Here is a 72,089-nt window from a genome sequence, read left to right on the forward strand (position 1 = left end):
TTTCAATTCTCCGTCTAATCTGAGTCGTGCCAAGTCTAACTCGTGTAATCTATTTTTTTCCCGCTCTTGGATCTCTTCATGGGAGGGGCCTGTTCTCCGTTCCTCCGTCCGGGGGGTGTTGACTTCCGGGGCTGCGGGGTCCCGGGGGGTTGCGGTATTTGTCTCTGTCCAGGCCTCTAGGGCGTTTTTGAAGTCTTCTTTTGTGCTTAGCCCGGTGGTAGCAATGCCTAAGTCCATGCAAAATTGTTTGAGCTCTCGGTGGTTGTATTCTTCCAGCTTTTCCATCTGGAACTTCTCCGCCGATCCGCTCTCTTTGGTCGTCATTGTGGTTTTAGTCGTAGGGTGAGTTACTGTCTGTACGGTACGCGTTGGTTCGGATCGCGCCGCTAGCCACCAATGTTAGACGGGGACCGGGAGGGTCGGCCGAGCACAGTGATCGCACAGACAGGTAACTTCCCCCCCACAGATGGACACCACACAAAGCTTAGGGTAACACCTTTTATAGGCACTTCGGGTAGTAGAGTGGTACGATACAGGGCGATCAGGACACGATGATCCTCTCAATTCTAGTCTCTAGTAAGGGAAGGGGGTAGCGGGACAGTCTTGGTACCCACGGGTACAGGTGTGTAACGGTGATAGCTCACAATCCTCGAGCTCGGTGTTCGGAGGGGTCAGACCGCGGCAGCGCCGGCAGGTCCCGAAGAGGTCGTAGGTGGCACGGGCCGCGGCAGCGCCAGCAGGTCCCAACGAGGATGAAGGTTACAATGGGCCGCGGCAGCGCCAGCAGGTCCCACGAGAATGCAGGTTGCAACGGGCCGCGGCAGCGCCAGCAGGTCCCACGAGGATGAAGGTTACAACGGGCCGCGGCAGCGCCAGCAGGTCCCACGAGAATGCAGGTTGCAGAGGGCCGCGGCAGCGCCAGCAGGTCCCACGAGAATGCAGGTTGCAGAGGGCCGCGGCAGCGCCAGCAGGTCCCACGAGGATGAAGGTTGCAGAGGGCCGCGGCAGCGCCAGCAGGTCCCACGAGAATGCAGGTTGCAGAGGGCCGCGGCAGCGCCAGCAGGTCCCACGAGGATGAAGGTTGCAGAGGGCCGCGGCAGCGCCAGCAGGCAGGACAATAGTTCCCAAGGCAGGGCTGTGGCAGCGCCAACAGTCCGTCAAGGATGAGTTCGTCGCGGTGTCTCTCGACTCCAGGATACAACTGCCTTCCTGTCCTGGGGCTGCCTCAGTTATAGGTCTGGCGCCCTTTGATGTCCGGACCCTCGCTCTTGGAGGTCGGGAGGTCTGGGATGAGGGAGTCCAGACACCCAGCAGGGGGGTGGAGCCAGCGCCCGAGGAGGCTGGGGGTGCTCGGCACCTGGCGGGGGAGAGCCATCGACACTTCGTACTCCCATTGACCTGCCAAGTGGGCCGTTCACCTCCTGGGTGGAGGGTGGTGCCGGGATGTCGGGGCCTGGCCAGGCCCAGGGCTGGGGTCGGGCTGAGGCCGCACGGCTGCGTGGTGCCGTATCCAAGATGGCGGCTGGGCCGGGCAATGGTGCTGACGGTGGCCCGGGCCCTGTCCTGCGGGGAGGGAGCGAGCCCTTCATGTGGCCTGTCCAACACAGGGTGAAACCTAAAACATTACATAATCAATTTACAATCTTGCTTATTTGCGTACAGTTCGCTCATGGAAAGATATCAACCCTACATTTATGAATAAAATATTTTATATTATCGCACTTCACCAACTATCCACTGAAAAATGCATACATATTCTGGCTGGTATACAAAGCTTCCTTGGACTAGATATGAACCTAATAAGACAAAACCACAGAGCACCAAAAACAAAAATAGCACTCAGACTCACTAAACCCTCACTACAGCACTACAGAGACCAATAAAAATGACTCACGCTTCACGAACAGGCTCCTGGAACACAAAAGAACGCACCTGACTAAGAATACAACGGGAGTACCTCAAATTCAAGAACAAAATCCCTTCTTATCAAGACAGGCTGTGCCTAGACACTGTACTTCTTTAGCGTAACTGACCGTTCTATCCATCTGGGATTCGGAACTCCACTCAATACCCCCTAAAGGTGATCAGACTTTCTAAAGTGGAACTAAGCTCATCATATTAAATGGAGGCGTTGTGCCGTTCCATGTCCTTATGATGCCCATAACCGCTCTAAGGTGGCTAGTAGGATTATACACAGCACTGTAATGAAAAGAAGAAGCTAAAAAGTGAGCCAGCAAACAAACGTAATTGAAAATTTCTGTCGAACATGTTCTAAACACACCTCAGTAACTTGAGTCCATTGGCACTGTAACACTCAAATGAAATATGCACCATAAAATATTGCCCGGGACACGATGCAAATTAAAAAAATAAAATATTGCCCTTTTTCTACAAAAAACATTCTGGGGCTTAATTGGAGAAACTTAAACAAACAAGTTTTCATTAACAAAAAATATCAAGGCCCATTCTTGTCTCACATGCTGTTTCTTTGTCCATTTCTCAAGTGCTTCTATCAGACAATCGACGATGCTTGTGAGGCACTTGTGTCAGAAAACATTTTGTCAACTTAGCAAACTGCTTTAAAAATACTAGGAAATGTGCAGTCATGTTTTTGCTCAAAGGTGAAATGAAGCAACAGAAATTCGTTAATCTAAGCTACCTAAGATGAACAGGCCACTTGGACGTTAATCTGCGATGTAACGAGTTGAGTTATGAATTAGTAGTGGCCAAGGAAGACTACCATTTCAAATAAAGAATAAGCTGAGTGTTCATCTATGCCACGCATATTCTTTAGTGTGCTTTTCCAGACAAAGGTATAGACAAACTGACAACGGTCTAGCCAAGGCAGCCATCTATGAGGAGCTTTAAGATATTCTTCACTGGCAGCCGTCTATGCCTCTACATCAATTTCTATCACAATAAACCTCTATATAACACCATCTGCGAAGACTTCTTGTCAAAATGTATGCTGTTCTATACATATACTCTTCATCCAAATACAGTCATCACTTCTTACCAGCGCACACCTCGCTCCTCACTTACTGAAAACTGTGACTTGAAGAAACGGTTCACAACATCTCTTTCCTTCTTTCATTTAGTTTCTTCCCTGTGAATGGATCCAAAAAAAGAACCAGAGCGCTCCTCGCGCTGAAAGAGGCAGCAGGGGGAGGGGAGAGAGGAGGGGGCCTGCGGGTGTTTCCCTTGCGGGAGCGAGCAGGTACCATATGTGAAAGACCTGGATAGTACACAGGTTAAAGCCTATAGAACTATGTTCTCCCTCCTGCTTTACACATCACCGGCTCAAATAAGGCTGGAGTTTGGCCTGCAAAAACAAGTTTTAGCCAGGTACGGGGCATACATCATCTGCTGGCACAAGGTAAGAAGCGCCACTACAAACACGCTAAACTATCTGCTGTGGCGCGACATAGAACACAGGGATTTCTCTGAGGCGAGAAATCATCTTCGGCTAGCCTTGGAAGTCACTAAACTCTCTTTGTTAACCCCAACTGAAAAAAATTAGTTTGGAAAAATGTATAATCACTCTCCTTACTGGAGGATAAGGCGGTTTTCTCAAAAAGATCTCATGCATGGATGACTCTCAACTCCTACAAATCACTAGCTCCCCAAATATACTTTAATTCGGGCTATCCCAAAGCTATAAAATTGAGTCTCTTAAAGCACAGATTAGGGATTCTTCCATGTACTGGGCACCTACCACCATAGCTGAGGAAAAAAGGACAAGATACTTGCAGGCTGTGTAACTTCATCAATGGCGACATCCTTCACATAACCTGCCTATGTGAACAGCTGCGCCAAGCTCGGCAACAGTTCCTCAAAGAACAATTCAAGCAGGAAGGCATCCACACCAGAAGGCAAGCGGTGCTGGCCTACTTAAACCCGTCAAACACCAAACTAACAGCCTGATTCATGTAGCTAAAAGCGCTCGCAAAAGGGCCAGATTCTGAGAATCTGGCCCTTTGCGAGTGCGATTTTTGCATTTGGTATTCATCATCCCAAATGCAAAAATCGCTATTTAAGAATTCGCATATTTGCGAGGAATGGCATTTAAGGAATCTCTAATAGAGATTCCTCAAATGCTATTCATGACACAATAAAAAATTGCCATTTAGCACTTTTGGGCCGCTATTTACCGAGAGGTCAGACCTCTCGGTAAATAGCAAAAACTCAGAAAAATGCTTTTAAAAGCATTTTTCTAAGTTGCATGTTGCACACACACATGTCCTTTGGACATGTGTGTGCGCAACACCTGTTCAATTGTGCAATTTAGGGGTGCTACAGGGTGTCCTTTGGACACCCCTGGCACCCTTAAAATCGCTATCTGATTTGCGAGTAGCAAATTGCTACTCGCAAATGAGGGATACTCCCCATTCATTCCTATGGGCCTTTTGGCCCATAGGAATGAATGGGGAGTTATTCCTTTTTTTGCGAGTAGCAAATTGCTACTCGCAAATAGAGAACATGTAGGAATCGCTATTGATTTAGCAATTCCTACATGAATGCCGTTTTGCGTGTCCTCAATAGCGAGTCGCTATGATTCGCTATTAGGGCCACGCAATACGGCCCGTACATGAATCAGGCTGTAAATTGCATATTTGTAAAATTTCTGATGGTGGTCGAACGGAGAATGCCAAAAACAGTCAAAATCCGCCGACCCAAGCCGACCAGTAGATGGGCAAAAGGACTTAGCGGAACCTTATCAAAGATGTCCATCTAGCACCAGGGGGACAATTTGTGCAACCAGCAGAGTCTATGTGGAAAACACGACAAATGGTCAAGCAGGGCGAGAGCAAACGAAAACGGAGATAAGCACTTTCCACATCAAGTGTATAAATGCTTGCCCTTGATGTGCTCCATTGAACTATCAGTTTAAACTGTAATGAATTTCTCACTCTTTGACTTTTTTATTGGTTTTAAACAAGGATGTTTTAAGAATTTTGGAATATTTTATTGCAATGGTTTTAATTAAGTATGCAAAATAAATAAACTTGTAAACGTATTATATGTGAAAGCTCGCTCCCGGAAGGGAATCGCCAAACGTGCACGCATTGCATTCAAAGCAATGTTATGTTATGTTATGTTATGTTATCCAGCCTTTGTATAGCGCACAGCTACTCACAAGGAGTGTCCCGACGCTTTCCACCCTCAACTCATAGGAAATAACACAACACAGCTAAAAAACAGACAACAAAACAATGCAGAAACAGTGGGAAGTTAAAAACAGACTAGGAGTTAAAAAGCCAGGTCTTCAGGCCCCTCCTTAACTGGAGCAGATTGGCAGTACTCCGAAGAGAAAATGGAAGCAGATTCCAAAGCTGGGGGGCTCTGCAGCCAAAAGACCGCCCTCCCGCATGGGCCTTCCTCACCCGTGGAACCACCGCTTTACAAAGAGCTTCCGAACGGAGGGAACGAGCTGGACGATAGAAAGTTAGTCTCTGCTGCAAATAGCCCGCTCCTGATCCATGCAGAGCTTTATGCATCAGGGTCAAGGATTTAAACTGGATCCTCTTCCTGATGGGGAGCCAATGAAGCGTCTGGAGCAGGCCGGAAGCTCGAGCTCGTCTCCCTAAGCCAAAGATCGCCCGGGCAGCAGAGTTCTGCACCACCTGCAGGCGCTGGACCAGATAGTCAGGAAGGCCGAGAAAAAGAGCGTTGGCATAATCTAGCCTCGAACCGACCAGAGCCTGCACAGTAATCCTCCTGTGCTCCTCAGATAACAAAGGCAAAAATTTGCGGAGCATTTTCAGTAGTCCGTAGCAAGTGCCGGCCAGGCCAAGAATGTGAGTTCGGAGCGACAGCTGATTGTCTAGCTTGACGCCCAAATTTTTGGCCACCACGGAGGACTGTGCGGGAGGACTCATGTCGGACGGCCACCAATGCTGCCACTCCGGATCGGCAACGCAACCAAAAAATAAAATCTCGGACTTGCCTGAGTTGGCCCTCAGACCGTTCCGCTGGAACCAGTCGAAGACCAGCGCCAGGCAGTCCCGGATTCTCTCTCCCACAAACTCTTGATCTTTCCCGCATGTGAAGAGGAGTTGCGTGTCGTCGGCATAGGAGACGATCTGGGCCCCATACGCCTCCACCAAGGCCGCCAGAGGGGACATAAAGATGTTAAATAATGTGGGGCTCAACACAGAACCCTGTGGAACCCCTACTCCCAATGGCGGCATCTCGGCGGAGCTCTGGGAAACCCAGACCGTCTGGCGGCGGCCTTCCAGGAAAGAAGTAAACCACCTGAGCACCGTCCCCCTCAGGCCGATGTCATAAAGCCTGGTTAGAAGCGCCTTATGGGGGACGGTGTCGAAAGCCGCCGAAAGATCTAACATGACCAACATGGCCCTTCCGCCGACATCCAGAGTCTCCCTGATGATCTCAGTCACCTCTATCAAGGCTGTTTCCGTACTAAAATTAGGACGGAAGCCCGATTGAGATGGGTGGAGCAGATTATTGGCTTCCAAAAAACTAGAAAGCACCCCATGGGCATGTTTTTCCGTCAGCTTCGCCAGTGCTGGTAACAGCGAGATTGGCCTGTAGTTCGCCAAAACTTCGGTGTCAAGGCACGGTTTTTTTAGGAGGGGGATCACCATCGCTCTTTTCCAAGAGCTGGGGACCCGTCCCTCCCTCAGGGAGGCATTAAGGATAAAGTTGACCAAAGGGTTCACCACTGCCGCCATCCCGGCCAAAAATTTGGCAGGGCAGGGGTCAAGTGGCGAACCAGATTTGAGGTTGGCCAACAGCGTATGAGAGGCCTCGCTGGAAACAGTGGGGAAGTCGGACAGCACTGCCGCCGAAATCTGCGGCAGTCCACAGTCCACCCTCACACCGCTACCTCCGTCCGGTTCCTCCGCGAAGGTGGCCTGAATGGCCTTGATCTTATTTGTGAATCAACCAGCGAGATCGCATGCCCAGGCATCCGCCGAAGCTGGTGGGGGCGGATGGGAGCTGGGGATCGTAAACTCCCTCACAATATTAAAGATCTCCTTACAGGAGTTCGCAGATGCCTCTATCCTCCTAGCCAGATACTCCCTCTTGGCACCGAGAATGTCCCGATGGTAAGTCTTCAACACCGCCTTGTAGGCAAGTTTAGCCTCCCCATCGTACACCAGGCGCCAGGCCCTCTCGGCCACCTTGCACTGCCTACGAGCCACACGGAGCGCCTCCGTAAACCACGGGGCCGAATACCGAACCACCGTGGACCGGGGGACAACCTTGGGGGCAAGATCATCCAGCCGATCGGTAAGCCAACGCTGCAGAGTCTCCGTGTCGCTATCCAAGTCACCCGAGAGAGGACAAGGGTGCTCCAGCAGCGCCTGCTCGAGCAAGACGGGAGTTATTCTATAAAGCGCTCTCGAGGCCGGTCTAAGCGAGGTAGGCGCTCTGTGAACCGGACGCGCACGTTCCAGCACCAAAAAACTAATCAACCAGTGATCAGTCCAGAGCATCTGCAGAGTAGCAACCTCCATAAGTGGAACCGATGAAAACACCTGATCCAGGGTGTGCCCCTTCTCATGTGTAGGCCCTGTCACGCATGGAATAAGACCAAGCGGAGAGGTAACATCCAGCAATTTGGCCGCATCAGGGTCATCCGCCACATCCAGGTGGAAATTAAAATCACCGGCCACAATGCAGTGCTGGGTGGACAACGCCAACTCTGAGACGACAGTCTGTAGATCCTCCAAAAAGGAACCCACAGGACCTGGTGGTCTATAGACCAGCAGCCCCTTCAGGGCCTGGCCCGGGGACAATCTGATCATAAAGGCAATCGACTCGGCATTCCCAATAGGATTCAAGGGAAGCACAGAGCAGGAGACGCTCTTTTTCACCACGACCGCTACTCCCCCTCCCCTACCCTTCGCTCTGTCCTGACGGAAGATGTTATATTCCGGCGGGATAGCAGAGAAGACGTCCGGATGGGAAGCCTCTCCGAGCCAAGTTTCCGTCAGTAACAGGCACAGGGGATTTTCCCTGACCAAAAGGTCATGGATGTGCAGGGCATGACGACCTACCGACCTTGTGTTCAGCAGCATACAAAGATGCCTCGCATCAGCAGTTGCCTGGCGGGAAACTGAAACACAGGACAAGGCAGGCGTCCAGCCGCAGGACGGGCAGCAACGTCTACCCCTAAACCGCCCCGGGAAAACGGAGCGGCAGGAGCTAGAATAGCCCCGCATGTCCCGCAGTGACGCAGAGGAATAGCAGATCATCGCAGCCAGAGTCGTGCCAGTCAAAGTCCCCCGCCGCCCCGCCGCCTCCGGGACGCTGACGGGCGCAGACGGGCAGGACTCCGGCACGACTCAGGCACAGCGAGGGCGTCAACCTGCGCGTCACGCTGCGCGTATGAGACCGACTTTAAATAGGCTCTCACGTCACCCTGCGCGCGCGGAGTCCGCTCTAAGATGGCGGCCGCCGCAGGATGAAGTCCCCCAACCCAAAATGGCGCTGAGAAAAATCCCCTGAGCCCGGACCCACCAAAGTGGTGGTGATTGGAGGCACAAAGTGCACTTATTAAATGCAGTGAGGGGGCAGGAGGCAAGCGCTGAGGCAACTTGAAGCCACAATTTAAAACAAGGGTAAGTCCCACAAATTAAACACACAAACCTAAATAAAACGCGAAAAGGTATTAAAAACGCAGCGCTAATGCAGCGCGAGTTAACCTGGGTGGTAGGTGCAATGCTTGCACGTTTTTTGACTGAAAAACAGAATCGATTGCAAAAGGTCTTTTTCCTAATCAGTGCATGCGTGCTGCTTAGGCGAGACCTAAAAAAGGGGGGAGACTCCTTGTAGTTTGTATATATTTTTATCACTTTGTCACCTTGCATCTTTCACTGTGTTTGTCACTTGTCACTTGCGCTGTCACTCATTGTATCACGAGCACAACGTGCACCAAGTTCCTTTGGGATGCCTTCGCAATTTATGCTCACAGTGCTGATATAACTGTGTTGTATAAACTGTGTTTTTAAATATATGATGCCATGAGCACTTTTAAAAAAACTACCAGGAGTCGCCCCCCTTTTTTCTTATTTGTAATGTCGTGTACATACACATGTATCTGCCTTCCTCATTGAATCCGTTTGAGACATTGTTGCTAAATTTCGCTTACCTTGTGAAAAAGGCATCCTCTCGCGATATAGTTAGCATGAAAGGGGCGGGGAATGGATGGGAGCCGTAAATATGGGGCAGTGCCAAAAATAAGACCAGGGAAAATCTGGTCTTACCCTGGTGCAACGAGGAGAAATGTTTAATTTCTCCTCGTTTTTGTTGTTTCCATGTGTGCTGTGTTATGCATCACACATAGAAACAGCAAACACCACTGATTGTTTATGTGCAAGAAGGTGTTCCTTCCTGCACAAAAACAATCATAAAAAGAAAGTGACATTTTGCAACGCTATGTGTGCTGCATTAAGCAGCACACATTGAAGTTTCAAACTGCCATTTTAGAATATGTGTAGGAAGCGATACCTTCCTGCACAGAAACAATCATTCTCCTCAATGCAGGCACCCTTGCACTATAATGCAAGGGTGTCCTTGTGGTGCTAGGCAGCTTAATTAGCGCCAGCGCAGGGGAAAACGCAAGGTTGCACTGTATTTCATTTCAAAAGTGGCAGAGCACGAAGTTAAGCCAAGGAGCCTAACGCCGTGCTCTGCCACTTCCTTGTAAATATGCCCCCAGGGGAGGATGGTTTCCTGGGAGAATTTACATATGGGTTAAAAGGAGGCAGTGGACACCCTCCATGAAGCCTATCAAGAAGTATGGGAGTCAGAAAGCCTGTCAGCCCTATTTAATAGAGCACTAATAAAGGTTCTCCCCAAGCCCGGGAATGACCCACTCCTATGCAGCAGCTGCCTGTAGTCTCTGCTTAATGTGGACATTAACATTCTGCAGGTGATTCCAGCCTCCCGAGTTAACAAAAGTTACCTCCCCCACCCTTATCCATGGCTCACAAGTGGGTTTCGTACTGGGTAGAACCTCTCGGAATCACTGTGTACTTTAACACATGTCCTCTGTTTATCTAAAGATGCACAAGATGGCAGACTAGCATTATCCTTTGACAGTGGGAAACAATTCCACTGGATTGAATGGAACTAAGGGGCATATTATCAAGAACTGCGAGAGGGCTTTTCGCTTCGCTCGCCCTAAAAATAGACTCCTTGATTTACTTTATTGTAGAGACCAGTTGGGGGTCTATGAGGAAGAACTACCCGCAGCTTCACGCCCCAAAAATTTCTGGGCCCCATTTACTATATACTTGCTGGCTCAAATAGATCTGATATAACCCATGGTACACATGCCTTTTAGTAGTGGGGGGGCGTTGTTTATTGCTGGATATTGCTATTTGACCCGCATCTCTTTGTCTGTTACCATGTTTGTGGAGAAATAATAAACATATTGAAAAAACAAAAACGTGCTTACTAGTGGCCAGTCCTGCCTCTTTGTTCCTCCTTTTTCCTCCAAGGACCAGGGACTTAGTACAATATCATTACACTTTGTTCTGTTGATCTGCTCGTGGGGGGCTATTTTGTTAGGTTTGTAACCTCGTGTTACACTGTGGCCGCTCAGACTCGTTGCTGCTTACATTTTATTGCAGCAGTAACCCTCTCAGTTCCTTTCATGTGGCTGGCATTCTTTTGTATTCTTCCTGAAGACAGCTCCCATGCTGGCTTGGAATGCAAGCAATTAATTATTGTGATTTTAAATCTAAGTCTGCCTCCTTTAATTTCCTCCAGAAACAGGCACAAAAACACTGCAACAGCATGCCATCTAACTACTGCAGCTCTAAATCATGTAAAACATTTAAACCACTCCTTAAAAACAGCCATTGTTTAACTTCTATTAAATCAACGCTTCAAATGATACTTATGCATCCTGCTTGTGTGCTTTCCTCCCCTCCAGGGCCTATGCTTGGCTGCTGGCCGAGAGGTTTGAAGTAGCGCTGTGGCCAAAATGTTTCTTTCTGGAAGAATTTCCCTTGTTAATGTGCATTTGAATGTAGTACATTAAATAAATGCAGAACAAGAACGCAGGGCCGACACAAGGGTGGTACGATCCCACTGGATGCTGACTTCAGAGCAGAGGGGCAGTGTGAGTTTATTTTGCTTTAAAAGGCACTGCTGACCCATTCCTGGCCTCAAGCAATTCCAGACAATAAAAATGTCAAGAACACTCAAGTGAATAATGTTCTTGCTGGAAAGATGGAGTTGTCTAGTAGAAGTTGTTTTGACTCATTGCAAGTTAGCAGAGTGTTAATATGCCGGCTCTAAAGAGAGTGTACCATGCAGAACACAAAGTGCATAAAATGTAAATATGTCAGTGGGTTAGTGGTTTTCTGTTACTTGCAGCTTATAAGTTAAGATCCTAACATAGAACAGTGAATTTATAACTGTCAACAAAGAACTGCATGCACTACAAAGTATAGATTTGAGCAGATATTAATGTTGCAAAAAGGGTTCATCTGTGTAAAAGTTGTTTCTTTTTTATTTAAGAGAACCCCCAACTATGGTGTTCTGTTTTCAATTCTGAGTTGGGCTTCTGGGGCCCAAGCACTCGTTATCAATGCTGCCTACCATTATGCATGACTTGTGACTCCTACACCCTGAAGTCCTCTGTCTTATGTAACATTTCCTTTACGCTAATGTATACACGTATGATTGATTGTCTTTTTGTAATTTGTGTGTGATGCAAAGTGCTTCGACACTGTACACTGATATGAGTGGTGCTTTATAACTAATTAAATGAATCTGAGCGTTAGTGGTTATGGAGCCTTAAGGGACACTGTTAAAGGGTGGAGGTGATGAAGGAATCAGCAAAACACTCAGACTTACCTCAACATCACCTCAAGATCAGCGCAGCACCACCTCCTCATCAGTGCACCACCACCTGTGCAGTACCAACTCATCATCAGCGCAGTACCAGCTCAACACCAGTGCAGCACCACCTTAACATCAGCATTGCACCATCTTAGCTTTAGCACAGCACTATCTCAGCATCAGTGCACCACCACCAATGCAGCCCCACCTCAGCAGCAACTCAGCAGTAATGCAGCACCACTTCAGCATCAGTGCACCACCATCTCAGCATAGCACCAACTCAACATCACTGAGCACCAGCTCAGCACCTGCTCAGCACCACCTCAGAACCAGTGCACCACCATCACCTCAGCATCACACAGCAATACAACAGCATCACTCAGCACCTGCTCAGCATGCAGCACAGCACCACCTCCTCATCAGTGAGCCACCACCAGTGCAGCACCAAATCAGCACCAGTGCAGCACCACCTCAGCATCAGTGCAGCACCAGCGCAGCACCATCTTCATATTAGCAGAGCACCACCTGAACACCACCACATCAGCACAGCCCTATCTCAGCATCAGCACAGCACTACCTCATCAGGGCTATACCACCTGACCACCAGTGCAGCAGCATCACCTCAGCATGACTCAGGTCTACCACGGGATGACTCAGCACCACCTGAGCACCAGTGCTGCACCACCTCAGCATTAGCACAGCACCACCTCTGCATCAGTGCACCACCACCAGAACATCACCACCTCAGCACCAAATTAGCCCCACCTCAGCAGCTATGTAGCACCAATTCCACACCACTTCAACATCAGTGCAGCTTCACAGCAGCACAGCACCAACTCAAAATCCCTCAGCACCACCTGAGCACCAGTGCAGCACCACCACCTTAGCATGAACCAGCTCCTCAGCATCACTCAGCACCACCTCATCATCACCGCAGCATCACCTCCTCATCAGTTCACCACCAACCCAGCATCAGTGCAGCACCAACACAGCACAAAATAAACATCAGCATAGCACCATTTCCACATCAATGCACCACCACCAACGCAACACCACCTCAGCATCAGCAGAGCATCACCTAAAGACAGCACAAACTCAGCTTCACTTCAGCACCAGTGCCACACCACTACCTCAGCATAACTCAGTGCCACAGCGTCACTCAGCGCCAGCTCTGCATCACACAGCACCACCTCGGCAGCACCCACTCAGCTTCACTCAGCACCCCCTCAGCATCACTCAGCACCACCTCAATTCTGTGCCACACAATTCAGCTACACACATTTTCAGTCCACACCACATAATTTAACATCAAATCACATAATACAACTCAACAACACGAATACACAACACACCACATACACCCAATCCACACCACACAATTCCACATTGTGCCACACAATTCAACAGCAAAACACATAATTAACTTACCACTCCACAACACACAATCCTACTTCACATAATTCCACTACAGTGAATGCCACATAATTGCTAACCATATATTTCCACAGCACATCATGCGACATAATGCCACTATACAAATCCACTCCACACCACACAATTCCACAGCACACAATTCCCCAACTAACTAATCCAATCCAGCCCATATAGTTCCACTACACACCAAATACATACACTGCATAACACATAAAAAGAATACATTGCCATTTACAATGCCAATAGCTCCAGCTCAAACAAATGCGAGACCGATTGCATTTCCAATACTTGTTTGATATGTTGTTTAGGCTTGGCATTAACTCATTTTTGTGTTTATAGGGACGATGCTGAACATCAGCCCACTATGACTGATGTACCTATTCATCAGTTGCCTGTATCCTTATCACACTGGCCACAATTGGTACAGGTGTCAAGTTTCACACACTTTTTCTTTCATTTGGTCCTGAAGAAAGCCACGGGACCTCCACAGAGGGCACTTAGGCTGAAACATAGCAACCCTTTGACCACACTGAACAATGCTAGGTTAAATTCTCCAGGCATGGCTCACTCACTTATTTTAGTCCTGACCCCCGGATGTTCTATTAAAATTGTTCTTTAACATAGCAGGGTGTTAGTTTTAACTTCACATCCATCCCTTCTACACACTCCCTCCACACCCGGCTCATCTGAAGGCTCTTGTTCACCACAACTAAAAACATCTGTGTGCTCCTCCCTCACAGTGAGGAAGTTGCAACACGCACTGCGACCAGGTTCACAGTGCGAGGAGGTCCCCGATGATGAAGCATGCCACCCACGAGTGGGTGAGAGAATTTGTCCTATAAAAGGGAATCCCCGCACTCCTCTCCTTTTATTTGACCCAGGGCGGCTTGATTAGTGCTGCTACATTATATTAGAGGGGAGTTGCCCCCTGCTGGTCGGTAAATCTCCTGAGGCCTTTTTGTGTGTTTACTATTTATTATTATACATATGACATCATGCCTGTGTTTGGACAGAGGAGCATTTCGTTGGCACTGAGAGGTCAATCCATGCCGGAATTCCAGCTCAGCTGATTCCTGTTTCCCTCGTGCGAGGCAGGCTGTCCAGCTCTATACCAAGATGGATGGCTTAATGACACGTACGCACAGGTAACAGTAAGTTAGATCAACCTACAGGGATTTGGCTGATTCACCCACCCTAGACATGATAGATTAGGGTGTGCTAGGTAGGAGTACAATATATTACAGTACTTGTATGCAAGCCTATATTTTCTGTAAATCTGTAATAAGCAAAATGGTTGAACTGTTTATCTTTTCCACCATTCATGTAATTCTAATCACATCTATTGAGTGTTGTAGTGCAAGTATTTTAGTCAGGAATCACAATGCTTAAATGAATATTAAAACACTTTACTGTGTATTTCTTGTGTATCTTTTTGGGAATGCATAAGTAACTAAGCTAATGGATGCTAGATCTGTTACCATGATTTCCTTGGGGAGTCAGGGTTGTCATGTTCTGAGGTTGCTGGTCCATTTGTTACCCTGTAAGGTTAGGGGTACAGATGGTACACTGTGAGGTAGCAGGACTTAAGCCAACATATCTGGACAGTGTGTGTGGATGTTTTGCACAGTTGGGATGGTTATGTTGTCCAACAATTGCATAATTTTATTTGGGATAGTATGAGCAGTGCGACACACGTTAGGAGTGTGGGTTGGTTGAGGGTCCCCTGTCCCCTCTGCTTTCTCTGCTTACGGTGAGATGAGGTAGCAGTATGCTGGTGAGTGGACATAAGCTGAGTCTGAGTGGACCCTGGGCAGTCACAGTATTATACCCAGTCCCAAGCCTCCTTAGGATCAGTGAAGAAGTAGATTTGTTTCTCTGCTTGAATTCAGAGGTGGGCTGGAAACAGGAGAGAGTATGTGATGCTGGCCTTTCACCGCTTACATTTGACGGCCAAGGAAGAGTATCCCTGCAGTTGGACTGCAAGTGTATGTCGGAAAAACCATTATTCACGCATTGTCAATATTGGGAGCACCCTGTTTGTAGCCTTCGTGCATGATGTGGTCTCAATCCTTGCAGTGCAGAAGCCTCACCATGAAGGGCCTGGTGGGGTACCCGGTGCAGGCACCGGGCCAGCACCCAGTGTGCAGTTCAATTGAGAAAAATGGTGAGAGGGCAGCCACAGGTATGAAGCAGCGAAACAGTTCCTCAAGGTAGGCCTCTGTATCGTGGCCCTCAGCTTCTTCGAGGACCCCCACAACATTCATATTATTTCTGTGAACGGGGCCCTCAGCATCTTCTGCTCTTTTCGTCAGGATGTGCACTTGGTGTTGTAGCTTGCATTTTTCGGATTGCATCTTCTAAGTTTGAGGCTTGAGGGTTACTAAGGGCCATATGTAGGAAGACCAATTGCGCTCGCAAATGCAGAAATTCACAGAATTTCAGCATTTGCGATCGCAATTAGGGCGTTGTGCGATGTAGCACACAAAAGCCCACATGCAAAATAAAGAATCGCAAAATTTGCGATTCCTGATTTTGCTATTGCATGTAAGGAATCACAAATTGCGATTCCTTAAATGCAATGTAGGAAACACCCAAGTTGTGCGACTTTTGGCTTAAGAAATCGCAAAATACCACCAACTTCAGGTTGGTGGTATTTGGCGATTTCCTTGAAAAATGCACTTTTTGGCGTTTTTCAGAGTGCCATGTGGGTCACATACATGCCACATGTGCACACATGTCAATTTCAGGGGGGGGGTGCAAAAGGTTTTCCTATTGACACCCTTACAACCCTGAAATTGCATTCTCAATTTGCGATTCTCTAATTGAGAATTGAAAATTGAGAATGTCTTCCCACTCATTCCTATGGGTCTTCTAGCCCATAGGAATGAATGAGAAGGTATTCCTTATTTGCGAAATGCAATTTGCGTTTCGCAACTAAGGAATGAGTGGGATTCGCAATAAAATGTGCTAATCCTACCTATATTTCGTTTTGCGATTCTCTAATTGCGATTCCCTAAAAATCGCAATTTGAGAATCGCAAAATGAAAATTATTTACATATGCCCCCAGGTCCTATTCCGTTGCATGGACCCAGTTAGTTAGCTTGCGGTGATCGTCTTGTAGCAAATTGATGTTTGTGGACACAGTGTCTATTTTGTTTTCAAAAGACACCAGGGATCTTTCTATTGCTGCCAAAAGAATTTTCCAGCTTGTCATCCGTCATGAAGGGTCCCACAGCAGATGTCTCAGGAATGCTGTCCTGATGGACTGTCTGTCAGAGCCCATGTTGGAGCATCACATGAGTCTGCCCATCATTGTCAATACACCAGGTCTTTCTCTTGACAGATGAGAGTAGCAGCTCACGATCTGGGATCCACAGAGATGGTGTGGCTGTGGCACGTGTGGCCAGCAGTTCACATGAGTCAACAGATAACAGTCACGTGTGAGCCCCACACCAGAAGTCAGGTCAATAGCTGACAGGCGATCGAATACCTTGGTGTTGGGGATCTCATCCACTGGCTCCACCAAGTTAAGGCCCACATTGGCACATCCCTCCTAACAGCACAACAGCAGTGTCCAGGGGGCGCCACCCCAGGGGCCCATGCAGCACAAGTGGTTCTCTACTGTACGCCAGTACCAGAAGCAGCAGTGGAATAGTAGGGACCCCCATTATCTTCCGGGCTACCACTCCCAAGGTGTCCTCTGAGGAGGAGTCCAGTGTGTGCCCCCAATGTTTGCCAAGTCCAGGACAATACTGTAATCCCACTACATCAGGCAAACATCAGCACCTACCTCGTGCCACAAGTAGGGGGTGCTTGCCTCTTTCACAATTGTCCAAAGGGCCCACTTCAATCAGTGTGGGATGCCTAAACATCTTTGATGGCAGCCATTGATCCAGTGGTGACCCCCGCACCTCTATAGCACAGAGGGAACAGTCCCCAGTGCCGCCCAGCATTGCCCTCCAATGCAACAAACTGCAACCAGATCAACAGCTAGGCTGCTCTCTAAGCCGGCCAGAGTGGGGGTGGGCCAGTGTCTTGGCCAAAGCGCTGCACGAGGCCCAGCAACTTGCCATTCAGTGCAGCTCCCAGAGAATAGTCAAAGCACCTCGGGACCATCTTTCACAATGGTGCTCGTGGGCAGGTAAACCCCACGGTGCAGGCAGTGCAAGACAGGCCCAGCAGCAAGGCTTCAGTGCATGTCTTCTTGTGGGGCCCGGGGCAGGTGGCTGCAATGACTTTGTGGCCAACCCCACAACAGATTTTTCTGGTGCCCCCACATTTCTGCTACACTCCCCCCATACATGGCAGGCAATGCAGACGAGTTATGGGGAAAACAGGCCGTATGGTGGGTTGTGCATTGGAGCTCTAGCAGTGAGCATCTGCCATCTTAGCTGATGTGGCCACGCCCTCTTCTTGCCCCAAACATTTAGGGCCAGATGTAGGTGGCCAATTACCGGTCGGTAACGGCCGAATTCGGCCGTTACCGACCGGTAATTGGATTTTGAGATGTAGGGCATGCATTTACAGAATCGGTATTTTACCGATTCTGTATTTACCGATTCGGTAAAATTACCGAATCGGTAAATACAGACTCGGTAAAATACCGATTCTGTAAATGCAGATGTAGCTGGCACATGTCAGAGTGCCACAGGGCTTTAAGATTCGGTATTTTACCACCCAATCCAATTGGTGGTAAAATACCGAATCCAGGTGTGCATGCACATGTGTGCATGCACACCTTTGCCATGTGACACACAGACATGCCCTTAGGGCATGTCTGTGTGCCACATGGCGCACATGCCTATTTTTGGGGTGCCAGAGGGTGTCAAAGTGACACCCCCTGCACCCTTGCTAAAATCGGTATTTACCGATTCTGTAATTACAGAATCGGTATTGCCCATTGATTCCTATGGGCTGCAAGGCCCATAGGAATCAATGGGCAATACCGAATTGGTATTTACAGAATCGGTAAATACCGAATCTTAACGATTCGGTATTTACCGAATCTGAAATACCTACATCTCCCCCCCTCTATTTTACCACCTCTTAAATACCGATTCGGTATGAATCGGTATTTAAGAGATGGTAAATTAAAATTACCTACATCTGGCCCTTCGTGTCTGCAGCCTCTATCCCGGATCACCTGACTAGGTGCCGCTTGCACTTGGTCTTCATGTATTGCTCCTAGACAGTGCAACAAAGGGGGGATAAGTGTTGGCAGGATGGGCCATCTCTGACTTGATGAGGGGGTGGATCAGTCACCTACCACACTTGCACATCACAAAGACTCTGCCATAACAAAAGTCACGAAAAGGTTTGCACTAGTGTTTTGGGCAGGGAGGCAGGAAATTCCAGACCCTTCTGTAAGGGGAGGTTTAGAATTTTCTTCTACTGCAAAACTGGCCCCAAGGATAAATAGTGGACCCTTAGACCCAACTCTCAGGTACACATCTGGACCTACGGGAGACTCAGAAGGACTGCTGTGTTGCACTGCTGCCCTGCAACTCTGCTACCCTGCTGCCCTCCTGCCTGAATGACTACACCACACCTGCATCTCGAACCCAGGACCACCAGAGTGATGCCAAGGGCTATTGGCTGGCCTCCTGATCAGAGTCTCGGACACAGAAAAGGCTTCAACCCACTTGAACCCTGCACCTAGACTCTGCCTAATGTGAGTCTTGCCCCCCCATCCTCCAAGTGTCACGACCACTGCCCTGGACCCTTGGAAATGGGCCTGAAGATGTTCTGACAACCCAGCTGTGGGTCAAGCAGAACCAATGCAGAGGGACACATCACCTCCAAACTCCACATCGGAACTGTTTAATGGCGCATCCCTGATGCAGGACCTCCACAGTTCCTCAGAACTGCTACTGTGTGATACACCCTCAAAGCAGTTCTTTGCATCACAGCCTTTCAGCTCCTCAGAACTGCAACTGCGCAATGCATCCTCAACGCAGGACTTCGCAATGGTGCCCCACAGCTCCTCAGAACCATAGCTGTGTGACGCATCCATGATGCAGGACTTCGCATCACACCCATGCAGCTCTTCGGAACCACCTCAGTGCAACACATCCTCAACATGAGATCTTGCATCGCTGTGCAACCAGGATTAAAGGTGCTTTGTTCAGCAGGCCTAAGTTGGTACCTGTATCTGGTCTACGCTCCACTGTGGGTGTCCTGAACTTGTGACTTTGTCCTGCTCCAGAGTAACCAGAGTTGCCAGTTTTTGCTTCTAGGCACAATTTTTATCTAAATCTTAAAAACTGCTTTTTCCACAAGATGTTGCTGCTTGAGTATGGTTTCTTTTCCCAATATCGGACGGAACAGCAACTCACCATGCCCATGTGATGGGATATCTAAACAGAGTTGTTGCCATTTTATGCTTTTTTGTAAATTTTACACTTTTTTAAGGAAATTGTATTTAAAGCCCATTTTTTAAAAAATATAACAAAAGAACAACTAAAGACGCTTTGCGGTTAATGTTTGAACTGAAAAGTACGGACATATGTTTTTATGTAGCTACTTATATTTTAAAATGTATTTTCAAAAGGAAATCAATTATCATATGAAATTGAATTATCTGATTTCAGTAATATTTACTAGGAGAAATGTTTTAATTTTTATATTGTTACTAGCACAGGCCACTTTAACATTGCATTTTTCCACATTAGAATTGTATATCCTAGAATAATTTTGCACTAATTCCATTAGCATAGGTCACTTTAAAAACTGTACCTTCCAAATTGAGATTGTATACTTAGATGAGTCATTTAACAGTGTCCTTACGAAATTGACGCAAAACATCTATTCACAACATGGTAAAATTGACTATATGTGAAATTGCACATTTGTAAAATGTTTAAATCTACCTGGTTAACATCATGTCCTTGTACAGTATGGCGTTTATATTTTTTAAATGCATTGTAATGTATTTATCTTGTTTGCTATATGGTTATATTTCATATACCGAATAAAGCATTTTGAATGAATGAGTATGGTTTCACACCCCTCAACCAGTAACACATTTTTCTATAATTAGCATGCTGTAAATTAACAAAACGTAAAGCAGATTTTGATTAAATACACATTGTTTCACTCATTTGAAGCAACCAATTTCTCCCAGCACAGAACCACCTTTCTTCTTCTACATGCAAACTTAAGTTTGAAGACCATCAGCACCATCCACAGTACACGGCTAAGACCTTATCTCAAAATAACCCTTGCATGTGCTACAGGCTGCACAGATAATGATCATTTCAAACTGTGTGGATGCTTGGTTTTTAAAAATAAAAATAAACAGACCGATAGGAGGAGATGTGGTCTCATGGCAGAAGCTGCTGTCTTGGGAAATAAGGAACCAAGGGCCAGATGTAGGAAGGCCTTTACCGGTCGGTAACGGCCGATTTCGGCCGTTACCGACCGGTATTTGGGTTTTGAAATGTAGGGGGCATATTATTTACAGAATCGGTATATTTACTGATTCGGTAAATTTACAGATTCTGTAAAATACCGAATCGGTAAATATACCGATTCTGTAAATCAATATGTAGGTGGCACTGTAATCAGTGCCACAGGCCCTTACCGAATCGTTATTTACCATGGAATACTATTCCATGGTAAATAACGAATTATAGTGTACATGCACATCTGTGCATGTACACCTGTGCCATGTGGCTCACAGACATGCCCGTCTTTGGGGTGCTAGAGGGTGTCAAAGTGACACCCCCTGCACCCTTGCTAAAATCGGTATTTACCGATTCTGTAATTACAGAATCGGTATTTCCCATTGATTCCTATGGGCTTCAAAGCCCATAGGAATCAATGGGAAATACCCAATCTGTAATTACAGAATCAGTAAATACCGAATCTTAACGATTCGGTATTTACAGAATCTGTAATACCTACATCTCCCCCCTTCATATTTACCGACTCTTAAATACCGAATCGATAAAATTCAGTATTTAAGAGTCGGTAAATATGAATTACCTACATCTGGCCCCAAGTTCGAGTTGTAGTGTCGGCTCAACACACTGTGATTCTAGGCAAATCACTTAATCTAACTGTGCCCAAAAACACCATCAGTCCTTGTGTGATGGTATCTGGTACTCATGTAAAGCTGATGTCTTTAGAACATGTTCGCACTATAAAACTACAAAAAATGAAATGCTATAATATGAAAGTGAATGACCTGAAGCTTGAAAGGTTGTACTGCCAGCCATGTCTGTGGACCTGTGGTAGAATTAGGAGACAAGAGTTGGAAAACTTGTTGTCAACCTTGCAGCAAACAGGAGCAGTGACCTGGAATTGAAGGGTGGTCCATGTTCACTCTGATGGGACTGGTCCTGGATGCTTAAAAACTAAACCCCCATGAAGCAAGCTCTGCTGACCTGGAAAACAATGGCAATGTTGTCAGCCACTCCCTGACTACCAGACTACTGTAGCACTCCAACTATTAATAAGAAAAAAACAAGTAAGATACAAAGTAAACAAATAGGAGAAAAATTAATGGTGGTAAAGACCACAGGTAACTGCTGCTGATGGGCTGTAATTCCTTCGCAACATTCCAGAGGGGAAAGTGAAAACAAACTAAACTAACAAAACCACTGAGATGCACCAGTTATAGGTATCTCACATAACTATAACTCGTACCTTAAAGTACTATAGCTCATGCCCTCGCCATGCTCCACGTTATCAATAATGTAATTCCAGATGTCAATAGATTTGTTATCAATACAGTTATTGATCAAGTCATGAGTGATTAAATATGTGAGGGCAGAAGCAGTGCATGGGCAGAGCACAAGTTATTGCTTATTTTTTTCGTAGGACTCGTGCACCGAGCCCCAGATTCCTAAAATAATGGCTGCAACTTTTCCTTCAGGTTTTGGCCGGCCACTCAAAACTCGAGCTTGAGCTTGTGGCTCCACAGTGGACCCATCACGGGAAATATACATTAATTTCATGCACTGTTGATTACCTCACATTTTAGGTCACCCATGACATTTTCTATTACAGCTCTAATAACATCATTGCAACGCCAAAATGACATAATTGATGACAACACTGGGCATGGCGGCAATGCGAGTCATATTCACTTCACGGCACAAGTTATAGTAATTTGAGACAACTGTAACTGGTGTATTTCAATAACTATAACTCACTCCTTCTCCATGCACTGGTTATACCCGCATCTGTACTCAAACAATAAAGACGTGATTGAATTCCTGAACAAGCTCTCCAGTGTATGAATGTCACATGGGGTATGTTTCTGTATGCATCATTGTGTCTATACTGTATATTGTGGTGAGGTGTGGGAGTTACACATCTTCAACTAGATACACATATCTGACACATGATACACCTTCCCCTTAAACAATGAACTTTAAAGTGATCGTGAAAAGGAACACATACTATGAAGGTGTACGATGATAATAGTTCTTGGATTTCATGATGTGTGGTTTAGGACGTGATAACTCGGGAAAATGAACATATTTTCTTTTGAGTCAAAGAAGAACATGAGTCTTCACAGAAAGATTACAATATGATGGACTGTGGTAACCACAGTGTAACGTTCACCCTAGTAGGATCATTTAAGCAACCTGGTGAAATAAGTATTTGAGAGGGGGTTATTTTTTGCTCCCCATTCAAATTTGTTGCAAAAACTGGAAAGTAATGTCAAAAGTGTAGCTGTTTTGAGCCTGTTTTACTCACATATTCAAAATATATGGGTCAACTTGGAAGTGAGGGGTGCAAGTGCGAAAAGGGCACACACAAATCTGCTCCAATTTGTACACTAGGGATCAGGCCTAGAAGACCCAGTGGATGGATTAAAGGGATGTTGGCTCCCAGCACTTGAAACTCTTTTCCTGCCAACAATAGAGCTGCAGCCTCCTATTAGCAATTTAGAACTCTACAAAAACATGGCTTTTCAGACAACCCTATGATTAAACCATATGTCAGCCATGTATCTAGTGCTCCCAGTGCCATGAAATCTTTTGATGAATGTGCGCTTTAGAAGTTCCTTATAACATAACATAACATTACATTTATTAAGGTTAAGTAAAATAGTTTCAACATTTAAATGCTGTTATGTATTCCCTTAAAGCATATAGTCTAGTTTTAGTCACCAGAGATATTAAAAGTAACCACCCAACAAAATAGGTTATTACATCTCTCTAAACCAGTGGTCCTCAATGCGTAACTTATGAGCAACATGCTGCTTACATCACCATATAATGTTGCTTACCAGGACCAGTTTTATACATGGAGTGCATTGTTCCAGTTTGCGCCAGGGAGCACCTTTCAAAAGATGTGTGTCTGGCGCAGACCGAGACTATGCACCCTATTATCATGAAGGTGCTCCTCACAGGGCAGCTGCATCCTGTGATTCTGGGCAAATCACTTAATCTCCCCGTGCCTAACAAAAATGAATGTGTCCATCGGTAACAAAACTGGTGCTCATGTAAAGCGCTCTGATACCCGATGTCTCGAGTCTAGTTTGCACTATATAAAACTCAAACAAAAAAAGAGAGGTTGGCAGACAGGTACTCTGTGACTAATGTGATGGATATCCTGTCTGCCTTACTCGAAGTATGGTATATCCTAATAATGTGGACATGATATCATCCGGCATGCCTGTGATTGGGTACCAGTCTGTTAAACTCTAAAGAGAGACCAATCAGATTGCTGTTCTTTCAGCATTCCTGATTGGTCAGAGGGCGCACATGACCTTTGCAAATAGCTCTGGCTCTCAAGTGGGTCTTTCATTTTGCATCTTGGAAATTACTACGTTCAGCCATTGTCGGGGAAAGGAGATCACCAAGAAAGGCCCATGCTCTATGTTGAAATGAAGCCCAGTAGAGAAAATATACATTCTCCAGTGGGATATTAACAAAACGCATTACATTCACCAAACCTCAAATAGTTTCTTGATCTTACTACTTACTATCACGGTATATTATTGATCAACAATATTTTTTTGTCTACAGACTGGCGCTCACAAGAGATACAAACATATATATAAAATCAATAAAAAAATGCACTTTTTTTATCAGTCAATGTTATTCCTTCAGCAGAAGTACAGATCTAGCAGCCTACTTATGGAATATGTATTTTCCCACTTTGCTGTCCTTTACAGCACTGGTATTTAAAGCCTTTTACCCCCTCACCATGTTTTCTAAAGTCGCAAATCTGAAGTTGGGTTTAAGTGTGGTACAACTTGTAGGAGTTGTTTTATTTCACTTAAGTACTTTCTGAAATTTCAAAACAATTGGTGTAAGAGGTTTCTCATACAACACCCTTGAAAGTAACTGGACTCACCAACATATGACTGCCATTTCATCCATCTCCTTTTTCTGTCGCTTCTCAATCTTGTGTTCTCGCTGTACCACTTGAAGAGTTTCCTATTTCCTAATCTTTCATCATGATGGATTCAGTACATGCCCCAATAATTCTTACATGGTTGTATTAAGGATTGCTACCTTTTTCATACCTGGATAGGTCTTCCCACAGCTCAATTAGTTTCTCCGCCTTAATTGATTTCGGCCACCAAATATTACACAACCTGCATTGATTAAGAGCTCTATTTTAAAGGGTTGCCTCCCTTTCTATGTTATTATCTTGCAAGATATTATCAGGTTGGTAAAGAACTTGCACACACAAAAATATTTCGCTCATCCCCTCTCTAACTTCCTCTTCAATTAAATTTGCAGGAGCAAACATTATTTTAAACTCTTTTCTGTGATATTTTTCCCGTATTCTCCCATCCATTGATTGGCTGTCTTACCTTTGGTCCTCACATGAGCTCATCATCATAATCTGTGTTTGACTTGATTCTCCTCATTTTTATGGGTTAACAGAGACAATGTTCCCTAGACAGAAGTTGAATCAAAACACAATAATTATAGACTAGATAGTGCTATATTTTCTTTGTCCAGCCGGACAGTTTAATTTCTAGTAATCAGAAGTATAAAAACTACAATACAATGTGGTACAAGTGGGACACCAGCCGATGTCCGACTTCCACACTAGGGAAACAAGAACAAAACAAGGTTGTAGGCAAAATAAGGTCATCTGGTTATCATAAGCAGATAATCCAACAGAAACACATATGCATGCAAACAGTCATTATTACACTATGCATTTAGTGTTTTGGGTCGACGACGTTTCGAACCATGTCTAGTAAAGGTTCATCCTCAGGACATTAAATAGTTTGCCTAAAGAAAAACAATGCAGCTGTAGCCCACGAGTCAGGCAAGCAAGCTGGCATTCTTTACTGATAGTGCATGAGAACGCGGGTCTGGTGATCAGGGTAGCACAGCACGCAGTACTTGGACCCCCATTGTGGACCTGTACCCCGCCTAATTCTGACGGCACCGACAAGGACTTTTCAGCCTTGATTGCGTATCCACCTTTCCATACTAGATTTGACGACAGGGATTATCTATACCCTGATCGCCAGACCCGCGTTCTCATGCACTATCAGTAAAGAACGCCAGCTTGCTTGCCTGACTCGTGGGCTACAGCTGCATTGTTTTTCTTTAGGCAAACTATTTAATGTCCTGAGGATGAACCTTTACTAGACATGGTTCGAAACGTTGTTGACCCAAAACACTAAATGCATAGTGTAATAATGACTGTTTGCATGCATATGTGTTTCTGTTGGATTATCTGCTTATGATTTATGATAACCAGATGACCTTATTTTGCCTACAACCTTGTTTTGTTCTTGTTTCCCTAGTGTGGAAGTCGGACATCGGCTGGTGTCCCACTTGTACCACATTGTATCGTAATTTTATACTTCTGTTTACTAGAAATTAAACTGTCCGGCTGGACAAAGAAAATATAGCACTATCTAGTCTATATTTATTGTGTTTTGATTCTACTTCTGTCTAGGGACCATTGTCTCTGTTAGCTAGTATCTACCCAAGGTCCCTAGCTTACTGCACCCTGGGTTCCCTTGTATTGTCTATATATTATATATCTCCTAATTTTTATTGCATCTTATTACAGTACCAACCAAGGTTTTGACAACATAAAGCATGTGCTTTGAGTGTTTCAGGCCCAACGTGACATTACTGCAATTGGGGTATACATACTGCTTGCTAGTTTGGGGAGTGCTGCCCTCACTCGAGCAAATCTTTCACTCAGCTCCACAATCAAATCTTGTATTTTAAACAGCTTTGAAAAAAAGTCTTATGTGATATTCGATGTAATATGACCTTTTGGTCGTTGAGATCTTGCAAGGAAAAATCTCTACAGTGCAAATTGTGTCATGTTAGAGAAAAAGTATAGTCATGGAAATAAGTGGTTGCCGCTAAATTGCCATATTTTAAGCATATTTTAAAATATGTATTTAGGCAAATTTATCCCTTGCCTAGTGAAGGCCATCCTGCTCCACTGTAAATATTTATTTTCGTTTTGTATATGAAATTTCTTTACACAGATTAACTTTATCTGTATCTGCCCAGGGAACAATTTATGTCCTGATGTTATCTCTGTTTCTAAGAACACAGCAGGTGAATTAATATAAAAAAAACTTCAGATTAATATAAAAAAAACTTAAGAATGAAGGAAACCAGAAACCTTAACCCTGTGAGTTTAAAAGTGAATAATTGTGGAAATATGTTATTTAGCTGTTGGTCGTCTCCCATGTGACTTTTCATGTAAACAGCCTTGCCCATTGTTATTTTACAAGGTTGCTGTGCAGGTTGATCCAAGGACTGTATTAAATGATGTGACAAGTACATGAATAGTTCATGAGATGCCTGAATTGGTTATGGGTTTGTAAATTACATTTCTTAGAAAGTGCGTGCATGAATAGAGGACAACCTTAAGCAATAAAAGGAATGCATTTAAGCAAAGCAATACCAATCTGCAGAGATAAATGAAGGTCAAAGAGATCAAGTGTCGTGAAATACTTATTAATACTTTTTTTTTTTTTAAACACACAGCTTTCTCACATTTCAGTGTATTTGAGTTCGAGTTTCTATGTATGAAATTGGCTACACAAATAGTTGCATTTAGCTGACCGTGGCCTCCAATGAATTAATTAGAATGGGGAATAAGAAATATTAATAATGCTGTTAATTGTAAACAAATTAGCGTTGGTGGTATTTAAAGCTGTCGTTGAAATAACAAATCATTTACAATATCACTAACACAATACTGTTTACATGATCCACCAACTAAATTATTCAGTACAGTCTACTCAATGAGAGACATATGGCAAATGTACATAGCACTAGCCACAAATTACTGGTTTCAAATTGCTACCAGTATTTTGCAAACCAGGTGCTATTTTGCCGCAAACCTCCATTGATCGGATGCTTCAGAGCTCCATAGGGGAAGTGGCCATGGAGATAGAATTAACTGAAAGACGGTTGTCACTGACCTCAGATCTTCGCTGCATCCCGACAGACTCAGCCACACTTACAACCAGTAGTGACCTGGAAAGTACCCCAGTGCTGTCTCTGCAAGCTCCAGTTACCAAAATGGGAACCACACATAACCACCCACGCGGAGGAGGGCGAGAACAACAGTTTAGCAAAGAACAACAATCCACAAGGGTGGGGGTAAAGCAAAACAAATCTAATGACGGTAAATCGGTGAGTACGGAATTACTGAGCAACCAGGTCCCGGACAATGGTCAAGGTACACAATTGGACATGCTATTCCCGCCCCAAGGGTGGCCACCCTGATGGAGGATCTTTGAGGCCAGATCAGAACCATCATGAGAGACGAGCTTGCCCCTCTGGTAGCCCGACTTGACAAGCTGGTTAACCTGTGTGACAACAGAGACAGAAATACCCTTGGAATGCCGGCACTGGGCAGAGCTAGTGAAACCGATCTCTTCCGCCATATAGACACTGGCGTTGCAAAGGTTATGGAAAGGCCTAAAGCACCTTGGGAGGAGGTTTCTACCACTGCGGGCCAGGCCAATGGCAGTGCCGACTCTGGACTCAAGCAGGGGGAGTGGGCGTTATTAAGCAAGGGTACCTTAAATAACAGCATGGCCAGAGTTGGCCCCAGAACAAGGGAGGTGAGGTAGGGGATGATCTGCCCATAATAAACCTCCCTCCAACCACATCCCCATATGTCATCATATTGGCAGGAGTACCTGAAGCTAAAGTGGGACAGAGGGAAACACAGCTAGAGCTCAATAACAAACACCTGTACTGGCTGGCAAGGTATTGTCAGTTTCGCTACACATATGCAGGCAAAATCCTTATGACCCGTAGGGTCAGCTGGGTTGGCAATAGACAAAAAGATCTATGTGGGGATTGTGTTGTAATTAACTTTAAAAAAACAAGGATTGTACAGCATCTCTTGCAATTGAACCATCCTGCCCAGGATGCAGGCACATCAATCAGGCCACTCCATCTCACCTACTTTTATATCCCAAGATCCATGATTCAAACCGGGGCAAGCAACAGTCCAATAGAGGATGAGTGGTATCAAAACCAGCCGTCAATGGGACAGGGGTATCAACAACTGAGACCACTAATATTTAATCTGCTTGTGGCAAACAGATTTGGGGTCCTGGAAGAGGTTGATTGACTTGCATCAAAATTCAACCACGAGCAGCTGATAAACCATCAAAGTGCTCCATTGTGGAGGGACACAAGGCTAAGCTCGCTGTACGAAACATTTGTTCTGTATGGGGCAGGGAGGGAAAAAAAGGTGCAAATAATAGAGACCCCAAGGGGTAGGGACAAAGGTGCCAAAATTGAAGGTCCACATGCCAGAGTCTCAGTGATAACCTTGTGAACGTGCTTTTCAGCTTTACCGATTCCCATGCACAGATTAATACACTAGGATTACCAGAAACCCTAAACTCTACGGTCAACATGGTGCCACAGGAAAAAGCTCATTCTAGTACCACACGTCTCTATGCTCAGATTAACACTCTAGGATTACCAGAAACTCCTAGTCTTGAAACTAACAGGGTATTACAGGAAGCTTCTACCAGTCCCATGAGCAAGTGCCCCAGCGACCAGACTGGGAAAGATTGGAGCCTGAAACCCAGGGAGGTACCATAGTTAAACAACATGAAATGAACAAATTAAGGATCCTATCCTGGAATGTTGCAGGTCTTAAGAGCAAACTGAGCTGTCCGACTGGGGGAGGGGGAGGGGGGGATTTTGTAAACTTATTTGACATATGCATGTTCCAGGAGACATGGGCAATGGAGGAGACATCGCATACTGGGTTTGTAACATTCAAAATAACTGACTTTTTAAGGGGAAGGGGGAGGGCCTCAGGGTGGCTGTGTATCTGGGTAGGGTCTCGTCTAGGCTACATGGCCACCCAACTGGAGTCCCGTTCTGAAGATATCCTGTGTATCATGCTCACCTTTTCACCAAATCTTAAAAAAGCCCTGGTCAACATCTATTCCAGGCCTGTGAGGACCAGCCAAGAATCCCTGACTGTGGACCAATTTGACTGCCTAATCCCTAGTTTTACCAACCATTTCTTGGTAGTCATAGGGGGTGGCTTTAACTGTCACCAAAAGATTTTAATGACACACCACCCACTGAGGAGAAGTGCGTTGGGCCATCCCTGAGTGTAACATCTCTTGAATCAGGGCATGGACACCGTTGGCTCTCCAGATTAAGTTGTTCACTCTAACCCATTCCCTAAGAGCCTGCAACAGCAGAACCAGATATGACTCTCCCGGGAAATACACTTTTAATAGGGTCGACCAATCATCTATCCTAGACTACATCCTGGTAGAAACTAGGATGTGGTATAGGTTTGTTGATTTAGCTGTCTTGCCATGGCACAACAGCGATCCCAATGCTTTAACTCTGGAGCTGCAGTTGTCAGTTGCAGGTGAAAATCCTGATCCTTCCACAATGACAGATGTTAGACTATCAGTCACCAATGGTAGGTGGAAAGTAAGATAGGTGTGGGTTTAACAATTGTCTGAAAGAATGGCCTCCCTATACAAATCCATCATACCAACCCTTTTGGAACTAGTAAATCTTCCAACTGCAGATGGTATTGTTGCATCCCTACTAGAATTTGCCAAGATGCATGAGTCACTGACTGCTAAACTGGTGGATATATTCTGACCAGTGGCACCCGGGCGGGGGAGGCAAAGCGGTCCTGGGTCACAGCAGCTGTCTGGAGGCAAAGAGGGCCCTGATAGGGACCATAAAATCCAAGAGTAGAATCCAAATCAAAATAGCGAGGGCTTCCTATAAAGACACCAATGCTAACAAATCATGGGAAATGCACCAATGGGCATCCTTGAAACAGGCTGTAGCGGTTAATGATATGAAAGCCTTCGGGAACATCGTACGTACAGGAAGTAGCAATGGAAAGGCGGCTCTAGATCCCAATATAGCGGCTGATAGTTTTCAAGAGTACTTCCAGGCCCTCTACGCCCCGCTGGAGGCTGAGGTTAACAGTCTGACCCTAGCAATCCAGCCACCACAAAAACCCAAGCAGAGACCCCTGAGTTGATCCTGACAGAAGTTATAAGTGCCGTAAGAACAATAGCCCCTGGTAAAGCCCCAGGATTGGATAAGATACCTGGGGATCTTTTCCGTGCCGAGCCTAATATCAGGGGGCCATACCTGTGGGTGTTTTTAAATGCTATATTACAAGGGATAGCATTCCCCACAACCTGGGCTGGAGCTGAGAATCTTCCAGTGTATAAAAAAGGGTCCCCACTACTGCCCATCAACTACAGACTAATCAGTCTGATTGATGTAACACAAAAAAATATCAGCTACAGACCTGAATGGTGGAACATAAAGTTATGAGTCCACTTCAAGCTGACTTCAGGGAAAAAGCATTCACCCTCGACCAAATATTTAGGCTCCAACTCCTCCATTGGAAAACTCTGCATTTGGAAGGTGGTAGCCTATATTTGGTCTTTTGGATCTAAAAAGTGCTTTGATCTGGTGCCAAGAGATACCCTCTGGGTGGTATTAAGCAACTCTGGAATCCCTCATTATCTCTTGAACATGCTAAGAAGACTGCATGAAGGCAATTATGCCCAAATAAGGGATGGGAAGAATGGGGAACCCACTCCACCCATTCCAATTAACAGAGGAGTTAGATAGGGTTGCGTGCTTGCCCCTACCCTGTTTTGTATCTACATCAATGGCTGGTTGGTGCACTAAGCAGACTGAAGGATATAGATGCTCCTAAGCTAGCGCACCAGTTAATCCCGGCAATGATGTTTGCAGATGACACCCTCCTGCTCTCCAAGTCATTCAGAGACTCCTTGATGCTTTCGGTGAGTTTTGTAAAAACAGAGAGTTTGAGATTGTTAGATTTGGGGGTCTCTAGTTGGCACAGGTAGGAACTTGTAACGAATAGGGACCCTCTCCTCTAGTCAGGATAAGACTTTATATAGAGTTACCACAAGACCATAAATGACAAAAATACACACTATGATTACTTTAAGATGGTAGATTTAAGCTTAGTTCAGTTCAGTTCTTAGATGCGACACTCTGCGTCAATGTACCTTAGGTTGCGTTGTGCTTCCACGACAAGCAATGTCGCAGGGATGGGAAATACGGCAAAGTTCAGATACAAAGAAATAAAGACGTGTTGATCTTCCAGAAGCGGCACGCTTCTCGGGGATGCGAGAAGTTCTCAGTTCGATGCGTGGACTGCAGCGGCGACACCCTTGTTCCGCGATGCGACGGCAGCAGCTCCAGCGGCAACACTCTTCTCCCACGATGCGTGAAGCTTCCACAAGATGCGACAACTACAGCGACAACATCCAAGATGCGATGGCAGCAGCTCCGACGGCGGCACGCTTCTCGGGGATGCGAGGTGCTCTTGATCGGTGCAGTGCGACAGTTCCAGCGGCGACACCCTCCTTCGGAGTTGCAACGTCAGGCACAGCGAGGGTGACACGCTACTTCTTGTTGAGTCGCGCTTCGAGCTCCTTGCAACACACAGTTCCTCAGAAGGCCCAAAACAGCAGCAGGCACTTCCACAAGAACTCTGGGGAGCTGGGGGGGTTAAGTCTGTTGTCCCTGAGACTTCAGCAGGAGGCATGCTCTTTTCTAAGCCCTTGGAGATCCTTCACAAGTTGAAAACAAAGTACACAAAGTTCCTTTCTCCTTCCTTGGGCAGTAATGCAACCAGTGCAGGCCAATACCCCAAGCAGCACTTCAGCTTGGGAATAGTCTGTCCTTAGTTTCGTCGGGTTCCTCTCCTCAGTAAAGGTTTCTTCTGGTAGTCCAAAGTGATCTAATTTCATGGGATCAGGGTGCCAATATTTATACCCAAAATCCTTTGTCCTCTGAGGGGAGAGGGGCCTTTGCCTAGTCCAAACCAGTTCTGAAGCACTCTGTTTACCAGACTTCTCCTTTCCTTTCACAGTGCAGGGCAGGCACATCAGACACCCCACAGGAGGTGGAGCCAGCATTGTGGAAGGCAAGTACAGTCCTGGAGCCCTTTGTTTACAGGACTCCTTCTCTTCTTTCAGTGTGCAGAGCAGAGACATCAGCCGCTCCCCAGGGGGTGGAGCCAGCATTGCAGATGCAGATCTCTCTATTCACCACCGGGTGACTCAGCCTGTCTCTTGGAATCCCCCCGCCCTGTCACTCACAAAACTAGACAAAGGAATACACAACCTAACAGAGTCAGGTTTGAATGGTTAGACAAGCAAATACCTACTTTCTAAAAGTGGTATTTGCAAACACAGAATATTAAAATAAACTTTACTAAAAGATGTATTTTATTATTCTGAGTCCAGGCATACTAAACTCGAATTTCTACCATGTTCTCTGAGTGTGTTGGGATTATAAACATGTAATAATCCAACAGCCCAATCTGGTCTATGGAGAACAGGTAGCCTTGCAATAGTGAAAAAACGAAAATGGCTGTAATTCACTATTAGGACATGCCACACACATCAGGGCTTATCCTACCTTATACTTACAATGCACCCTGCCCTTGGGCCTACCATAGGGGTGACTGATATGAAGAAAAAGGAAGGTTTAGGGACTGGCAAGTGGGTGCACTTGCCCAGTCAGCATGACAGTACCAGACTGCACGCAGGCTCTGCAATGGCAGACCTTAGACACATTTTGCAAGGCTGCTTATGTGGGTGGCACAACCAGTGCTGCAGGCCCACCAGCAGAATTTGGGTTACACACCCTGGGCACACTCAGTGCACTGTACTAGGGTCTGACAAGTAAACCAAACATCCAATCATGGAATCACTAATCCATACATCAGTTTAAAAACAGGGAGCACTCGCACTGTGGCACTGGACAGCAGTGGCACAGTGCCCGAAGCATCTAACACCAGCAAAAATACATGAGGCAACAGCAAAAAATGGAAGGGAGACCAACGCCAATGGTGCCAGGTCTAACAGAGATCAATATACAGAAGACGAAATATATGGTCTTCAAACCCACTTGCAGAAACCGACCTAACCTGCACATGAATTGTAACTTGAGCGGGTATCTGTCTTTGACTATCTAGGTCTTGCCCTAACACAAAAAATGGACTTGGGGCCACAAATGGATAAGTCAAGTCTTAAGCAAGCCCAGACCGCAGACGGGCTGGCCAAACTAAATAGAAACTCTTTTCATAAGCCCGTAGGACTAGTTGTTGAGATCTATAAAACCCAACTAAGGAGTGCTGCTATGTATGGGGCCAAACTCTGGGGGCATCGTCTTACTAAGACCATTATTAAGACTGAGAACAATTTCTTTAGACAGCTGTTCGACCTACCAGCGAGCTCCCCGCTTGTTCCACTGCATTTTGACTTAGGGGTGAGACTAGTTGTAGGGGAAATTTACTCAGCTATAGACCCCAAATATTCTGGCAGCGTCTATGGGTGACCCCTGAACTGGCAGAATACAGGACAGAGCTACAAGACATTTTGGGATTTCCCGGTGTAGGTTAACTGGCTATGTTTGCACAAATCAAAGAAGGTCTTCTTACCATAGGTAGAGAAAGCCTATGGATTAACCCGGAGGTAGCCTTTACTGCAATCTCTTGCAAACAACTAGTTAGTAACTACAGGGGGTGTAAACTCACCCAACTCCATGCAAATTCTGCCACTGGCTCTCTCACAGTTAATTTCCTGAAAATAAAGGATACCTATAATCTGGAGCCATGCTTAGATGAAATACAACCGGCTCTACCTAGAAAATTCTATGTGCTGTTCAGGCACAACTCTCTCCCTCTGCATGCATTTTCCAACAAATGGACCAGCAGTTCTGCCTGGGTGTGCCCAGCATACAGTAGGGCAGAGGAGACCGAACACCTTGAATGTGGTGGGCGCATAAGGTTTTTTTGGGATCCAGCAATGGACCTAACTTTGATTGACCTTTATGATCTTGTATCAATTTTATTGAGTTTTATTGGATTATTGTTTTTAAATTAGTTTTTATACATTGTATGTTTTTTAAATGTTTTTTTATGGTCCACAGACTGAAATAAAGAAAGATTGGTATTTTGCCCATCGACTTTTGAAGTAATAGATCAGTTCATAAAATACAGATTCCGCGTGGATCGTAATTAGACTAAACTCATGAATTTTAATGAATAAGGTTATAAATTATGAGCAACTAGGAATCGCAGCAATCATAGAGATGGTGGCCTGCTTAGTTCAGCAGACCACTGTGTCTGTGACTGCTTTTAAATAATGCAATTTTGTTTTTAAGTACTGTATATTTTCCTGGAACTAAAACAAAATCGATTTAAAAAATGTTTTAACTGAAATATTTTAAGAGTAGGCAGTAGTTCATTGGACCACTGCTTACTCTTAAAAAATATTTTTCCCAACATTCACAATGGGGAAGGGCTACCTTGGCGACCCCTTCATATTTGTGATACCTTAGCACTAGCTTTCAGCAGTAATTAAATTATGAATGTTTTGCAACTAGATTTCAGTTGCAAAACATTAATATACACAAATCTGATTTACTAGTTAGAAGGGATGCTCTGAAAATGCCCCTTCCACAGCCCTGCAGGTCACCGGCTGTGGTCCCATGTGGAGAGACTTTTCCAGAAGATCAGTACTTTTGTTTTATCTGAGTTGATTTTTAAGCAGTTGTCTCTCATCCATTTGGCTACATTGGTCATGGAGTTGCAGAAGTTGGTTTTGACATTGGAGGGGTCCACAGTGAGTGAGAGGATCAGTTGACTGTTGTCTACATAGGAGATTATGTTGAGTCCGTGTGATCTGACGATGTCTGCAAGGGGGGTCATGCAGATGTTTAACCGGGTGGGGCAGAAGGATGATCCTTTTGGTACGCCACACATGGTGTCTTTGGGTGCATGTGTGAAGGGAGACAGTCAGATGCTTTGTATGCATCCTGTAAGAAAGGAGGCAATCCACTTGAGGGTGTCTTGCGGTATGACTATGTCGTAGAGTCCATTGATGAGGGTGGTGTGGGAGACTGTGTCGAATGCCATGGAGAGGTCAAGAAGGATCAAGGCCATGATTTCTCTATGATTGAGGAGTGGTCTGATGTATTTGTTGCATCAATCAGCGCGGTCTCAGTGCTGTGGTTGGCACGGAATTCTGATTGAGAAGCGTTTTTGTTCCAGGAATTCAGTGAACTTCTGGATGATGGCTTTCTCGAAAGCTTTAGCCGGGTAGGGGATCAGGGAGGTCGGGTGATCATTTTTAAGATCGTTGGGGTCAGAGGAGGCTTTCTTTAGGAGGCGTCTGATGTCTGTGTGTTTCCATCTGTCCGGGAGGGTTGCTGTGGAGATAAAGGTGTTGAGGATTCTGGTGAGTTGTGTGCTGATTAGATTTGTTGTGAGGTTATACAGGTGGTGGGAGCATGTGTTGGTGGGCGCCCCGGAGTGGATGGAAGACATAATGGCTGAGGTGGTCAGGGTGGTGAGCCGTGACCAAGTGGTGGTGGTTTGGCTGGTGTTCACCAGTTGGTTGAGGTTGTCGGTTTGAGGGTGGCAGGTTGGATGTTCTAAATTGTTGTAGATGTTGGTGATCTTGAGGTGGAGGTAGTCTGCAAAAGGGTTGCAGAGTTTTTGGGAGGGATGGATGGTGTTCTCTACAGCTGTCAGGTTGGAAAATTCTTTGACTATTTTGAAGAGTCCCTTTGTGTGGTTGGCTGCAGGGTCGATGCGGATGTTCATGGCTGCTTTCTTCACTTCTTTGATGTGCCGTTGGTAGCTCGTGAGGGCTTTTTTTGTTAGCTGCTCTGTTGGCAGGGTTCTTTGTGGCAAGCCATGATTTCACCAGTTGGTAGCAGTTGCGCTTGGTGGCCCTGAGTACTGGGGTGTACTGGCTGGCACTGTCTGTGATTCAGGCGGCAACAGTTCTGTGCGGTCTGGTTGAGATCCGTTGGGGCCTCAGATTGGGAGATGATGATGGCTTGTGACCAATGAGTTTCAGAGACCTTGCTCCAGCTGCGGTGGGAGGAGATCTGATGCTTGGTCATCATGAGGCTGGGCGTCGGTGATGGTGAAGTGTACAATGGTATGGTCAGACCAGGTGAGTTCTGTGGTGTGCCTGAATTTGATTTTGTTACTTGAAGTGAAAATGGGGCAAGTGTGTGTCCAGCTTTGTGCATGGGTTCGGTGACCAGTTGGGTAAGGCCGATTTTTTTCAGGTTCTCCAGGAGGTTGATGGGGTTGGCATTGTTGTGGTTGTCGCAGTAGAAGTTGAGGGCATCGAGTAGTATGTAGTGGTGATAGTCGATTGTTAGGAGGGTGATGAGGTTCGGGATGGCATAGCAGAATTTTTCTCAGGATCCAGGGGGTCTGTAGGAGAGGGTGCCTCTTATTGTGGTTTTTGTGTCAGTTTGTAGTAGGAAGTTGAGGTGTTCCATGAGAGGTATGGGGTCGTCGTTGGTTATGGTGCATCTGATGGTTTCCTTGAAGACGATGGTGATGCCTCTGCCTTGTTTGTTGATGCAGTCTCAGGGTATCATCTTCTAGCCCTCAGAAGAGGCGGTAGTGAAGTCGGGGTTTGAGGAGGGGTTGAGCCACATTTCAGTGATGAAGGCAACGTCCGGGGAGAGGGTGGTGATTGTGATACCCTTATGGTGTATTCATGAAACTTTGTTGATCGAGTATGGGAATGTTCAATATAGCTCAGTTATTTGATTTGGTTCATTTTTTTAAGCAACAAAATTAGAGAAACTTAAATGGCCTGCTCTCAAAGAGTTTCTATTGTGCATATTTGTATGTGCACTTTAATACTGAATGAACTAGAGAAGCATCTGACCTTGATTACATTTGTGGTAACCACACTCTAAAGAGCTGCACAATGAAAATCACTAGATTGTCTGGTGCTTATGAAATACGTTCAGAATTATAACATTGACCAATCTGTCTACATTTTTTGTTCTTGTTCTGAAGGAAAACCAGTCATAACTCATAAAAGAACTGTATGCTTTGGACAGGTGGATAGAACATGAGATTGGAATGCAAAAACAGGCATTGGCAAAGCCAATAGGTTTGGCCTATGTGAGATGTATTGACTTTGTCAATGTTTTTTTAGATATGTTGCACAGCAGCGTAGCTACTGTCCAACATGGATTCACATAAAGAAAAAAAGTTCAATGACATGGCTCTAACTGCTTGGCATGTGGCAAAGCAGTAAACTCAATTTGCTGACCTTGGAACTTTGGAACCTGGTTGGAATCTCGGTGTCAGATCAACATCATGTGATTCTGGGGAAATCACAAAACCTCCCCATTATTAAAAACAAAAACATTATTTTTCCCTTTGATATTCTAACTGGTACTCATGTTTAGCATGTTAAGAGCTTCAATACCTTCAGGTCGAGTTTGCGCTATGTAAACCCACGAAGAACAAGCATGCCAGTGGTAGTGAAACCTTACATCAATTCCAGAACATGTACAGCTTAGAAATCAATGGAGATAGGTTACACACAAATGTCAAAAGCAGGTACTTAAACCTCTGAGTTCATGTGTAATTAGAGAAAATAAAAATGTATGAATGCTTCTTCCACTGTCAATGAGATGTTATACCATGCAAGTACACATTCTGTCACTCTCTTTCACTCCTGTTCTGTCAGTGATGCTTCGGTTATTACCTTTAGGATTCTAGAACACATGTATTAGGCTATGCATTCAGGCACATAAGACCTTCATTTTGTAAACAAATTCAGTTGAATGCTTTAAAGAGCAGAATAGGAAAAAAAATGTCTAGAAGGTTGTTTATCACATGTTTTAATACATTTTGAAGAGGTCCTAGCATTTTGCTTGAACATCCCCATGTACCCCATTCTCAACTACAAATCTAGAAATTTCATCAGCAATGTTATAATAAAATAAGGTAATAAGATGTTAGCTTACCTTTAAAAAAAACTAGAATTTGATTTAACAAAAAAATAAATTTTGAAGTGATGTTATAGTTAGGGCTGGTAATAATATAAAAATTAACCTTTAAAAACAAAAAAAAGCACTGAATACTAGTTATGCTTTACTGAACTAACAATAACTTGTGCCACACCACGCTTTGCTTATGACCTCACATATTACATCACACATGACATGGTAAGCAAAATCATTCATAACATCAATGATGACATCATCCAAGCTACTGCTCTATAAATAGAAACAGTATGGTACTGGAGACAAGTCTCATTCACTATGGTAAAAGTTATTTGGTTCACACTTCAGCTACTATTAAAGTTTTAAGTGCAACCATTACTTAAATATTGCAAGGAAGAGTCTGAACACAACTAGTATGAGCTACAGACACACATTTCGAATCACCTGTACCTTAATTCAAATGTTAATTACTAAATATACCTGAGAAAAACGAAAGCTTCTCCTTTCAATACATTACTCTTGTGGATGTCTGTGTACATGTTGATGTTTAGGAGTTGTCATATCATGCTATAAACCATTTCTATAAAATCTGGAGATGTATAAAGTGCAGATACTTATTTCCAAATGTTCAGTGTGAGACATTATATATTATCATCAAATGCATAATCTATGGGTGAGTCACTTGCAGACTGTTCAAGTTGCACTGTCATTTCAAGCATTGCTAAATTGTGCAACCCATTATTACTGACTTATGTGTAGAAGTGAAGGTGTTGTTTTGAAAATAAATCCAAGTTAGATGAGGCACATCTTCTGAAGGTAGATAATAACAGTTTTTGAACTGTATTCAAAGTTTAATAAGTCATTGGTCTAAATAATTTATATGTAGCCATTACATTTCTTATACACCTCAATAGCAGTAAAAAAAGCCTAATATCTACTTATTTGTGGTGATTTCAAAGATATGCTTGATTTTTTGCTTGTTCTGCTAGCAGCTATATGATACGCTCATTAGTTCTATACATGTTTAACAAATTGGATTTATGTATTTGTTCCTAAATACCTTCCAGTATGAAAAGCTTACAGCAAACTGTCATATCCGTTAGGTGATATGACCAGTAAATTGATCAGTGACATTATCAATATTGTCATTTGAGAAGTCATGAATGATGTCATCAATTATGCCTTTTAAAACATTATTGGTGTGGTAATACGTGAGGTCATAAGCAGTGAGTCAAGGGGGCGCACGTCATAGAGAAAGTAAGGAAGGGACAGAGAGAAATAAAGAGATAGAAGGAGAGGATGAAGAGAGAGAAAGACAGTTAGGACAAGGGAAGTAATGAGAGATGAAGAGACCATGGGGGAGGAATAGAGAGAAACAGAGAGAGGGAGAGAAAGATAGAGACAGAGATGCAAAAAGAGAGAGAGAATGAGGAAGGGCGAGATAGAGATTGCAACATGACTTAGCACTACAGACCAGGCGCGCAACACCCATTGGGCTCACTGGGCTTCAGCCCCCCCCCCCGTCGTCTTCTTCAGCCCGGGCTAATTTGACACGCACTGAAATGACTGCGCATTGGAGCTGAGAATGTTATTTTTATGATGCTTTCTGAGAGGCCCAGCAGCCCGAGCCAGCCAGCCTCTGAACAGTTTCAGTGAACCCCCTGCCCCCACCTCTTGTTTTCCTTTACTGGCGCCGAGGTGATATCCTTGCCTGAAGGCAGGGATTTCACCTAGGCACTTGATGTGTTCAGCATGGGGTGGGAGTGGGAAGATGCACACAGCAGGGGGAAAGGGACGGCCAGGGCAGGTGACGCTTTTCCTTTGTAAAGGAATTTCTTCTGGCGTCATAGCCCACAGTGTGCTTTCGGTGCACTTGTATGGATGTGTATTCCATACAAGTGCACAGACAGCAAACCCTGGGCTATGACGCCAGCAGGAATTAATTTACAAAGGAAAAGCTTCACCTGCACTGGACATCCCTTTCCCCCTGCTGTCTGTGCACTTGTAGGGAATTCACATCCAGGGCGCTGCGCACCAGATAAATGGTGAACAGGGCCATTTCTCTTTTTGCATCCAAGGGGACCAACGAAGCAGAAGCAGAGGAGGCCCTGGCAAGGAGAAACCAGGAAACATTTGACCCACACCTGTCCACACTGTGAGATTTTCGGGCGGGGCTGTATGCCAGGACACAGTGCTGCTGATCAGCCCAACTCAACTGAATAGTATCAGAAGAGCAGGCAGCCGTTTTGTGTGTAAGTTTCAGTAACTTTAATGCATTCTTCAGCACAGCATTACCTACTGCCTGCATATCTAGGTTACTCTAAGTGAACGTTGTTTTTGACTTACATACATGGAAACGTCAAAGAGGAGAGTTCCCTCCGAATATGCAAATGTAGTGTAAGTTTGTAGTGTTCATTTTTTGGGGTGCTAGCGGGTAATTTTAGGGTTCAGGGTGGGTGTGGGTTTTAGGGTGCCAGGGAGTAATTTTAGGGTTCAGGGTGGGTTATGGATTGGGGTGCCAGGGGGTAATTTTAGGGTTCTGAGTGGGTATGGGTTTTAGGGTGCCAGGGGTAATTTTAGGGTTCAGGGTAGTAATGGGTTTTGGTGTGCCAGGGGGTAATTTTAGGGATCAGGACGGGTATGGGTTTTGGGGGCCAGGAGGGTAATTTAGGGGTTCAGGGTGGGTGTGGGTTTTGGGGCGCCAGGGGTAATTTTATGCTTCAGGGTGGGTATGGGTTTTGGGGAACCAGGGGTAATTTTAGGGTTCAGCGTGGGTATGGGTGTTGGTGTGCCAGGGGTAATTTTAGGGTTTAGGGTGGTTAAGGGTTTTGGGGTGCTATGGAGTTAATTGTAGGGTTCAGGGTGGGTATGGGTTTTAGGATGTGAGGAGGAATTTTAGGGTTCAGGGTGGGTGAAGGTTTTCGGATGTCAGGGGGGGCAATTTTAGGGTTTAGGGTGAGTAGGGGTTTTGGTGTGCCAGGGGGTAATTTTAGGGTTTAGGGTGGAAATGGGTTTTGGGGTGCCATGGGGTTCATTTTAGGGTTCAGTGCGGGTATGGGTTTAGGGTGTGAGGGGGGACATTTTAGGTTTCAGGGTGGGTGTGGGTTTTCGGGTGTCAGGGGGCAATTTTAGGGTTCAGGGTGGGTATGGGTTTTGGGGTGCCAAGGGAGAATTTAATGTTCAGCATGGGTATGGGTTTTGGGGTGCCAGGGGTAATTTTAAGGTTCAGGGTGGGTATGGGTTTTGGGGGGCAAGGGTGTAATTTTAAGGATAAGCGCAGGTATGAGTTTTGGGGCTCCAGGGGTTGATTTTAGGTTTCAGAGTGGTAATGGGTGTTGTTGTGCCAGGGGGTAATTTTAGGGTTCAGGGTAGGTGTGGGTTGTGAGGTGCTGGGGGGTAATTTTGGGGTTCAGGATGGTAATGGATTTGAGGGGGCAAGGGTGTAATTTTAGGGATCAGTGCAGGTATGGGTTTTTCGGGTGCCAGAGGTAATTTTAGGGTTCAGGGTGGGTATGTGTTTTCGGGGGTAAGGGTGTAATTTTAGGGATCAGCGCGGGTATGGGGTTTGGGGCTCTAGGGGGATGATTTCAGGGTGGCAATGGGTTTTGGGGTGCAAGGTGGTAATTTTAGGGTTGCATGTTTTCTCCGCTTGACCTGAGCATTAATCGATCCTGATTATCTGCCATTTTAGCCCCGCCCCATTGAATAACATTAGCCACGCCCCTTCATTTGCCATGTTAGCCCCCCCGAAATTAAGACCTAGTTGCGCCCCTGCTACAGACTATGCAGCCCTATCACACAAATCCAGTGCCAAGTTGCCTGAACAACACATATGCCTCAGTCAACTAGGGCACAACCCCATGAAGTAAAAAAAACACACCTGCCTCAAGCCTTACCTACAAACCACAAGGATCTCCAACTAAACCCCCACCTCCTAGTTCTCAACAACAAGCCGAAGCTTCACTGGGAGAACTATCGCATAGTTATGGCTTACTGGACACTCATATTGAGTTCCTGTTGGCAATAGCAAAATCCTGCAGTTATCCAAAGACACCTGGTACTAACACCCACGCACCTGTAATGCTACATACGCTGCTTGTGCTAAGTTTCGAACCATGGGAGCCATTAGAACCTCTCCTCCGCACTGAAACAAGGGGAGTGGACTTGGCTTCCCAAGGCTATATGATCCTAGACCTATGAGTATCCATGACTCCTGGAAGTGGAGGTGGGGCTGCGTGGCTTGGGCAGTGTGCTGGCCCAAGAACGGCTACTGTGAAGAACAACAAGGACCGACCAGCTGTGACAAGGAGGTGTGGTCAGCCCTTCATCAGAGACTGTGAGTGGCCCGTGGGAGATGACAGAGGGTCACCCTAAACTGGCCAGATCGGTCAACAACTGAGTTGCGCTGGACCCCCGAGGCACACACCTGTTACAACTCATCAGTGGCAGAGCAGCAGGCTGAAACCCCAGACCGCTAAGTAGATTGTGGTACCTTATTATGAGCGGCGACCGGTTTGTGGTGAGAGTGGTCGGTCGTAGTGGGGACACACTGTGGGAACTGCAGTGATCGCACGCATGTCAAGTGGGACTGGAGGCTACTTGCTTTTGTCTGGCTTTGAAGACATGCAGAACCTCATCTGCACTCTATCGGTGCGAGCCTCCTGCAGGCGAATACTGCACCGAGGGTCAGAGTGCCCAGGTCATATTGGTGTTGAGCCGGCCCGGAGAAGGAACAATGGAGCTCCACGAGGCAGGGGGGGCAGTGAGGGCTGCGCACCGCTGTTCAGGAGGTCGCATGTTCGGCGCATTGTGGTGGAGCGCCACTCATGTCACCCAGCTTCGAGATGGGAGCCCCATTATGCCCTGCCGCTGGCACAGCCCTGAGAAAGAGTGCTCTGAGGGCTTTCTGGGTAAGGAGTACTTACAGCACTTCCCCCTGGAGGTACGGGATGTCTGGGGGACACCAGGTGGGTATAGGGACACCTCTTTGAACCTTAGTAAGTGGGTGGGGATGGTAGAGGACGGAATCGAATATGAAAGTGCACTCTATGCCAGAATCACCCAGAAACTTCCCAAGAAACTGCACAACATCCAGAAAACCTCCGCCAGACTCATCCTCAACGTCCCCCGCTGCAGCAACATCTCTAGCCACCTAAGAGACCTCCACTGGTGCCCAGCCATCAAAGGAATCACCTTCAAGCTCCTCACACATGCCTACAAGTCCTACATGACACAGGACCTACATACCTCAATCTCTGGCTCACATTCCACATGCCCACCAGAGACTGCCACTCCACCCTACTCGCCCTGGCTACCATCCCACGTATCTGCAAGACCACAGCCGAAGTAAGATCCTTTTCCTACCTCCCAGCAAAGACCTGGAAACCCTGCCCCTCCACCTTTAGGCGATCTCTGTCACTGTCTCGATTTAGTGAGGACCTCAAGACCAGGCTCTTCGACTGAACCACAGCACTTTCGGTAGACCAGCAGCTCTCCCCAGCACCTAACTGGTCAGTAGTCACGCTATACAAGCCATTGATTGATTGATTGATTAACAGCAATCTACTCCAGGTAGTTATACGGATGGTAGAGGACCTTGTTACCCCTGTGGAGCAAAACATAGATGCCCTGAACAGGAGATCCATACCCTACGTGCAACAGTTTTTGACCTCCAGAAGCTGATGGTCCGCAGGTTGGATGAATTGAAGACTCTGAGGGGAAATCCCGATGAAACAACCTGAGATTTGTAGTGTTTCCAGAGAAGGTGGAGGGGAAGACAGCAGAACCGTTCCTAAAATACTGGATTGCTAATGCCCTGCTCCCTAAGAGACTATCCAGTTTTTTTGCGATTGAATGCGCTCACAGGGTGCTGGCTGCAACTCCGAAACCTGACGACCCGCTGAGGGCCTTAATCGCCCATCTGTTCAACTTTCGTGACTGGGATGCCAGGCTTCAATATATTCAGATACAGGGCCTGCTGCTTTTCACGGGGAAAAACATCTCAATGTTCCCGAGTTCAGAAGAAAAGTGTAGGAACAACAGGAAACGTTCATATCTGTCAAGAAGAGTATGAGAGACTTGAAAATTAAATACAGTTCTCTGCAAAGCTGCGTGTCTTGTTGTAGGAAAGGTGCTATTTTTTTCAGTTCAGGAGAGACCAGAGACTGATTGGACACTTTGGTGAGGTATACCAGCCAAGACGCTGTACGACAGGGTTCTGTACTGCTGGGCACACAAAGACAATATGCCTGCATTCGGCGATGTATAGGGCAAAGGAGAAGTCTGGACGATTCACGACGATCTGAGAGAATTGTGGTTTGCCCAGAAGGTACTCTCCAAGTCACTGATCACATGAGAACCATGGACACTGCTCTTGCCAGGAGAAGACAAGAAAGAAACCACACATCACAGCCACCCCAGATATTGTGCTCCAATAGCTCAAAAATGTATTCACCTCCATTAAGGATTTCAGATTGTTTTTCAAAGGGGAATACAAGAGGAAGCACACTTGCTTTGCCTACGCCAAGCCCAAGAAGATAGGATCTTTTGTGCTTTCCTGAAGTGGATCTTCAACTGCTGCACCTGCTATGTTTATATTTGTAAGTGCTTCCTGTTGAGATTTAATTTGATTGAAATGAGGGCAGAATGGAACCTCATTTTTTCCACAGTTTTGCCAAAAATGTCTACCCAACAGGAGTACTTTCTACTGGTTCATTAGTAAGTGCTATCTTGTTGGGTAAATCTCTAGTGCATATTCTACTCTACTGCTGCATAAAGGACCACGAGGTAATGTTTCCAGTAACCTTGTGTGCATGTAATTTCTGCAATGTGATTTTTTGTTCAGCATCTTCATACACAAATCGGTGATATGAAGCCTCATCAATAGAAGACGACAAGACTACAAAGAAATGAATTTACACCAAACAGAGTTACTTTACTCTTAACTATATGAAGTAAGTGCTTCTGTGTTTGGTGGGGTTATACTCGTATTCCTCTGCATCAAGAAAGCATCACCAGCATTGATGGGAAATGCATTTGGTGGCCTTTTTTTAATCTGTCCATCAAGACTTTTGCCTACTACTAAGGAAAAGGGGGCGGGACCCAGCAGGCAGAGCTTGCAGATGATTTTTGGCATTTTTATATTCAGGGTAATTAAAAGGGAGAACCATGGACCACTTGCCACTGTCACTACAGGTAAGATTGCACTCCAATAAATCAACAATGTTTTTCAATATGGAATACGAAAGGAAACAGAGTAGCTTTGCCTTCGCCAAGCCCAAGAAGTTAGTGGAGCTTCAAATGGGGCACCTGCTATGCTAATATTTGTAAGTGCAGCCCTTTGAGGTTTCATTTCTGTTAAATGAGCATCAGGGCCAGAATGGAACCTCATTTTTTTAAAGAAGAGTCCATAGTTTTGCCAAAAATGGCAGTCTCTCGATGCTGGCTGCCCTGGATTCCTCCCAGGAGCCCCAGTGTGCAATGTTGTGCAGCTTTGGGGACCGTGGAGGAGCTTCAATTGCCCCTCAGTCCCACTATGCTCCCGGACTCCAGGGAATGCCGGCATTGCTCCTGCACACAGGGAGCAGCCAAACACGCTTGCTTACTTTTTGAGCTCACTTGCTGGGAGCAAACAGCTATGCCCAGAGTGTGGGGACCTCTGAACATAGGAAGTCGGCCCTCTGGGGTGGCGGTACCCAGTGTCATTAATGGCTCCAGGAGCAGGGTTCTGTCGCCCCTCTTTTCTTATTGCAGGGTCCTCCGGGGAGGTTGTGGTCTCTGTGGCTGAAAACATCCCGGGAGGGGGGCCATGCCATGCTGCACCCCTTTAAATTGTCTTAGTGGCCCTGTGCCCTTAAGGGTAATGGAGGGGGGTCTGCACAGCAGTGGTTGAACCCGGTACTCTAATAGCCTCAGGATGGGAGCCGCGTGGGACCCGTCCAATAAAAATACCAATCCACCTGCCCCGGGCAGATGTAGCTTTGGCCATGATTTGCAATGGAGAGGGGGCCGTGTGTGCCCCCCTCCCCATACTATATATAACAATAAGCCCCCAGGAGCTGGCCCACCCAGGGTCTCAAATACAAACAAGAGAGGGAGACCACGCTTGTTTTGTTTTTTAAGTTTTGAAGAGATTCTCAATTCTTGATGATTTTCATTATGACCCCACCACTATGCCTAGGGGGTCAGGGTATTCCTACCCTGCCCCCTTCTCTTTTTTTAAACTTTTTGTTTGGAACTCGGCTGTGTCAGAGTCCGAAAATGGCTACCAATACTTCCTGGTTGAAGTGTTGGCAGCCAATCAGCTCTCTAGATATACAGATTTGTTTTTCTTTTAATACCTTGAAAACTATTGAACGGATTTACACCAAATCACAAAAAGGGCTCTTCCTGAACCAAGGAATGTGCAGCAGGCTGTCTTCATGTCTAAAATCACTATGGGAAATCGCATGGATAAAATGAATTTTGGGACCTCCCCTTTTTCTTTGACACTACATGACAAATCACCCCAAAACTTTCAACATATATATATGTTATAAAATGTAATTTGTTAAACCTTTCAAAATATATTTCACAATATTCTAATAAAATATGTAAAACAATAACAAGCTGTATTTATTTGCAATATTGCAATAAACACAAATAATTCAATTATCAATTCAATTCAAATAGTGCTTTATTCGAGTGATTACTCATAAAAGCAGAATATACAGAGAATATTTTAAAACGGAATTAAATTTACAGTCAATAACAATGACAGTGCACTAATGAATTCATAAAAAACACATAATTTTAAAATTTCTCACACTGCTCATTGAATAGTTAAAAAGAAGCAATTACAATTTAAAAAGATTTAAAAAAGGCAATGATGGCAATAATCGTAAAGACAGTTAATACAGATAGAGAATAGTTAAATAACTAGCAATCTCTATCTAAATGCAAAACATACAGTAGTAACAAAGTCATAAAAACGAGTTTTGCAGGCAGAGAATAGTTAACCAACTAGCAGTCTCCATTACAGACAGAGAATAGGTAAACAACTAGCAGTCTCCATCTACATACAATGCCTTAATAATTTTAAAAAGCAATATAAACAGGATCTTTAAAAACACGTTTTGCTAGCAGAGAATAGTTAATTAACTAACAGTCTTTGCCTTATCGCCCATGCCCAACCTGTAAATTTAGCTATAGCTATTACTATCCATGCAGATGAACTTGAACATATGATACGATGCAAACAAAATTTTGAGAAATTATTGTCAGCACTCCTATAAGCAAGTAATCATAACCGTTAGGGCATAAGTTAAAGGCCCTGCCAATCTCAAATTAATTTTATCAGACTCTATTAGTTCTAGAGTTATTCAAAGAGAGAGAATTAATGACACAATGATATCAACATAAGACTTTGTCAAAGCAGGGGGTTCAAAAATATATAGTCCACTCATTTGTTTTTCTTCAATCTTTATTCTTTCATTTTTCATAAAACAGGTATTCCCAGCAATAAGTAGAGATCACCAACACGTGTTTCGTCCTACACAAGGACTTTTTCACACAACAGAACTGCATGTAGTCCCAAGGTTCCTGCACATGGGTGCTAACCATACACGCCTAGGAGTACAATAGGCTTTACAAGAAAACAGGAAATGACCAAGTGTTTCCTTACCCATGCCACATGCTGGGCACACGTCACTCCCTCCTGTACCCCATTTGACAGTTAATGATTTTAATGGGAGAGCTCCAGCTCTCAGTTGGAATAAGAGCTTTCTGTCTCCTGGCTTTGTGATAATATCCCAATACAGCTCATACATGGGATACAATTTAGCCTCAAGAAAACTCAGGGACATAGACCCTATGCTAGATCGGCTCAGGCTCCTATAAGCAACGTTCTCCCAATAGATGTTTTTTAGGACCAACTTGGTAGGGAATAGAGCACCAGCTGGATCTAACCAGATCGAGCTTAACCCAAGCTCGTATAATATAGCTTTCAATGATTTTAACCAACTAATTTTGTGAAAACTATCCGCTTTTATAACATCGATAAAGCCTTCCGCATAGTGCAAGAGCTCAGGGGTAGTCCACAATCTACGCCAATACAAAATAGGCCGTAAACTGGCCAAGTCCTTAATTTGTTTCCTATCAAGGTCGTATGTTAAGGGCAATAGCGGAGTGCTTTTCGGTCTACCAGTGACTAGCCATAAAAATTTGTTCTCTGAAATTTGCAAAGAATTCAAATTTTCAAAGCCCCACATCTCCGCTCCATAGAGTGCAGACCCAATTGCCTTAGCTTCATAGACCAGCAAAGCTGGCTTGACAGGTTTAGTCAAGGACTTCTTGTGTTCTATATTGATGGCACCCGCTAATTGTTTGTGTCTCAGCGTAGCAATGTTTATGTGCTGACTCCACCTATTATTATCTGCAATATGGATACCTAAATAAGTAAATGAATTTACAACCTCAAGGGGCCTGCCACTCATAACAATTTTTGACTTGAAACTACGATGCGGCTTAAAGATCATGAGTTTAGTTTTAGATGCATTCACCTCTAGTCCATGTTCCCCACAAAAATTTTCAAAAATTAACAGAGCACGCTGCAAACCACTAGGTGTTTTAGATAAAATTAGCGTGTCATCCGCAAACATCAATATTGGGATTTTTAGGCCTGAAAGAGAGGGAGCATCTACTTGAGCAGGTACCATACGGGAGACAACACCATTTATAAACAGCATAAACAAAGTTGGAGCCATTGAGCACCCTTGTCGAACGCCTCGCTCTACAGGGAAGTCATCTGTGACCATACCATAGCCACCCCACTGAATTTTAGCGTAAGTGGACTCATGGAGGCGCATTATCAAGGTAAGTAATTCCTCGGGTACACCCAAACTCTTTAAGACTTGCCACAATTTGGCCCATGGCACCAGGTCGAAGGCGGCCCTCAGATCGACAAATGCCGCATAAAGACTGCCTCCACCCAGCACCACAGTTTTCCATTGCAGCAATTGAAAAATGGAACACTTGGTCTATCGTACTAGTTGCTCTTCGGAATCCTGCCTGATAGGGGGATAAAATGTTATTATCCTCTGCCCAGTCAAGGAGCCTATTTACTACTACTCGACCAACAATTTTTTGCACAGTGTCTATTAGACTTATTGGCCTGTAGTTACCTGGCTGGGCTCTGTCCCCCTTTTTGAACACAGGAATAATCACAGCACCTCTCCATGATGCCGGAACCTGTGCTCCCTTAGCAATGAAATTAGTAAGTAAATGGATGTATTTACACCATCTACCTTTATCATTTACAAAAATATCAGCAGGGACGCCGTCTAACCCAGGGGCGCGCCCTCTGTTCACTACATTAATAGCAGACATAATTTCTTTGTAGGTAAAAAAATTCTCTTTGGAAAAGGACATAATAAACTCGTCCTCCCCTGTAATCTGATTATCAAGAGCATATTGTGAGCTAAAAAATTCTACCCAATCGTCTTGTGACACGTTGTTATTAGGGGGTTCCTGTGCTCTCTCACTACCCCATTTTACAATATTCCAGAAGACTCTAGAATCCTTTCTGTCGCTAGCTTTTTTCAATTTGCACCAATGCTCCTCGTCCCAAGCTCTCTTCGCTTTAACTATGCAAGCTTTATAACCCTTTCTTGCTAGGGAGATGGTCGCAGGTTCCCTCCTTTTAATGGCTTGACCCAAAGCGAGTCGTGCAGTCCTACATTCTGCGTTGTACCATCTTGCACCTTTATTGGCAACTCCCCTGTTTTGCTTGACAGGTTTTAAAAAATGTTTTTTAATCTTGCCAAAGAGGGAATCATGAATGTTAACAACATCCTCCAAGTTAGAAGAGGAAACATTAATCGCTTCCAACGCTAGTATCGCTTGGTCAGTTTCATAATTAATAGCATTAATGGCTTGTAGATCTGTCTCTATACTTGCCCATTTGAGCCTACGCATATTATTTGCTGGGATGATCAAAGGTGGGACAGAAGCAGTCAAACAGGTCGGATTAGTCCTAGCCGGCCACCATTTGTGCTCCACACATATGGGGTTGTGATCACTCTCAGGTCTCACAATGACTTCCATATCACTAATGAATGGCCACAGAGTCATGCTACATATGACATAGTCTATGCGACTTTTGTGTCTCCCATTATCAAAGGTCATGGAGCCGTTCTTATCCCGTGCTGTTCTTCCATTTAAAGCTCTCATCCCCTTCTCGAGACACATGGCGTTCAGGGCTATTATGTCCTCTGTCCAACGTGTGACTGGCTTCACCTGTAGCTCAGGGATACCCCAATGGGAATCCTCTTCTTCTCCAAGCAAAGCTTCACCCGTGAGCAAAGGCTCGAACGTCCGATTAAGGTCGCCTGCTATAATAGTACTATTGTCATGGGAATAGGTTTCATGAATTTTATCTAGAGCAATTAAGACATCAGATCGGCCACTCTTAGTACATCTGGCATATATGTTATAAATGTCAAGTGACCCTACAATATCATTAGTTAACCTGATCAACTGGTTATCTTTGTGGTTCGTCCCTATACTTTTAATTGCAATTTTGAGGGATTGTCGGACCCAAATTGTGAGACCCCCCATCGGTCTCCCTTTAGGACCCTTTATTGCTGTCACAGAAAAATTCAGATATCCTAACATAAAAACTGGTTCGCAAGCCCAGGTCTCCTGGAATATGCACACATCAAACAAACTAATAAAGCTAAGCCAATCCCCACTATCTAGTTTAGAGGATAACCCAGCCACATTCCAAGAGATTAAATTCGCCCCTCCAATAGTCCCTCCTATTGGCACTTCAGAAATAACATTTGTTAGACAAGGTTTGTCTGCTTCTATCACTACTAAACTTTGTTGGACTAAATTACTTATTCGATCACTATTGTTACCTGTCCCCAAAGAGCCAGCTACAAAATTACAGTGTCTAGAGGAAAGGGCCTTGTTTGTTTGAGGTTCCTTCCTATCATGCATAAACCCCGGTATAGCCATTGTTCTATGTCTAGAAAAATTTTCAATCTGAACGGGCAGTTTACATAAAGTCTGCTCAGTTGTAGCCAATAATGCTGACCTTTTGCCCCCAATAAGTCAATCGCAATCATTTAGATTAGAAAGGGTTGAATACCTATTCTCCACATGTAATCCCCACTCATTGGATTGTGCAACCCTCCTCCCCTTACTTGAAACAACGTTCCATTTTGTCCGTAACGTACACAGATTCGGAACTCTCCTGTTCCGAGGGTAAAAGAAATCCAAAGTAAGTGGGATAATTTCAGTGGATCTACGCTGTGGAGGGAGGATATTTGGCAGTATGTTAGATATAACATCAGGGTTTGAGAAATTCAAAACAACACAATCGCCCTTGAATTTTTTTGTACTGTTTCCAATCCACTCCACCCTCCTGGCCATTACTAATTCTTCTACTAATTGTTGCTTCCCCCAAGGAGTTATCACCATGTTGTCTGTCAACCAGTGCATTGCATTAGACATCAAAGATGAACTGGTCTCGTTCTGTTCTGAACCTAATTTGGGGACATTAGCTAGTACCAGGACTAGAGGAGAGGCCTCAACCATTAGCTCAACTGAGCCCTTCGTAGGTTCTGGAACAATAGATGCAGCTGGAGGGGCAACCTCCCCCTGTATACTATCCAGTGCTGCTACCTGAGGAGCCGCCGGTTGATTGAAAAGAGGGAGTGCCCCCTCAACACCCGCAGTTGTAGAGGCACACATTCCTTGCTCAACTCTATTAGCGACTACATCAGGCAGCTTTTCTACCTCAGCTAGTGCTTTATTAAGTAAACCCCCCAGTCTGTGAACCTCACTCGTAAGCTCCTCTATCATGCTGACCAACGGTTTTACAATTCCTTTCACCTTAGTGTCTATCATGCCCACCAATGTCTTAAGTTGCTCATTGGTTAGAGAAATGGAATCTTCGTCAGTTACTCCATCTTCCTCCACCAAAGTGTTACTATGAGGGGAAGCAGGCTTTTTCCGACTTGATCGAAGTCCTCCTCGTTTGGGGAAACCCTTTCTGGCACCTCTAGTAGTGCGCGGCGCTCGGACTTTTTCCTCGTTACAAAGTAGGTCAGCCTCCTCCACATTAACGCCATCTTCGGCTACAAGGTTTATCTGAGTAGCGTCCTCATTGTCAACAAGAGCAGATATTGGAGCAGCGTTGCTACTATTATCTAGCTCTGCAAACTCAGTCAGATCTGATGCCAATAAAGATGGTGTAGTTGATTTTGGGGATACACCCAACCCAAGTGAGGATCTCCTATCATTGTTGATTTTCGCAACTACCTGAACTAGATAGTTGTCCATTGTATTTTTAGCCGGAGTTGACTTGTTAGCAGACATATCACACCAATACACAATACCCTAAGCTTTAAACGTTCAAACCAAAGGGCTTCAATAACTGTAGTCGTTTGAATCCAGATGGAAGCTCAGGGAAAACAGGAGTCTCACCTTTACAATGCAACGGGCAGAGTATCTGGCCCAGCCCAGACTCTGACAGTCTCGGACTGTCTTAGACTGTCCGCCCTTAGTCCGGGCTTCGTCCGGCGCGTCCCGCGCGCGTCCTCGCGGGACGAGGGACCTGCCGGCGCTTTATGCGCCACCTGGCGCGCTGTTCGTCGTCGTTGGCGCCTCCCACTGGAGGCTGCTGGGAGGTGTAGTTGACCGGCGGAGCCAAGCCCGGCCGGTCGTTAGGAGAGACGAATTGGCGGAGCAAAGCCCGGCCGCTGTGTCAACAGGGAGAACCAGATAGGAATCCTGGCTGCAGAGTAGACGAATTGGCGGAGCAAAGCCCGGCCGCTGTGTCGACAGGGAGAAACAGGTAGAAATCCTAACTGCAGAGTAGATGAAAGACAGGGGACTCGGCCCCTGCCGGCGCTTTATGCGCCGCCTGGCGCGCTGTTCGTCGTCGTTGGCGCCTCCCCCTGGAGGCTGCTGGGAGGTGTAGTTGACCGGCGGAGCCAAGCCCGGCCGGTCGTTAGGAGAGACGAATTGGCGGAGCAAAGCCCGGCCGCTGTATCAACAGGGAGAACCAGATAGGAATCCTGGCTGCAGAGTAGACGAATTGGCGGAGCAAAGCCCGGTCGCTGTGTCGACAGGGAGAAACAGGTAGAAATCCTAACTGCAGAGTAGATTTCACTATCATAACTCCAAATACAATTAAAGTAAAAGAAAATACTGCATATGAAAATATAATGAATTACTATTCTAACTCCCAATCCAATATAAGTCAGGGATAGTGCTGGACAGTAAACCATAATAAATTACTATTCTAACTCCAAGTCCAATATAACTCATGGAAAGTGCTGGACAGTAAACCATAATAATTTACTATTCTAACTCCAAGTCCAATATAACTCAGGGAAAGTGCTGAACAGTAAACCATAATAAATTACTATTCTAACTCCAAATCCAATATAAGTCAGGGAAAGTGCTGGACAGTAAACGATAACAATTTACTAGTCTAACTCCAAGTCCAATATAACTCAGGGAAAGTGCTGGACAGTAAACCATAATAAATTACTATTCTTTTTTTTTTGTCCTCATTTCACCCTTGGCAAGTACAATTGAACACTGACAACCCTTTATTCTGGGGCCTGGTGTAATCATAGGACATTTTCAGGACTTTAAACCAGCCTCATTTCTATACCCCAGTCTATCAGAGGTTGCCAAACCATACTATTAGTGTTATATGACATTCCAGATTCCAGATGTGCCATTCTCAATGCAGCTCGGAGCCAGTTTTCTATCAGGGGAGGGCTAGCATCTTTCCACAGCTTGCAGATTTCTCTACGTGCAATGAGTATAAGAGTGAAGAATAAAGCAACCTGTGCCCCCACTGAACCCACTAATGAGATTGGTGTCCAAACAAAACAAAACCCTTATTACATTCAATCTAAGTTTCACCTTAAAAATACCCTCCAATGCCTTCTCCACAGTACCCCAGAAATTAGCCAAAATTAGAACATTGAAAAAAAACGTGGATGTCATCCTCCTCTGGCATACCACATCTGGGGAACAAAGGGGGTGGGCTAACAAACTTTGTGATTTTTTTGGGCATATAGTAAAGCCTATTTACAACATAAAAATGATTCTTCTTGAGAGACGCATACCTAACATATTTATACAGGTATTGTAGAGATGTATCGTATTGTTGCGCCTTTTTCCTACTAGATGTACTAGATTCAGATGGTGACCCAGAACTGCTTCCCTTGCTCCGATATGATAACAACATTTCAACTGCTTCCTCTACATCTGGACCTACAATCATACCCTCTCCGAACTTAAACCGTACACGACACATCTCTTGCGGGATGTATTCCAGATCATTGTCTTCTAAATCCTCGCAAAGAAAAACACACATCTGTTCGAAAACATATCTCTGTGTCGCTGCTTCCCATTGATGAAAAACTTCCATGACAGACTGTACATCATATTTTACAATGTCCAAGACCCATTTCCGTGCTAAACTATTCAGTGAATCTCTCTCTTGATAATCAGGCAGTCGACTTCGCAACTGTCTTCTTCCCATGTTAGGGGGCGTAGTAGGCGACCCGAAAAGAGGTAAAAGAAGGTTAGTAACAGTGCTGGCCATTTTCTGCCGAATGGAAGGTGAAACTGAAGGAAGAACGGATGGAAAAACGGGGTGAGATAAAGCAGGGGCAGAGATAGCAGAAGAGGTATCAGGGGAAATAGAAGGAGCACTAGGCAAAATCGTAGAGGGAGCATTAGGAGAAGTAAAAGGTACATTAGGCGAAATCGTAGAAAACACAGGTGAAGCAAGTGTGGTTGGTGGGCCTGGAGCGGGCTGCACCATAGGGACAGGAGTCAGCTGGGGAACAGCTGGAGAGTGCTGTGGAAGAACAGGAGGCGTAGTTTGCGCAACTAAAGGTTGAGGGGGTGCCGTGGCATTTTGCGCATAGGGGGGTGGCGAATTTAGTAAATGCGACATTAATGGGTCTTTTTCACGCTCTTTTGCTGCCTCTTGCTGAAGAGACGGCAAAACTGGATAACATTTATCTATTGCCATTTTACGTTGCCTGTGCAACTGCTCACTCATCTGCTCTTCTTCATTATCTTTAAACTGTATAGCAGCTTGCATTACTGAGAGTCCCTCTTCTCTCTTATTTTTCTTAGCTAATTTGATTTCTTTTTGTTTGGCTTCTTTACGCCATAAGCGGAAAGAGTCAAACATCGCCGGCCGGGCTTTCTTTTTAAAGAGTTTAACTTCAAGGTTTTCTAAGATTTCGGAATCAAAACTACCATATTGGGGCCATTTTAGAACACCATCTTTCCTGGTGTATTTAATCCATACTTCGTTGTAGGTGATGGGGCCTACCCCATGTTTCACATATAGCTCGTAAGTTGGAGTTCCAACTGGAGGAACCGGACATGAGTCCTCCAATCGGGAGTCCCTATTATTATAACCAAGACAAAACAAATTTCCAAGTCTAAGACTAGGCATCTTCGCTCTCTAGTCTAGTTCCAAACTTCAAAGGATTATCGATTATGATATTTCTCGTGAATACACGAGTCCTTCGGTTTTGGTGCTTGCAAGTACCAACACAAAACTTTTTATCCCAAGGATACCAAAACTAAGATCAACTAAGGACTGGGAGACGCTCCACTTATACTTAACTGAAATGTCGATGACGTCACCAGAAGACTCGTCTTAGTGTTTCGCTCTACCAAACTTCAAGGGTCCAAATCAGGGCGATAGCCAGGGCAGCAGTCCTTGTAGCCGTCGGGAAGTGGGGAACCTCACAGCAAAGACCTTTGGACCACGTCGACATGCAGGGGTCGATGAGGTGGTTGACCGTCCTCCGGAATTTTCACACGAAGCTCCTCACGATCCTCTGGCTGACTGGTACCACTGGAATCGCCCCAAACGTTGGGAGCCAGCTGAGGTACTGGGTTTTTAAGAACCGGCACAGAACCGGTAACCCAGCGGTGTCAGGGTACACCCAGAGACCTCGGGTTCTTCCTGATCCAGACCACAGAAACTCAGAGTCTTCTAGGTGAAGTCAAAGATTAGTTTATTGGCTGCAACCAAGGTAACATGTGTCCTAGAAGTACAACACGGGGAAGTATATTCTCAGGAGACTGCTCGAATTTACAAAGTCAGGCTTCTCTCTTTATACAGAATATTCAGCTTCAGGCAAACATTCTTCGAATTCGTAGTATGTCATTTACAGTTATTGGTTTACAAAAGAAAAGCAGAGTCATGATGACATGTACATATTTCACGTCGTGCTGTCCATAACAAATCACCTGGCAAGGCCCAACATTTCATCAGATATCAGTGGACCCCCAATAAAACAGGCACCTCCCCATCATAAAGTAAGTGAAGCAAAAGAGAAAAGACAGATGTGAGCAAGATACGGCAGGTGTGCGCGCTGAAATGGTTTTATGGCTTGTTGAGCCTAGATGTTATCTTGCTCGGCCACTGGGAGGGGAACTGACCTAACGAGTTCGGCCTGGGGCAATGGTTCCAACTTGCACAGGTCATGGAAAAGTCGATTAAGGAGTATGTGTCCTTGTGGAATTGAATTCAACTGGATTAAGGCCTATGTAAAGGGCAACACATAAATGGAAGCCAAGGGTTCAGAACGCAAATGACGATTTCGAGGTGAAATCGTCACTCGAATATGCTGAAAATATATGTACATGATGTACTCGTCATTCTTGGTCTTTTGATACCAAATTCGTCATGTTTCGACGAAGTTTTAATTCTCGAGTCCAGAACGTTTACACGAATCCAGATTTTCAGAACCACAGCATCCAAACTAGACAAGCTCCAAACAAGATGTAGTGAGGGAGCCTGTAATTCATCTGCCTGAATCAGTTTCCTGTACCACAGTCCCACTTCCCTTTTCCTGCAGCCCGGGGATTGGAGAGCATGCTCAATGTCCCAGTTACCGCTGATGTTCTCTTTCTCAGCGGAAAACCAGGAACAGAGTTGGATGTATTTAAATCTAGAGAAGGAGTCTCCAATTTTTACTATTCTAACTCCAGGTCCAATATAACTCAGGTAAAATGCTGGACAGTAAACCATATTAATTTACTATTCTAACTCAAAGTCCAATATAACTCAAGGAAAGTGCTGGACAGTAAACCATAATAATTTACTATTCTAACTCCAAAACCAATATAACTCAGGGAAAGTGCTGGATAGTAAACTATATTAAGTCACCATTCTAACTCCAATCCAATATAATAATCCAAATAATTTTGAAATTAATTTCCAGATTTTTATTACATATTTAAATTTATAATCCAAAACGTCAATACATTTAAAATGTTTACACATTTTTTACAATTCTTTTTAATTCAAACTATATTTCAAATGTAAAAAACATGATTATATAAAATTAGAAATTAGAAATTAAAAAATTTAAATTTCGACATTTAATATTATTTCAAATTCTAATTGTAACATTTCTATACATTTTTACACATTTTTAAATTGCTACCCACCCTTATCCCCTATAAACACAACATGCCACCCCTAAAAAATATGCACATTTTAACAATGTATAACATAATTTCATTAAATTTGAAATTTCTAAATTAAAAATTAAAATTTCGACATTTAAAATGTTTTTACTTTTAATTTAAAAAATTTTTATAAAATTTAACACAACAATCTTAAATTACTACCCACCCTTATCCCCTAGAAATTATAAAAATATTTAGAAAATTACATTTATTTTTTCCATTAAAACATAAAATAAATTAAAAACATAACATAACTATTAAACAAAAACAAAAAAATCCATTATAAACATAATATCGACATATTTTACATCGATATTTAGGTCAACTATATTTAGTACATAGATATTTCACTATGTCAATATTTCTGCAAAACTAAAAAATCAATATTTCCTACATTGACATTTATTACATCGATATTTAACACAGACGACATTCTTACCTCGATATTTCTGTTTCTCGATATTTCCCCATCGATATTCTTGCTCTACACCAGCCTAACCTGGGGAGGCAAGATTCTTTTCCCCCTTCCTCGGGGGCTCTTTCCCTGTGGCTTTGCCAGCCTGCCCTTTTTTAAGGTTTTAGATTGCACTGCCTTTTTCGTGACATACTCAGTTGGGACCACTACAGCCGTAAATACATATAAGTCAGGGCTTACCCCGGGTTTCCTACTGCACGAGTTCGCTGAGTATACCTGGATATTTTTACTGGCAGGGCACCTGATTTACAGGAAGGCACTGCAGATTTCTCCATAAGAACACTCCCCTGCTCACTAGAGTACCCTAAGTCTGACCTACTGTTTCTGGCTTCCATGCATAAGCTGGGGGGCTGCACTTCCTCTCCCATCAGATACTGCCTTCGACTCTGGTAACTCTGATTTCCTTCCATCGAGGTCATCTGCATCGCCTCTATCTGACCAACCTGTGCTGCCTCTGCCGCTTTGTGCAAGGACGCGAACAGCCCATGCATGTCTCAGCTATATCGGCGCTCTGCTCCACGTTGAGGTGGCGTATTCGGCCAGCGGGCTGTTCCAATGGCTCCCACACGACGCCAAACAGAACTGCATGGATCCCCAGCAACTCGGTAGTGGGTCTCGGTTACTGTTATTTTACGGGTAAGGGGAGGGAGGGAAAGTTACATGCCTACACGCTGATCTCTCAATCCGTATGCAACTGTTTACCTCATGGCCGCCATGTTCCCCAATTACTTGATCCTTTTTAAAAAAATATATATATATTGACATTTTTGTATTACAAAACCAGACTGCGTTACAATATGTGTAATTTGACTTCATTTCATGCATTTGACACCATTGGACATTGTTATCCTTGCATTGGGTGGGCAAGCATCCTATGTTTATGCAATCCTGTCAATAAACAATTCCTATGTAGAACTGGGATGCAGAACTGGGACAGTGTTCATGGGACCCAGGGTATATGTAATGGCCGGGGTATCAGGGTTGGTACGAAACTCGCTTGTTGGTATGTCTGATTGCTGCTGGGGGGGTGGTCCAGCCATTACGGTCTATCTACGCCCCAATTACTTTGATCCTTAAACCTGCAAAGGATCTGAAGAGTGCGGATTCGTATCGGCCCATCTCCCAGCTAAGTGTCTACTATTAAATCTATGCTGGCATTTTGACAGGGAGATTGGCCAAGGTAACCCCCCAACTAATTCATGTAATCCAGAAGGGAGGTCACCTGTGAAGATCATTAAATCGTCAGCCTATAGACCAATTTTTTTTTCCATCCATTACAGACAAAAGGTTGGATATTTCGGTTAGCCCTTAATTTACAAGCCAGAGGCTCAATATAAATTTTAAAAAGGAGGGGAGAGAGAGGACAGCCCTGCCTAGTCGCTCTATCATTTTTTATTAGTTTAGAAAGATTCCCGTTTATGAACACCTTTGCCAAGGGATTATTGTACACTGCTTTAATTGCTGTTAAAAAATGTTCTCCAAGGTTGAAGCGTTCTGTCATTTTATGCAAAAAAGTCCAACTAACCTTGTCAAAAGATTTAGCGGCGTCTAGCTTCATCACTATAAGGGGATTCCCACACTCCTTCGCAAGATCTATAGTCGCGATTAATTCATGAGTTAACTCATATAGCTGCCTCCCTCCTATAAAACCTTTTTGGTCGGCGTGAATTAAAGATGCTATCACCTTATCCAGTCTTTTTGTTAAAACCTGAGCATTCATTTTATTATCACTGTTGGTCTATATGATTCACATGCACTCAGATTTTTATTTGGTTTTAAAAGTATGTTATGGTAGCCATATGCCAGGCCGACGGGAGATTCTGCCTACCAATGAAAGCAGAGTTGAACAACTGCAGTAATAACGGGGCGAGTTCCTCTTTAAGCAAAATATAAATCTTGTTTGGGAGAGAATCCGTACCAGCCACTTTCCCCTTTTTCAAGCCCCTAATAATGAGAAGTATCTCTTCAATACTAAAAGGACTATTTAGTCTCTCTTTTTCCAAACCTTGTAAGAAGGGAGTTCAAAGTCTTGAAGAAAATCTTCGATCTTTTTAGCAGAGTGGCATTGGCTGTTAATTCAGACAGAAGAAGGGGCACAACATTTGGTGATGGAGAGCTGGAAGAGGGAACTGCCGGATCAGGATCATAAATTATTATGGCAGGTATCTATGGCTTATTTATAGCGCTATGTGAGATCTGCCCCACTAAGAAAATAACATATTTTCACTGTCCATAAGGTGTACTGGACACCTCGGAGGTTATCGAAGATGGGAAGTTGGACAGTAAAAAAATGCTCTAAATGTGGCGAAGAAAATGCGAACGAAGCACATATGTTCTGGCAGTGTCCCTCGATCCAGTCCTTCTGGGAGAAAGTGGGTAAGATCATATCAGAAGTCGTAGGTCAAGAACTAAAGGTGAGCTTGGATATAGTTATTTTTAGGGTTTTAAAGAGTGGGCCAAACAATAGTAATTTCACCAAAATTCAAGAAACCATTATTTCCGTCCTAATTCTTTTGGCAAGAAGGGAATTGTGCATTAAATGTATATTTCCATGTTCCCCCACAGAGCTGGAATGGATCCATTCAGTACAAAGGGTTGCAACTGTTGATAGAGCAATTAAGAGGGTTAAGAAAACAACATTTTGGGAAATATGGGGGAGATAGCGTTTACATCGCAAGTTGTTTCAACGACATTCGCTAGATGGCGTGCATCACCAGGGAATGTGTTGGATTTTAAGTCAAACACATTCCCTGCTGTTGCGCTAACTGAAGTAGGAATAGTCATTTATACTATTCCTAAGTCCAGCGTGCCATCTAGTGCAAGTAGTAGAAACAACTTGCGTTGTAATGCCATGCGTGCTACCTACCAAGATGCAATATATGTCATTGTAACGTCACATATTCATTATGGGACATATGGTTAGAAGCTTACGGAAATAATTTCAATTCCCTAACTTGATATATATCTAGTATCTGGAATTCAATTTTGAAACACAGTTTTGTTTTTTTTGGAGTTTTATATAGCGCGAACTAGAACCGAACCGAATCAGTTATCAGAGCGCTTTACATAGCACCAGTTACGTTACATGAGGACACACTTTCATTTATTTAGGCACGGGGAGATTAAGTGATTTGCCCAGAATCACAGGGTTTTTTTTTCACAGTCTTTTGTTTGTTTGTTTTTTTCCTTTGTTTAATATCTGGTCCAATGACTAGTAATATGCTTTTCAGGTTAGGCTCTTTTGTCTCAGAGCCACTATTTCATTTACCTGTTTTCAGTGAAGTGAGTCCTTTTGAACGGACAGGGGGATATTACTCTTAAAAACCCCAGATGTACACAACATCTCCTTCTTATGGAGAGACCGGGTACCCCTAGTCCCAGTAAAAATGAACCCCTTTTTTTGACATGATTTTGCATATTGACAAATGAGGACTAATAAGAAAAAATGTACACTAGAAGGGTTTTATTCCTAAGAGACAGATCCAGATCCAGGAATTGACACTGTCCTTGATCGGGACTATTGATCTAGCAACCACGCAATCAGTTCCCTTGGCGGTAATCACTATAGATGCCACCAAGGCATTTGACTGCGTCTGTTGGGTGTTTATTGGGCAGTCTTGGAATCAATGGGCTTTGATGCAGGTTATATTACGGCTGTAAAAAACAACTATATCAAGGGTCTACAGCTAAGGTTTTGGTAAATGGAGCCTTGACGGAGATTTTTAAGCTCACTAGAGGTACAAGGCAGGGCTGTCCATTGTCTCCCCTTCTCTTCAATATTTACATTGAACCCCTAGCCCAGCTTTTGCGGAAGGATGAGCAGATAATCCCCATTTACTCCCTATGCTATTGTAGCAAAATCGCCCTATTCACGGATGACTTTATAATTTATACCTCTGATCCAGCTAGAACGATACCAAGGATGGAACAGTTAACTAAGGAATATGGGGAAATCTCTGGATATCCAGTAACTACTATTAAAACCGAGGTGATGGTTTGGAATTTAGATGGTTGGGAAGGTAGAGGGTGTGAGGAGATGAAATATCTAGGGATCAATATAGTTAAACAGATTAGCGATATCCCAACCCGGAATTTAGCTAGAGTGGCAAAAGAAATAGACAGAGCCCTGACTAGATGGAAATATCTCCCGCTCACGAGAGGGTGAACTTGATAAAAATGTCTATCCTCCCCAAATTAACATATATAGTTAACTGTATCCCGCTAAAGTTCCCCAAAGAAATGATAAATAAAATACAAGGGAAAATAACTAGTTTCACCTGGGCCTCCCGAGGAATACGTCTTTCATGGAAGAAGCTAAGAAGACGGCGCCATGTGGGGGGTCTAGCCCTGCCGGATCTTAAAATATATTGTATGGCGTTCCAATTTAAAAACATTTGAATGCTTATAGGGGACCCTGACTCAACCACCTGGGGCTCAATATTACAGGAAATGACAAATGAGTTTGGAACATCTTTTTTGTATAAATTTAGGGCTCAGAAATGTTTAAAAAAAAGTAAGACTAATAGTATTAAAGGCATCCTTGAATTTATGGTTTTCAATAAAGGATGCTTCATTTAGGATACTTCTCGGAATTCGCCCCTATCTGGGATTCCCCCGGCACACCGGTATGCCTAAAAGATGGCTTGACGCTACCACTGAAGCAAGTGGGGTGACATTTTATCCGAAGGGGAACTGTTCCCCTAGGAAGTATTGAAAGCCAAGTCTGCTAATAGATTATCTAAATTCAAATATATTCAGCTAACTTCATGGCTCTCCACAATACCCCAAGAGACAGGGACTTTGAGAATGATATTCAGGATACAAGAGCAAATAACAAAGAGGTTTCCAAGTGGTATATGCAATTGGTGGATGCGGGGGAAGGAAATAAGAGCCCCCACACACTATTGGCAGGATACACTCCAGGAAGAGGATTTGCAATCACTCTGGAAGGACTCCCTAAAAGCACTATACTTTTTAGTTACACCAGAAAATTTCAAAAGGCATCACTTTTTTATAATAAAAAGATTGTATTGGACACCGCAAAAAATAGCCAAGTTTGTATCTCAACAGATCCTTAGTTGTAACGGATGTAAAACACCAAAAGTCAATTATATACATATTTTTTTTACATGCCCTGAAAAAAGAGCAATATTGGGAGGTGGTGGAATCTACCATTCGCGACCTCTTGAAGATACCATTAATACTGACAGTTACTCTTGTGCTCTTCGGGTGAATCATGATTTGCAAACAAGGCTTGACAGTAAGCAGAGGGGGTTGCTATTTTAGCTGGTATTACTGGCCAGACAAGAGATATGTAAATACTGGACAGATTCTGTACCCCCGCATCCTAATGACTGGTTGAAAGTGGCCAGGTGGACATGCAGAACAGCTAAGTATGGTAATCTATCAAGGACTAGGGATCTGTGGCAGGTAATCGCAGATTGGTCAAGCCAGCCACGCGGAAAGGCCTGTCTCCTCTCCTCTCCTTTTTTCCCCCAAGTCCTATGAATATATAAGAACATGGCGGAGGTGTTTATCCTTCGGAATGAAAGAACCTTTTTAAGGGTTTGGCTGCGAAAAGGCAAGGGTCCATGCGATATAGGGGCACAAGAAAGTGTTCCTTGACTTGTAAAATGCCATGCTGACATGAGGACAAAATAAAAATAAATTTAAAAATAAATATATATATATACAGCAATTAAGGGGTTAACGAAGAAACAATACAGGCCAGAAGGTTGTTGCCCAAAGGGAGGAGATGCGTTGGGTGGAAGTGATCCAGCGGAGTACCAATAACAACAGATACTCCACTACCTTATATTCACCTGGGCCCATAAACACACACACAAATTGAGTAAACCACTGGAGTCAAAGTTTATACATTTCTACAATGCTCAAGATTAGTTATTTAATATTCCAAACTAACTTTTTACTGACTAAATAGTTCTTTCCTCTGGTCGATGGACCATTATGTGATCTAGTTGATGGTGATAACTAACAGTAACTCTATCTTATTTATTTAAAGTAAATAACCAGAGACTCTGGAAGTTTTAAAATCTTTATCTAAATTAAATGCATGTGAAACACTTAAAATTGCAGTCCAGTCACCATCATTCATAGGAGAGACAATGCAATGAAATCTTCAAACAAATATATGGCATCGTCAATGAACGATGGCTAAAGAAAAGGCGAGGATAGAGAGAAAAGAACATCTAGAAATAACGTGAAAATATAATTACCCAGAATGGTGTGATGACCAAACCCCTGGCCAAAGGGCCGTGAAGGGACCCCGGGATAGGTTAAGTGACAAAGGCTTCAGGACAGGAATCAGGACAGGATAGTTAATTTCTCTACAATACAGACTGTTGCGTTGCACCCCTCTCTGACACTCTCTTCCTCCTCGAGATTCTTCTGCGATCTTTTGTCTAACCCAACTAAATTAGGATAGAAGGTTCTGCATTTGGCTTCTTCATCAGCATCTCTCAGCATCTCTCCCAGCAGCATCTCTCCCAGAGCGCATCTCCCGCTCACAGCATCTGGACTTCCCAAATCTAACTAACTAACTAAAGCTATCTCAATTATACCTTTCATTCTTCATGTACCACCCATTAAAGTTTCAATATTTTGAAAATATGAAATCTAATTGGTCAGGCAAGGGGGAAGATCAACACACCATGCTTACATGTTATCAAATTCAGTTAAACCATTGTTCACAAACCCTTCCCCCTAATTTTTATTCAAAATTTTATTTCACACATATATTCATGTTTTATTTGCAATAATTTGTTGACATCTGAATACAAATCCACATTTGTTGAACTTTTCACCATTCGTTCCCAGGGTAGGACACTTCGCGACCTTGGCTTTAATTCAACATCTGAGTCATCATTCTGGGTTAACTTTCAGTAGTCATGCGCAGTCGTCATGTGACTCAGCTTACTTCAGTTATACATGAGAAGCCCAAATGCGCACTAGTGATAAAATCAGAGAGCAAATTTTAATTTTGCGAATAAATGGTGTCACTGTATACCACCCACCTCTACTCTAATCCCAGTTTATTTATTAGACTTATCCCCGCATTAGTATTAGTAAACGAACACTTGATTTAGTTAAAACAAGCAGATGCCATACACGAGAGTCTTCAAGACTCCTTTTTATTGTCTTCTGCTCATGTGCAATAATTTTCCACAAAGCCATAGCTTGTCATACGACGTAGATGCTGTTGACGCATGCGCAGTAAAGATTTCTCCATTTAGAGCCATATTAGTCCTTCGTTCATGGTATTCTCATCAGTAAACACATAAGCAACCTTCACTAACCTGCACATTCATGCGGTGTGCATTATGTTCACACAAAACAATTGTAATAACTAGTAAGTGAGTCAAAGGAGCGGACTGCATCTGAGCAAGTCTCTTTTCTTTGAGTCCTTGCTCCATCAATCCCCTCTCTGATGGTATTTTGAGCCATCACACAATTACCCATCCCTAACCAGATGCCAACTTTCAGCATTTCTCGTTTTCATTCTGCTCTTCTTCGTTCTTATTTTCATCTTTGTTTCCTAAATCTTTCATCTTTTTATATATCCTTCCTTTCATTTTTTCCATTTGTATATTGTCATACTCCCTCTTTTTTTCTTTCCTTTCCTATTCACCTTATATTTTCTTCCTTTCCCTTTGTTTCCGCAACATTTGCACCAAATCATTATTGCTAGAACTATTATTGCTATACTAACTACTGGAAGAATTATTTGGCCTAAAATACTTTTCCCTATATCAGAAAACCAAGTCCCTATTGAAGAAATACACTTTGTTAGTCTCTCCCATACACTGTCAACCTCCAGTGGTTTCAAATCTTCTTGAATTTTTGTAATATTCTTAATATACCCTCTAATTTCCTAACTTTTGTCAGGAATGTAAGTGCAAAAATGTTGAACTTTCAGCATTCTGCAGACTCCGCCCTCTTATGCCAATAAAATATCAAGCGCAAGTCGATTTTGTAAAACCATAGACCTAATTGCAACCATTTCTGTATTTATCATCAAGAAACCTACAGCAGTATCAGTTGAGAGACGATCAACTACTGTTGACAATTTACAAATTCTATGTGAATTCAGAATGACTCAGACTGAAGGTATCAATACACCAAATATATCACCTACTATTTCAGAAAACTAGCTCTCTTTCTCCGGGTTAGTCCATTAGTTTTTTCATTGTTTCCAGTGATTCTTTTTACATGATGCATTTTTGGAAATACTATCCCAAAGTAGAAGCTCCCATACCACCATGCAGGCAACTTATAATAAGCATTATTCCCACACACGTAGTAAACCCCCAGTGCTACTGGATCAATTTCCCCTTTTAGTCCCCAACCTCCCAAAGTTAGGAAGTTATGTTCACATTCACTGGAACCAATAAATATGCCATTATAATCTGTCTGTAATCTTTGGAGGCAGGTTTTCCCTTTCTTCACAAAGTCCAGGGACATCGCAGCATGAGCCTTGCCAGTTCCATAAATTCCCTCCTTCCCAGCCCATGGTGGTACATAGGTTTTCTGTTCAGCAGCTTTCTTTTGAAAAACCTGTTTCCTCCCCTCTACTAAATATAAAAACAGTTTCTCTTCTTCACGTAATATACATGTTAAATTATTCTTGTGTGCCTTGACTATATCTATTGATTTCATTCTTAAGAAAAATTCACCCATGAACTGTGCATCTTGACTACTATGTACTGGATTCATATTCTTTCGAATAGGAATCTCTGGAAATACTACATCGAAGTTTGAGTAATAATATTGAAGTTTTCCTGTTGCATAAAACAGACTTGCTAGAACACTAAATGTTATACCATATGTTAAAGGTAAGTGGTGATATGTAACTCCTTCTGATACCGATGCTGGTAATTTCATACAGACATAACAATCACTAATTTCCATTGTATCCACATATTGAAATAATAATTTCGTAAAAACATTTAAAGATGTGTCATTATCTAATACTGTGTGATGAAAATCTGCCTCATCTGTTGCTTCTAATTCTACTCTATCTCATTTCATTTAGCTGTCTTCCCATTAGTAACTGTACCATTCTTCTTATTTGCTATCATCAAGAAAGGCACTGCCACTGTTAGAAATAACAATACTGAGATCACTAATGAAATACTACATATGCAAGCTCTACAGCATCTTCGTGTGAAACTCTGTTTCGGTTGCTCAATGACTCTATTTCTCGCCATTTTATTCTGAGAAGATATTTTCTTTTCTTTCTTTCTTCACTTGGAAATTCAAGCTCTTAATTTGAAGGTGGTTTCAATTTTCTTTCATCAATTTGTGCAGCATCTACTTCCTCACTTAATTCTAAATTCTCAAATTCTTCTAATATTACATAGGTCCACTCAGGGGCCTTGTATTTGTTATTCAAAATTCTCAGCCGTGGGCTTCTTCGTGGGTTTCTCACAGTTGCCTAGTAATATCATTCACTTGCTCTGGTCTTTCGTTTGTTTTTCTCAGATAGTATCTTAGTCTTTCACTCCACCTGGCCAGTATTCACCCTTTCTGGCCCTTTTAACTTGAACTGCACTTTTACCTTCTCCGTCTTTTTCTAAAGATCTTTTATTTTCATTGTGTCTAGGCACATTAGGTACTTGTTATGAATCACTCTCTACCTGTTCAGGTCTTATTATTGTTATTTCATCCGCCTGAACTTGTTCTTCTTCCTCTATCTGGCCTTGGTCGGGTCTTATTTCAAGTTGATCTTCTTCTTCTGCCTGAACTTGTTCTTCTTCCTCTATCTGGTCCTGTTCAGGTACTACAATTTGCTCTTCTACTGCCTGAACGTGTTCTTCTTTTTCTGTCTGTCCCTACTCAAGTCTTTGAATAGGTCTGTTTGCCTTTGCCTGAGTATCTTCTTCTTTCTCTGTTTCGTCCTGCTCAGGGTATTTGAGTAGCTTTGTTCACTTCTTCCTGAGCGTGTTCTTCTACACCATTCTAATCCTCACTACTTTCCTGTCTCTCTAATCTGGTTCTTTTTCTTGTCTGAATAACAACTTCAGGTATGTCAATCACTGGTGTCCAACTCTCCTGACTTGTGCTTGGTTGTTCCTCATCTATTACTTTGGAATCTATCACTCTAGATTCTTCGACTTCACAACCTTCAGCTGTTTCAACTTGTTCAATCAGTTGCTGTTCTTCAGCAGAGTCTGGAACTCTTTTGGTATGATTGGCATGTAGCCAAGTGGGTACAGCTGCACACTTAGCTGCTGTGGTAGTGATCAGTATGACTTGACGTGGTTTATCCCACCTGGCTGCTAGGCACAACTTTTTGGCGTGTTTCTTCACTACCACTCAGTCGCCAGTATTCAAATCATGCGCCTGTGTTGGCTGCCTGGCAACTGCGTCTTATCCAACCTGGTGAGAGACAGAATGCACTAGGTCAGCCAATCCTTTGCAATAGTCCAATACCAGATCATCAGTTATATTCATCAATTATGTCCAGGAACAAATGCTTGTCTCATTGCCCTTCCCATGAGTATTTCATGTGGACTCAATCCTGTTTTTCTATCAGGAATACTTCGGAGGCCCATCAACAGAAGAGGCAATGCATCTGGCCATTTCACTGATGTGGATGCACACACTTTCCCTAACCTTGACATGATTGTGCCATTTAGTTGCTCAACCACTCCAAAAGTCTCTGGAAGGTATGCACAGTGTAGTTTCTGTTCAATATTGAATGCTTCACAGATTAATCGAATTATTTCATTATTAAAAAGAGGTCCTCTTTCTGATTCCAAAGTGACTGGGAAACCGAAAAGTGGGATCAACTCTCTTAACAGCAATTTAGCTCCTGTAAGACTGTTATTTCTACTAGTGGGGTATGCCTGCACCCACCGTGAAAACAAACACACTATGACAAGGACTTACTTCATTCCGTTGCTTGGAGGCAACTCTATGAAGTCAAGCTGCATTCTTGTGAATGGCCCTTCTGCCTTTTCAATTATTCCCCAAATGGCCACTGTCTTCCTGCCTGGATATAACTGCAGACACATCTAGCATCTTTGGCAGAGGCTCTCTGCCACTACCCTGAACCTTGGACTTTGCCAATTTTGTCTGACTAGCCTCATCATTGTGTCCCTACCAACATGTGTGTCCCCATGATACATTCTTGCCATATGAGAGAGTAAGCAGTCTGGCATGACTGGCCTGACATCAGTGTATACCCATACATCATCTTCTGTCCTTCTTTCAGAACCTGACTTTATCCAGATTTCCTTTTCATTTGCCTCAACTTTATCCTGCAACTGTCTAACATCATCCCATGTTTCCAGAACTGAGAAAAACATAAGTTGGCAGCTGATTTCACTTGTTTCAATCTTTCTGTTAAGTGCCATGTTATTTCTAGCACAATATTCAGCAATTTGGTCAGTGTATCTGTTACCTACCGCTACATGGTCCTTTCCTGACTGGTGAGCAGCACACTTGACCACTGCTATTTCGTTTGACAATTGTATTGCTTCCAACAATTCTTTTACATGTTTGCCATTTCTTATGGGAGATTCTGAAGAAGTCAGAAATCCCCGCTGCATCCAGAGCTGGCCAAAGTCATGCACAACCCCGAAACCATACTGACTATCCGTAAATATGGTTATTCTCCAATTTGCCCAATTTTGCATGCCACCAATTCGGCTATTTGTGCAGACTTGACTACTGGTAAACATGATGCTCAATGACCTCTGAGATTTTACATACAGCATAGGCTGCACTAAGTCCTCCTCCTTTTGATCTCATGCAAGAGCCATAAACAAATAGTTTATGGTCTGGCTCTTTCAAGGGCACTTCTTTTATGTTGGGATGGGGCTTGGTACACATTTCAGTTACATCGAGACAATCATGATCCACTTCATCTTTCACTTCTTCACAACATGGGTCTGGCACAGAATTTTTCATACCACTTGCTCCTTGAAATCCAGCGTTCGCACTGTATTTTCGAGTGTTCACAAAGTTTGGCATAGGAGCCTCAATATCAACTCCGCAATACTTGGCATATTTCAAGATTTCCTCGATCATCTTTATCTGCCAGCACAACATGTGCTGTTGAATCATCTGACTAATCTCCGGTTTGAGAGCATACACAAACCGATACATAAAATGTCCCATCTCCTTATCACCAATTTTCTCAAAGCCACTATACTGCTTAAGCACATGTAATAACCGCTCATAATATGCATGTACAGACTCATTTGGCTCTTGCGTTGTTCTATCTATCTTTACCCAATCTGTTTCTTTAGGAGGGATTTTCCCTTTCAGAAAAGTAATCACTTGGTGATATTTCTTCATCACCTCCTCTGAAGGTGCTCCTGTCTTTTAGCCTCTAGCATATTCCTCACTTGGCCAATCAACTGTGATCTTACACTCTGTCCATAAGTCAGCGGGTACCACAATATCAAACAAACCATCCAATGCCTTAAACAGAACCTTCAAAACGTTCATAAACCTTTCAACCTGTTTATACCATTCAACGGGTTTCTCTCTTACCTACCCCAGGGAAATCGTTTGTAAATGACAAAATATCCTATCTGCTCCATGGAGCATGAACATGTCCACCACCAGGAACCACTTTCATGGGACACTGCCTCTCTGTATTTTCTGATTCGTTTAGTAAGAATGCAGATGATGCTTCCATTGCTTGTGCTTCCTACTAATTTCTTGTTCACCTAGTTCTCCACTTGTCAAGTCTCCCCACTTCTGCAAAATGTTCAATAACTCTTTTATCTGTAATCTTTTACCAGACACATTCATATTCTCCAAGTCCTTGTCAGTAAACTCCACTCGATATGGTTTCTGTAACTATTTTGATCTCCCTATATCTACTCCAAACTCTGAAGCAAGCTCTGTCAATCTCATGAAACAATTTAGCATTTCTGCTTATACTCCTACATATAAACAACAACTCTTCATCGTTGTATAGATTCAACTTTTCTATTCCCACAGTTCCTACTCTCATCTATTCCAACTCCACTTTCAATCTGTAAATATCTAACATCTTTGGTGTTGAGCTTTGTTTTTCTATTCCCTGCACCCATCTTTCTAAATCTTCTGGAGTGACTGCTGTCGAGCCTCTAGTTCCTTAAGGTACCATAGACACTTTTTCTTTTGAATTTCCGGGTGTAACTCTCTTCGGAGTTTCAGTCAAAGGTTCCCTAATTGCAAGGTCCATTGATAAAATGACTGAATTACACTCACTGTCCTGATCATCAGATTTTATTACCTCTTTTCTGGGATTACTCAAAGGAATTGTTACTTCTCGAGGTTTTGGGCTATTTAATTTATCTCCATATAATGGGATAACAGGACCTATAGTCATGGTACTGTTAAAGCTTCAGTATTTAAATGCAATGGAGTCATTTTCTGTACCATTTCCTCCATAGTTCTATTCAATGCTTCCCTTTCTTTATCTTGAAACACCCTATTAACTGATGTATCATGTAAAATTTGAGGAATTATGGGTGTTCCCATTACCGGTGCACTTGGGGTTGTTATCCTCCAACAATTCATCATCTGATTCACCATATCCTGTCACATTCATGGTTTT

This window comes from Lissotriton helveticus, chromosome 6 (genome assembly GCF_964261635.1).
Source record: "Lissotriton helveticus chromosome 6, aLisHel1.1, whole genome shotgun sequence".
Taxonomy (NCBI): Eukaryota; Metazoa; Chordata; class Amphibia; order Caudata; family Salamandridae; genus Lissotriton; species Lissotriton helveticus.